Source organism: Lissotriton vulgaris, chromosome 4_1, assembly GCF_964263255.1.
Source record: "Lissotriton vulgaris chromosome 4_1, aLisVul1.2, whole genome shotgun sequence".
NCBI classification, from domain to species: domain Eukaryota; kingdom Metazoa; phylum Chordata; class Amphibia; order Caudata; family Salamandridae; genus Lissotriton; species Lissotriton vulgaris.
Genome location: NC_141691.1, coordinates 455,968,207 through 456,040,295, shown reverse-complemented (window position 1 = coordinate 456,040,295; position 72,089 = coordinate 455,968,207).

Here is a 72,089-nt window from a genome sequence, read left to right as displayed (position 1 = left end):
ATTAATGAAAATGAAGATTTGATGCTGTCCAGGAACATTATTAGTGTGTCTTGGATTGGCATGGCCCTCTATATTAGACAGACTCAAGGAGGTAGGTTTTAAACCACTTGCATGTCATTGTTCTTTATGATGTAATTGCATCCAGAAGGTAAACATGCTGGCCTCTCCCTTCTAAATTAAGCCCAGTGTCAAAAGCTAAAAGGGTACCTTTGTGTTTATTGGTATTCATGAGTGGAAATGTTTTCAAAATGTATGTACGATGGTGATCAATGTTGGTGATGGTATCGTAGACAGTGGTCCAAATCCTAGCCACCACAGGTCATTCCCATGCCAAATAAAGAAAGGGGGAGCTGTCTGTTCTCCTCTGCAACACTGCACATCTTCAGGGGGATGAGTGCGACACAGCTGTGTGGGAGTAACATATATCCGATGGCCTTGATCAGTTCAGATGATAGCGCTATTGGCCCTCCATGAGTGGGGCATAAGGGTCTCCTACGCAGCATTGGGTCTGCACAGAAGTAAAACGACGTGTAATCAATTTCGGAAGGAAGGTGGTGTCTAAAAGCTTGTCAAGCACATGAAGGGTTTGGGGGACTTTGGGGTGCATATCGCGTACGGCTCTAAAGGCTGCCTGGAATTTTTAGTATGTGAAAACGTCAAGCGGGTATGCTGCAGTCATGCAAGTATAAGTTGGAAAGACAAGAATTGCTCACCTGGAAAGATATCCCCCATGGTGAGGAGTTGCAGATGGTTACACTGACAGCATAATACAGTAGCCATAGCTACCAGTAGTAGGGGGTGCCCCTTTGAGGGCATATTGGACAGGTAGAGACAAGGCACACAAGCTTGAAGGCTCAGCCGGTCCCACTTCTAGATGGTAAATGGTGCAGTGTCAATTTCTGTCCTTGGCCAATGGACAGGAAGGTAAAGAGCAGTGAACAAGTGGCAGCATGACACACTGTTTGCTTCAATAGCGGAGTGTGGCTAGAACAAAGTAGGATGAATCTAGTAGTGTGAACAGTGTGCCTGGGTGCAATAGTAGTAGAGTTCTATTTCCGGGACACCAAGGCCATCCTGTTAGAAGGAAAGCGTTAACATGTTTAAATTCACCCTCAGTTGTTTGGTGGCCCAGGCCAGCGTCACAAGTTGAGTGGAAGAAGTGCAATAGAATGAGTATTGAGATATTGATGAACAGGTATGAGACATCAGGGAGTACAATCATGTTTACAAACGTATATCCACCTGTTACAGAGAGGGCAGACATGTCCATGTTGATATTTTCTCCTGGAGCCAAGTTGTCAACATTCCGTAGTTGGCTTTCACAATGTCAGAATTGTCTGTGCTGGCCCAAACTCTCGAGTTTTGACCTGGTCCCTCTGCCCAAGGTAGAGGGTATTTGGTGTCAAAGTAATCTGTCACTGAGGTGAAAGAAAGAAGTACGGACTTGGACCAGTTAATGTGGACAACAGAGTGTCCATCAAAAATTATACCATCACGTATTACAGGAGACAGATAAATCTGTGGATTGCGTACATAGAGAGTAATATCATCAGAACATAGGGAGCCTAGAATGCCATTAAATCCCGGAAGGCAAGACCCCTGTGACAGTGATATTATCACCGGTGGGCTACTAACAGTTCCATTACAATTGCAAATAGAATGGGAGACAAGGGGCATCCATGCTGAGTGCCCTGGTCATGGGGAAAGGGTTAGTCTCCTTGCAGGCTATGCGCAGTCTGGTGCATGTATAAATGTTCAAGCTGATGAACTAAGCCCAAATCGTCTCAGCAGCTGGAACAAATAGGGCCACTCGGGGAATCAAATGCCTTGATGACTTCAAGAAGGATCGCTCCCGCCTTCGATTTATGGTTAATGAAGTGTGTGAATGAAAACTCAGTACAAAGGTTCTGAATCTGTTATGCCTGGGGACAAAACCAGACAGCTTAGCCAGGACAGTATCTGGCAGCAATAGTAGCAATCTATTGGCTAGTGGCGTAGCCAGGATTTCGTTGTTGATATTTATCATAGATTGAGGGCAATAGGAATCTCAATGGTTAGGTGGCTTCTCTAGCTTCAAAATAGTTTCAATCACTGTCTCACATGATGTAAGATGAAGAACCCCCTTCTGGAGGGACTCCGTATAAACTGCCATGAGGTGAAGGGCTGGAATTGATCATCTTGTTCCTCACCAGAAGAACCCAGAGAGTCCGCCTCCCTCCGTTCAGATCCGAGGCCCCCGAAGTCATCTGCGGTGTACCACAAGGATCTTCTCTCAGCCCGACACTCTTCAACGTCAACATGAGCCCCCTCGCAGCCATCGCACGCCAACACAACCACAACATCATCTCCTACGCCGGCGACACCCAGCTGATCCTCTCCCTCACCAACGATCCCACCACCGCCAGAGCCAACCTACACGAAGGGATGAAAGACGTCGCTGACTGGATGAGGAACAGCCGCGTTAAACTGAACTCAGACAAGACAGAAGTCCTCATCCTGGGATCATCACCCTCCGCCTGGGACAACTCCTGGTGGCCCCCGGCCCTGGGCACCGCTCCCAAACCAACGGACCACGCACGCAACCTGGGCTTCATCCTGGACTCCTCCCTGTCAATGACCAGACAAGTCAACGCCGTTTCTTCCTCGTGCTTCAACACCCTGCGCATGCTCCGCAAGATCTTCAGATGGATCCCCACTGAAACCAGGAAGACCGTCACCCAGGCACTCGTCACCAGCCGACTGGACTACGGGAACGCCCTCTACGCCAGAACCACAGCCAAACTCCAGAGAAGACTCCAAAGCATCCAGAACGCCTCCGCACGACTCATCCTGGACATCCCCCGACACAGCCACATCACCGGACACCTGAGAGACCTGCACTGGCTCCCCGTCAGCAAGAGAATCATGTTCAGACTCCTCACCCACGCACACAAGGCTTTCCACGACCTGGGCCCCAAGTACCTCAACGACCGCATGACCTTCTACACGCCCACGCGCCAGCTACGATCAACCAGCCACGCACTCGCCACCGTACCACGCATCCGCAGAGCCACCGCCAGAGGAAGATCCTTCTCCTACTTGGCAGCCAAGACTTGGAACTCCCTCCCCATTCACCTTCGGCGAACCCAAGACCATCTCTCCTTCAGGAAGCAACTCAAGACCTGACTGTTCTAGCAGTAACATACCCCTCTCCCCCAGAGCCTTGAGACCCTCCCGGGTGAGTAGCACGCTATATAAATGCTGTGATTGATTGGCAAGAAGTGGTGCATAATATTTAGAGAAGGACTTAGTAAGGCACCTTATCCCCAGGCATGACTGCCTTTCTAGCACAATATCGTTGTGGTTAAGGGAACGTCTAGGAACTGCCTGAGTAATTTTTCAAGATAGAGAGACTGTAATGACAGCACTAAGTGGCCCAATCGGTAAGAGTCAGGAAGCAAGGTGGAGCTGCAGAGTGCTGCATAGAAATTCATCATGGTGTGTTAAATGCCTACAGAGTCTGAGTGTGGGGTCTGCTGGTCATCCATCGATTCCAGAAGAAAGCCGGCAAGTTTATATCAGGTCCAGTCACCCTTACCATAACGCCTAGCAGTCACTTTTCTACTTAGATGGGGTTTCTCCTGAAGGGCCTCGTCATCATAGTCACTAAGTTTTTTTCTGAAAGAGTCAGGAACTGAAGCATCACCGGAGGTATATTAGGGTAGTTTAACAGAGCGAATCTTGGTCTCGAGCCTGGCAAGCTGCGCACAAATTGCTTGCAGCACTCCCGTCTTTATGGCCTCCTTGAATGACTCCCAGAGAGTGGCAGCCAACGCTATACATCCAGCGTTGTGGTAGAAATACTGATAGTAATTCTAATCTCGGCTCAGAAAACAGGGTCCCGAAGGGTGCCTGTAGGGAGTTGCTAAGTGTGGCCTGGGATCGCAGACACATCGATTACAAAAATATCCCCATACAAAAATATCGACACATAAATATCAATTTAAAAAATATTGACATCCTGGGCCTTATTTATGAAGGCCTTGCGTCAGTTTAGCGCCACCGGTGCGTCACTTATTGTGACGCACCAACGGTGTAAAAAATGCGCCTCATTGTGCCATATTTAAAAAGTGACAAATCTAGGTAGATGCGTCACTTTTTAAACCCCTGCGCCGAATTATACCTGCGTCAGGTTTAATGTATGCAGAGGGGGCGTTACCCCGCAAAAAGCCTCGTAATAGTGACGCAGTGAAAACTATGAGATTTCACTGCGTCACTTTTAGGACGCTGTTGCATCAAAATCTTGCGCCTGCCTCACAGCAGGCGCAAGACTGATGCAAGCTCTTTCACATGGGGCTTTCCCCATCTGAAAAGACGCATTGCTAGAGTTGCGTCACTTTTGTGACACACTCCAGCAATGCGTCACTTTTGCGCTTACAGATAGAAATTAATATTAAGTTCCGTAGTTTTTAGAATGCCAAAAATAATTGGGAAAGAACTATCCTTTACGTTGAAATCTAGAGCTTTATCAACAATCTTACCGACTGCATGCCTGTAAAAGTCAAGCTGAGCGCATGTAAAAACATGCGTATATCGTTGGCCTTCATTTCTCCACATTTAGGACATTTTTTCGGCATCTGTGTGTTCATTGTGGATAAATTTTCGGGTGTCCAGTACGACCTGTGCAAAGTAAGAAGAGGGTTTCTCCTGAGAGGTGTAGAAACAATAATGTGCCATAAAACGGTGCAAGATACTTGCCAATAGTGTTACACATCTTTATCTGGAAAGATTTTCTTCCAAATGTCTTCCAGTGTATCAAAATCGGCCTTGTTTCCCTCGATCAAGTGCCAGTACCAAATTGAAACTTCCTTTTGAAATGGTCTTTTTTGTAGGGTCTCCTCTAGCATACTGCCCGAGTCCGGTATTAATGCTTGTCCTCTGGTCCAACAGGCAATTTGGTAATATTTAAATCTTGATAGTTCATTATTGGTTCTTTCCGCTAAGACGTCCCAGTGTTTAAGGATCCCGTTTTCCAGAAGATCCCCCCACCTCATTATTCCTGCTTTTTTCATAGGACATTCCAGGGCATCTTTCAGGCATTCTGGAGTACCCGGTGAGTTCCATATTGGGGCCAGAGGACTATAATACGAAACCTCCAGACTTTCCTTATCTCTGACCACATTTTATATGCTGATCTTAATACCCTTCAGTCTGATCTTTTTAAAATATTTGGGATGACTGAATTTATTAAGACATTGATCTTGTTCGGTTACTGCTTTCCAATAGGCAGAGCAGGACTCTCTGGCAAGAAGTAAAATCCTAATGTTTTTAAAATGAAAAGCTTTATAATACATGGCTAAATCTGGACTGGCAATTCCCCCCTACTTTTCTTTTGGCAGAGCTTTCTCTAGGCTATTCTTACCCCTTTAGATGCCCAAATAAAGGAGTTGATTTCACTCTGTGGGCCCGATGTAGGTGGCAAATACCGGTCGGAAACGGACGAATTCGGCCGTTTCCGACCGGTATTTGGCATCTTGAGATGTAGGGGTAAATTTACAAAATCTGTAAAATACTGAATCGGTATTTTTGCCGATTCGGTAATTCCCAGATATAGGTGGGACTCTTCTGAGTCCCAAAGGCCCTACAAATTCGGTATTTTACCACCCAATCCAATTGGGTGTTAAAATACCGAATTCAGGTGTGCATGCACATGTGTGCATGCACACCTAGCCATGTGACAGACAGACATGCCCTTAGGGCATGTCTGTGTGCCACATGGTGCACACGCCTATTTTTGGGGTGCCAGAGGGTGTCAAAGTGACAACCCCTGCACCCTTGCAAAATTCGGTATTTACCGATTCTGTAATTACAGAATCGGTATTGCCCATTGATTCCTAAGGCCCATAGGAATCAGTGGGCAATACCGATTCGGTATTTACAGATTCGGTAAATACCGAATCTTAACGATTCGGTATTTACAGAATCTGTAATACCTACATCTCCCCCCTTCATATTTACCGACTCTTAAATACTGAATCGGTAAAATTCGGTATTTAAGAGTTGGTAAATATGTATTACCTACATCTGGCCCTGTATCTTTTGTATTTGAAGGGGATGATGAGTGTGTTAGGCATTACATCGTAGTGTCCTTAGGCTCAATCCTGTATTGTTTACATGTAATCAAAGGAGTCCTTGTTTTGTAGAAAAGTTGCTTTATTAGTGTGGATAAAAGCGTGAACAGCCGACACGTGTTTCGCCCCTCGTTCGTGAAAGCGGTAGGAGAAACGGGAGATTCTCAGGAGCACGCCAGGGATTCAACCCTATTAACCTTGAAAAAGCCCTGGCGCAATTCGACACAGGGGCGAAACACGTGTCGGCTGTTCACGCTTTTGTCCACACTAATAAAGCAACTTTTCTACAAAACAAGGACTCCTTTGATTACATTTAAACAATACAGGATTGAGCCTAAGGACACTACGATGTAATGCCTAACACACTCATCATCCCCTTCAAATACCTTACTGTCCGAAAACTCAATAGGTCCAGAGCTTTCTTGAGTGTGTTATCACTTTCAAAATCCTGTAAAAACTGATGTGGACTTGGATTCCTTTGTGGACCACCTCTCTCTTGTAGAAAACCCTGTATCTTTTGTATCCGCACAGAATTAAACTCCAAAGGCATTGCATTGAATAGGAATGAGAACTTTGGTAGAATTGCCATTTTGATAATGTTTGATTTCCCCAAGAATGTGAGTTGTAAACAACTCCATGATTTTAGCAATTTCCTCATTTCTTTAGTTTTAAGATCAAGATTGACTTGTGCCACCTCATCAATACTTCTCGGAACCTCTTGGTGGTTAATTTGATAACCAGATAAACTCCTGAAATCGAATAATAAGCAATATATGCTTGCCAGCGAATCGTTCAAATTACTCGTATAGATCATTAAATCATCAGCATATAATGCCACTTTCAGATCCCAGACCTTAAAACTAAAAGCAACAATTTATTCAGTAGACCTTATCGTATTAGCTAAGGGTTCAATATAAAGATTAAACAGGTGTGGCGAGAGTGGGCAACCCTGCCTTGTACCTTTTCTGATCTGAAAGGCTTTTGAAACTCTTCCCTTTACAAGTATTTTCCCTATCGGTGCTGAATATATATTTGTAATAACCCTTGGAAAATTCCCCCCGAGATCAAAATGATGGATAACCTTCTGGAGATATGACCAATTAACACGGTCAACGGCTATTGCTGCGTCAAATGTAAAAACCGCAAGGGGGACTTTTTCCTGAACTGCAATATCTATGGCACAAATCAGTTGGTGAGTCAGATCACTTAGATATCTCCCCCTCATGAAACCCTTCTGGTCTTGATGGATTAAGTTATTGGAAATAGACCCCAGTCTTTGTGCCAGAAGTTGGGTGAATATTTTATACTTAATATTGAGGAGTGAGATGGGCATATATGACTCACATTTATAGGGGTATTTCCCAGGTTTTAATATCAAGCAAATAGTTGCTTCATTCCAAGTATTAGGGATCTGAGAACCATCAAGATACATTGAGTTAAAGAGGTCTACTAATTTTGGGGCCAACTGTTCTTTCAAAACTGAGTATATCTCAGGGGGAATTGCATCAGGTCCGGGCGCCTTCCCTCTTTTCGAGCTCTTAATTACTTGTAGGACTTCTTCAGCTCTAATAGCTGCATGCAAGTATTCTCAAGAATCAGCGTCCAGTTTCGAAAGTTTTGATTTCTTCAACTATGTATCAGTCATGGAGGGTGGAGGGGAGAGATCTTCTTCGTATAAAAGCTTACAAAAGTCAACAAAAGCCTCTTCTATATCCATCCTTTCTTCGACCTTTTGATTCCCATTGGGCTTATAAACTGTCAAGATCTTATTTCTGTTGGACTCAGTTTTTAACTTCCATGCTAACAGTTTTCTGCTATTTTCTCCAAATTCATAGTTTGATGGGGAACTAACCTGCTATCTCTTCCACACCCTGTCTTCCAGATATGAAGCTAATTCTTGTTTCTTTTTTGATATAACTTCTCTTATTTTGTTTTGCCCATCTTCTTCAAAAACTATTTCCAGTTTCTAACTGTGCTAGTTTTTGTTTTTTCTCTTTATTCTTAAACGCTGCAAGGCTAATTAAGGCTCTTCTAAGAACTGGATTAAATGACTCTCAGAGTAAGATCTTGGATGGTTCTCCCTCTCTGTTATCTAAAATGTAATTCAGCGTGGTGTTTTTTAGCTTATCTATTGTGTCTGGGTCCAATAAGAGGGTGCAATCTAAATTTCACCTTTTCTCACCCACTATCTCCTTAATAGATAATTTGAGATATACTTGTGAATGATCTGAGAGATGTGCTGGGATATGAGACACCTTTTTTAACATTAAAACTCAAAGTCTTATTGATTAGGAAAAAATTGATGCTCGATGTATGACCATATTTGAAATTCCTATATGTTATTTATCATGTCACCTTTGGCTCTTCAAATATCCACTAGTCCCAAATCATCTTTAAGTCTATTTAGGCATTCCCTCATATTCAGAGGATTTGTGGCCCTACCAGGTGGATGCCTTTCCTTTGCTGGGGTCTAATAGAATATTAAAATCCCCACCTAATATGATTAGAAGAGATAGCGTTATCAGTTTATCATAAAGAGATTGAAGGGGTGCTGGGTCATCTGTGTTGGGACCATAGTACCCAACAATCAATAGCGAGATATCTCCCAATCTTATAATGGCTATGGCCCCTCTACCCCACAGGTCTACACTCTCCCCTAGTAGTGTTATATTCGCTGATTTTTTTATAATGATGGCTACTCCTTTAGTATTACAGACTTGGTTTGTGCAGACACTCTCGCCAACCCATTTCTCTCTTTTTATAATTTCAGACCATTCTTCTTTAATAAGATGAGTTTCTTGAAGTATAATAATATCATAATTTTTTAACTTTAGGTATTCAACATGTTTTTGTCTGTGTACAGCGCTAATTGCCTTGACCCCGAATGTCATTTAATTTATTTGTCGGACTATTTTTTGTGTGTGTTTTTTTCCACGATGCTCCCCACCCAAAGACGTGTTTAATGTGCACAAAAATAAAATAAAAAGCCTGGATCCCCTCCCACGACCCCCAACCTCCCCCCCCCTTGAGAGCCCTCCCTAGCACCATTTGAGCAAAAATGATTGCCCCATTTGAGGTCCGCGATTGAGGATAATTTACTTAAACATTATCCCATGTGACTCAAGTCTCTAGAATTTTTATTTTTTACTACTTTTTATTATATGCACTCATTTGCACTAGAAGTGGCTCTACTTCTGCTGGCTCTCTGATATTGTATGTTTTGTTGTTCCACGTAATTCTTAGCAGGGCCGGGAATTTTAGTTGAACGGTGACACCCTCCATCCTTAGATCCTGCATGTACTTGCCCAGGGCCCTTTGCCTATCGGCTGTGACCTTAAAAATATCTGAACGGATCTTGTAAGTAAATCCATCTTTTGAGAGAGTGCCCAATTTTAAGGCCTTATTCAGGATATGTTCTTTTAAGATATAGGATTTGAAATTGACAAGGACTCTCCGTAGATTTTTCCTGTCCTTATTAAGTCTAAAGGGATCTCTATGTACCCAATGAATGTCATCGTCTAGTGCTTTCCCATCCATTTCGGGGGTAAACTCCTTTAATAGGGTAACTATGAATCCCCTTATATCTTGAACTTCCTTGCCTTCCTGGATATTCAACAGGTGCAAATTATTTCTTCGGGAGTTATTCTCTAAAGTATCAATTTTTTCCCTTAGTTCCCTTTCAGCTCGTGACAGGTTGTCCACCCCGATCTGACAGTGATTCACTTCCTCCCTAGTCTGCGCCAAGGTGGTCTCAACTGCCAAAACTCTAACAACTAAAGCGTTAACCTTCGTTTGATTCCAATGCTTCGCAAGTGGCCTGAATTTTCTCCTGATTCCTTTCTGATTTTGCAAAGCGAAGCTTCGTCTCCTTGAACAATGAGCCAACTAGGTTGCTAACCCCTGCCTCCGATGAGACCTCGGGAACAAGATCTTCTTGCACCTTATAGTTTGAACACTTTAACAGTAACTGAGTTCCAGGTCTTTCAGGCATATGTTTGACTTCAGTGATCCCAATGTAGTTTTCCTCATTAAGTCTTGCATCTAAACCTGTATCTAAACCAGCAAGAGCCTGGTATCTATTAGGTGATTCCATTATTCCCGGTATCGCTGGTAATGCGGATTTTGGAGAAATTTGAGAGGGCCCGCTTACTTGTAGGGTTCCTTCACTAGTATCTTCGTTCTCCATAGATCTTGGTGGATCTTTTTCAGGCGTGGGCGCCTAGTATCTTATATAATGTCTAGAGACTGAATTGTCCTGGACCTTAAAGAAGGAGCGTAGTGAAGGAGTAACTTTCAAATTTTGTCCTCACTTTAACTGCTCTTTTTTGGCCGTCTTAGCTGCTCTTGTTGATATTACCGCTGAAGATTTCCCTTTAGTTTTCTGGCCTCTTGCTTTCTTGTTTAGAAGTTTACCTCTGCCACCGGCTTCAACCTCATTCACTAAAAGCTCTCCTTTCAGAAGTGCTACCCCTTGATCCTGCTTTGATAGAATTTCTATTGGGAATTCAATGCTAAATAAAATACCTGATGGAACAGAACCTTTGTTAGCGTCCTTATTCGAGTTCTTGCTACTTAAATCGTGCAGTAATTCTTTAGATTCCTTAGATTCAATGGTGCTGGTCTCACATAACTTAACGCTAGGGTCAATGCAAGCGTAAGTTGGGACAGTTGGAGCTAACTCGACTTGTGAGGGCTCCCCCAATGTTGTGATTAAAGCAGGAGCATCCCTGCGCCTTCCCCTGTCCTCTTTCTGAGTGGAATTCATACAAATGGTACAGTTTTCCATTGCACCTGTGCTGTCTCTCCAAAGTTTCCAGACCTCCCTAATCTTACAAGGTTTAAAAGAGGTACTTCCTCCTCGCAACTTGGGGTTTCCCTTATTAACCCCATATTAACGCCCTTCTGAAAGTGAGCAGTGCTCTTATCTTCCTTGTATTTGTCTAGAATTACTGTGTGAGGGCAGGGGGGAAGTTAAAGAGACAATAGGCCACAGAGCGGTCCTCTAAAACAAGCCCTCTTGACAACTTGATGCTGCTTCTGAAATTCAGCGGCCGCCACTCCTTAGAAAGTTACTAATCATCCCACCATTTTCCTCCTTATTTTCTCTGGTCTCTGCACGACCCCTAGCTGCTCCCAGTTCAGGCAGTCCAGAGACCTCTCCTGCTTTGTATCGGACGCCACCTTTGTTTGTTTTCCTGCTTGTATTCTACAGCCTAAATACCTCTCACCTTGTCACCTGGCCTCCTTTCAGCCTTATCGCCGTCCTCTCGCTGTCTTCCGTCTTTCCGCCGACTTTCAAGCCGCCTCTCGTGAACTTCACTCTGGGGGGGACGCAATGGGGAAAAAAAAGGAAGCATTCACCTCCGTCAGCCTATGCCCCTGCTACTAGCACCAGCTCGCTGTGCGGGTTCCAAGCTCCAAGCTCCGCCCTCTGCCCTATCGAACTATATCAGGCCCTTCGGCCCCTCTCATCACTGGAGAGAAGCGCTGACGCCGAAACCAAAGTAATCAAGCTACCTTGGCCGCCACTAAGGTCCGTACGCTTCTCTGCCGAAGCCTTCAATTCTTGTGTTTTTACATTTCTTTTTTACGCTTTTGTATAAATATAATGCTTTCATGCTGCTTCAACGAAAAAAAAACTGCGCTTTCGCACAGGAGCCGAGAGTCACCTCACAACATGCACCTCAATCGCGGAGCTCATGACCTAGGCTTCAGCCGGCTGCCATGTTCTCCTCCTTTACCTTGGTCACATATTACATCATTCATGACATGGTCAGTGACATCACCGATGACATCACTGACGACATCTCAAATGACATCACTGATGACATCATCCAGTGAATGTGGTTTGGTTCGATATTTAAATATGTATTATATATATATAGCAATCTGCATTGAGGAATTATTGGAAGTATAAGTGTCTGGATGGAGGATTTACTAGCAGTGTGTACTAGCAGTGTGATTGATTCTTTTAGTGACTAATTTAAAGTGTCTCACTAAATATATGGGAAAGTTAATGTTAATGTTAATGTTAATGTTAACTACAGCTTATATAGCGCCAAATCACCTACTGGTCTCATGGCGCTTTTATTGACAGAAGGAAGCTAAGCCAACACAACAGAAGCATAAACACTGTACCCCTAGGTGGAGATTAAAGCTTCTCTGAACAGGAACGTTTTCAGGGATTTCCTGAACTGCAACAGGTTAGATTCTTTACGAAGAGATTCGGGAAGTTTGTTCCAAACCTGTGGGACAACCACCGAAAAAGATCTACCACCCTTTGTGGCTAGTTTGTAACAAGGGCAGGACAGTAGTTGGGTATTGAAGACCTTAATGATTGTGTCGGTTTATAGATTCCGAGGCGTTCTTTAATGTAAGCCGGAGCTTGACCATAAATTGCCTTATGGGCAATACACAGACTTTTAAACTCCACCCTTTGTTTTATGGGGAGCCAATGCAGCTTACACAGCAATGGTGATGCATGAGTGCGTCTAGGTAGCCGAAAGATCAATCTAGCTGCATCATTCAGGACCACCTGCAGTCTCTTTATCAGGGTTTGGGGAAGGCCCAAATACAGGACATTCCCATAGTCAAGTCTCGAAATGATTGTAGCCGAGACAATTGTCCGAAGTGAAGAGGGGGAAAGCAAAGGTACTAACTTGCGTAGCTGTCTAATTAAGTTAGTACAGGTCCCAACCACTGAGGAGATCTGGCTGACCATTGACAGCTCATGGTCAATCTTAATGCCAAGACTTTTAACATTGGCACAGGGTTTAGGGGTCGGGCCAAGATCTTGCGGCCAAAACAAATCACCCCATGGGGATACCTTTGATGAAACCACCAGGACCTCCGTTTTTTCGGGATTGATCTTCAACGAGTTTGCTGTCATCCAATTCACCGTATGACTAAGTATTCTTTGAGCATGGGTCTGCGCCGATGCAGTGTTATCGATACTGAATAACAACTGGGTATCATCCGCGTAATTATAGGTTTTGCAGCCCATCCGTACCAAAGAGTCAATTAGCAGCTGCAGGTAAAGATTAATAAGGAGTGGGGACAGGGCAGATCCCTGGGGGACCCCACATCTCAAAGTACCCAGGTTTGATGTACAATCCTCCAATTGAATCCTCTGAGATCTTTCAGAGAGGTAGGATTTGAGCCATTCGTAGGCTACATCTTGTATCCCAAACGCGGCCAATCTGTCCAAGAGCAGGGTATGGCTGACAGTGTCGAATGCCACTGACAGATCTAATAGTATCAGGGCACTCATTTTTTTACTGTCAGCCATACCTCTAAGCTCGTCAAGCACAGAAAGCATCACTAATTCAGTGCTGTGATGCGCACGGAAACCAGCTTGACGTTCATGGAGAAGATGGTGTGACTCCAGAAAAGATGACAAAGACAACAAAACATGTTGTTCCAAAATCTTGGACAAAAAAGGAAGTTGAGATATCGGCCTGTAATTCTTTAGATTAGCAGGGTCAGCTCCCAGCTTCTTTATTAGGGGCCTGACTCAAGCTTCTTTAAAGCTGGATGGAACCCGGCCGGAATCTAGTGAGTTGTTTAGTAAGGAAACAAAAGAATTTCCCAAAGCAGAAAGTGCCAACTGAAAGATACTGGGGGGACAAGGATCTGCAGGGGAGCCGGATTTTGTACAATTCATAAGCTGTCCCAAGACCTTAAGATCAATCAGGGGAAATTTAGAGATGGTATATATTGGAGGAGGGAGTGGGGGATGTGGAAGACAGGGGTACTTGCTCGAGGTATTCTGAACGTCAGTCAGGATAGTTTGTACTTTGTCAAGAAAGTAGTGTTGGAAAGTATTACAATCAATGGGAGATTCTGATCTTCTACTTTCTTACTCAACTCAGATAAGATTCTAAAAGTTTCCTTTTGAACATTGTCCGCATTCTTAATTCGAGTTTCATAGTACGCCGCTTTAGTTGATTGGATATAGTTCTTGTGCAATGTGAGAAACGATTTATAGTGGTCCTTATCAACGAGATTGTTTGATTTCCTCCAACGTCTCTCTAACAGGCGTAATTTGATTTTATGTTCCCTCACGGCGGAATTGAACCATGGGGCTCCCTTTACTGCTCTATTTATTTTTTGATTTCTTTCGGGTGCTATTTGATCAATAGCCTGACCAAGATTTTGCGTAAGATAGAACTTTTCCTGATCGAGATCCTCGTGTGCATTGTGAAACTGTACGTTTTTAAGAAGGGTATCCGACAGAGTATCTGAGTCAATTTTCTTCCATTGTCTCACTTTTTAAATTTAAGAAGTGAAGGTTGGGACAGAAGACCGTCCACTGGAATGTCACAGTTTATCATGTAGTGATCTGACCTTATCCAGGGTATAATGTCTGTCAATGCTACAGACGGGTCAGAAGTCCAGACAAGATCCAGCGTGTGACCTTTGATATGAGTGGGAGTCTCTACTAGTAGTTTAAATCCAAGTGAGGTCATAGTATTTTCCAACAGACGCGTTGCCCCATCTTTACATGAGTTGTACCAATGGACATTAAAATCTCCAGTTATAAGAACCCTTTGATAGCGTGTGCAAATGTCTGAAACAATTGGGGTCAATAATTCATTAAACAATGTAGTAGATTTTGGTGGGCGACAAACTGTAAGGATGACCAAACAGGTATTTTTCAATGAAATCTTGACACCGAGTATGTCCGCTAACTCTATTGTCTCAGCCAAAAGTTTAGTAATCTTCAAATGTTTTTTAAAAGAACAGCTACCCCACCCCCACGGGCATTGTCAGCACGATTATGCCAAATTGCGTTGTAATCAGAAGGGAGTGAGGCAATAATGTCCGGTAAAGAGTTATCTCCCAACCATGTTTTGATTAAACTGTGTGAGTATCTTATCACTCTGTCTCTTGTGTAAACTACTGCATAAGTTGGTTACTAGCTATGTGAAAGTCTATGGGGGTCATTACGATGTCGGGCGGATTGCCTCCGCCCGACATCCACACTAGTTTCCCCCCCGCCATATTAGTATGGCGGGGGGGACCTCGGCGGACGCAAGGCGACTGGGCGGAAAAGGAATAATATGGTGGCGGTGTCTATCAGACACCGCCAGCCATATTATGATGTTTGTATTTAGGTGCCTTTCCGCCGCAGCGATGCCACCATGGAAAGGCATACGGTCTTCAATCTGGGGGCCCCCTGCGGGCCCCCAGAGTGCGGTACCCCCCTTCGTTTGCATTTACAAAGCGGCAGGCACAGCGAGGTGCCTGCCACTTTGTAAATGCAAATGCTGAAATACATTTTTAGCATTGTGACAGGAGGTGCAGAGAGCACCGCCCGCCACAATGCTAAAAATACAGGATATGCCCGCCACTGTGGCGGGCACATCCTAATACCCCCCACGGGACCCTCGCCCTTATGGCGGGCGGTCCCTATTGCCACGAGGATGGCGGGCAGGCAAAGTCCGCCCGCCATCCTAATGACCCCCCAAGTGTGTTTGGTTGGATGGGAGGTGAGTGACTGTCCTAAGATGTGTAAATAGTTGATTTAGTAGGGACATGAGGTTAAGACTGCATGTGGAAACAGTTGTTTGTTTGAGTGAATGTCTTTATGCGTGTAGTAATGAGTAGATATATTTCTCAATGATAAATGTCCAACAAAGTAGAAATATGAAAGGCAGTGTATGTGACTGTTGTTGTATATAAATAAGTATACATTAGACTCAATGAATATTTGAGTGTCTGTATGGATAACTGTATACTTGTACTAGTGATTTTGCAACACACTAAGTATGAGTTTTTACCTAAAAGAATACATGAAGTGGTGTTTCTATAACTGTGTAGCTGAGTAAATGTGAGTATGATCAATTGTTTGTATAAGTGAGTAGGATGACTGCATACGTGAATAGGATGTATGCTGGTGTGTAATGTTGATGTAGGTGTATAAGTATATTTAATAGTTTTCTATTGATCTTTGTCAGCATGTATGAGTGAATATATAGTGTTTAGATGTGTTTGTAGATCTAGGATTCACTGAGTGGGTTTTTAGAAACTTGTATTGGTGTGTCACTGGTTTCAAATATGGTACTCCATATTTAATAATGAGTGTTGCAAGGTTATACTAGTGTATGATGAGGAGTATCAGATTGTTTTAGGAAAAAATATTGAAGTATAAAATATTGAATCATTAATATCGTTAGTAGATAATATCGATTTTTTAGTGTTGTAAAAAATATAAAAAAAATAGTAGAATGTGTAAAATATCATTTTTGTAAATATTGAAATAGTATTTATTGATTTTAATTTATTATTAGTTTAATTGTATTACTATTTGTTTGAAAATATAATAAAACTTTGATTTCAAGATATTTTTTAGGAGCATGTTATTAGGGGATAAGGTCGAGGAGTGTTTTAAAAATAATAGTACAAAATCACACATTAACTTAAAATGTAAAATATTTAAATTATTGTAAAATTAGAAATGTTATTTTAATCTCAAATTATATGTTTGTTTTAGGAGCAGGATTTGGGGTTATAAGGAGATAAGGGTGGGGAGTGTTCTAAAAATATTAGTATAAAATCGCACATTAAATAAACATTTTAAAATGTTAAATTATTTTAAAATTGTAAAATTTTAAATTATTTCAAAATTATATGTTTGTTTTAGGAGCGGGATGTTGAGTTATTAGGGGATAAGGGTGGGGAGTGTTTTAGAAATATTAGTATTAATTCAAACTTCAAAATTATATTTTAAGTTTAGAAGTGGGATGTTTGGTTTTTAGGGGATAAGGGTGGGGGTTATTTAAAATAATAGTTTACATTTATAATTTTAGATTCAAATTACAAAAATGTATAGAGCATTGGAATGATGTTTTATTTTTGAAAAAAAGTGAGGTACTTAAAATATTATATCACAAGTGATTATTGTCCAGCATTTTAACAGAATTAATGATTATTGGGGTTTGATTTATTTTTTATATACTTTTACTGACCAGTACTTTCCTAAAATTAATATTAAATTAAGTGGGAATAGTAAATTATATATGGTTAATGTCCAGCACCTTCCATGACTTGATTCTAACTGGAGTGGGAATAGTAAACTATATATCGTTAATGTACAGCACCTTCCCTAACCTAATACTAACTGGAGTGGGAATAGTAAATTATATATGGTTAATGTCCGGCAGCCGGCACCTTCCCTGACTTTATCCGAACTGGAGTGGGAATACTAAATTATATATTGTTAATGTAACGCACCTTCCCTGACTTTATACTAACTGGAGTTGGAATAGTAAATTATATATTAATTTATAATTATTATATATAGTTAATGTCCAGCACCTTCTCCATATAAATAATATATAGTTAATGTCCAGCACCTTCTCCAGACTGGAGTGGGAATAGTAAATTGTACATGTTTAGTGTCCAGCACCTTCCTTGACTTTAACCTAATTGGAGTGGGAATAGTAAATTAAAAATGTTTAATGCCCAGCACCTTTCCTGACTTTAACCCAACTGGAGTCGGAATAGTAAATTAAAAATGTTTAATGTCCAGCACCATCCCTGACTTGATTCTAACTGGAGTGAGAATAGTAAATTAAATATGAATAATGTCCAGCACCTTCCCTGACTTTATCCTAACTGGAGTGGGAATAGTAAATTGTATATGGTTAGTGTCCAGCACCTTCTCTGACTTTATACTAACCCGATTGGGAATAGTAAATGAAAACATTTTAGTGCCCAGCACCTTCCCTGACTTTAACGTAACTGGAGTGGGAATAGTAAATTAAAAATCCTTAATGTCCAGCACCTTCCCTGACTTTATCCAAACTGGAATGGGAATACTAAATTATATATTGTTAATGTCCATCACCTTACCTGACTTTAAACTAAGTAGAGTGGTAATAGTAAATTATATATGGGTAATGTCCAGCAGCTTCTCCAGACTGGAGTGGGAATAGTAAATTGTACATGTTTAGTGTCCAGCACCTTCCTTGACTTTAACCTAATTGGAGTGGGAATAGTAAATTAAAAATGTTTAATGCCCAGCACCTTTCCTGACTTTAACCCAACTGGAGTCGGAATAGTAAATTAAAAATGTTTAATGTCCAGCACCATCCCTGACTTGATTCTAACTGGAGTGAGAATAGTAAATTAAATATGAATAATGTCCAGCACCTTCCCTGACTTTATCCTAACTGGAGTGGGAATAGTAAATTGTATATGGTTAGTGTCCAGCACCTTCTCTGACTTTATACTAACCCGACTGGGAATAGTAAATGAAAACATTTTAGTGCCCAGCACCTTCCCTGACTTTAACATAACTGGAGTGGGATTAGTAAATTTAAAATCTTTAATGTCCAGCACCTTCCCTGACTTTATTCTATTTGGAGTGGTAATAGTAAATTATATATGGTTAATGTCTAGCACCTTCCCTGACTTTATACTAACTGGAGTGGGAATAGTAAATTAAAACTTTTTAGTGTCCAGCATCTTCCCTGACTTTATCCAAACTGGAGTGGGAATAGTAAATTATATATTGTTAGTGTCCATCACCTTCCCTGACTTCATAATAAGTGGAGTGGGAATAGTAAATTATATGTGGGTAATGTCCAGCAGCTTCCCTAACTTTATTGTAACTGGGGTGGTGATAGTAAATTATATATGGTTAATGTCCAGTACTTTCCCTGACTTTATCCAGACTGGAGTAGGAATAGTAAATTGCACATGTTTAGTGTCCAGCCCCTTCCCTGACTTTAACCTAACTGGAGTGGGAATAGTAAATTAAAAAGTTTAATGTCCAGCACCTTCTCTGACTTAATTCTAACTGGAGTGAGAATAGTGAATTATATATGGTTAATGTCCAGCACCTTCCCTGACTTTATTCTAACTGGAGTGGGAATTGTAAATTGTGTATGGTTATTGTCCAGCACCTTCTCTGACTTTATACTAACCAAGTGGGAATAGTAAATTAAAAATGTTTGGTGCCCAGCACCTTCCCTGACTTTAACGTAACTGGAGTGGGAATAGTAAATTAAAAATCCTTAATGTCCAGCACCTTCCCTGACTTTATCCAAACTGGAATGGGAATACTAAATTATATATTGTTAATGTCCATCACCTTACCTGACTTTAAACTAAGTAGAGTGGTAATAGTAAATTATATATGGGTAATGTCCAGCAGCTTCTCCAGACTGGAGTGGGAATAGTAAATTGTACATGTTTAGTGTCCAGCACCTTCCTTGACTTTAACCTAATTGGAGTGGGAATAGTAAATTAAAAATGTTTAATGCCCAGCACCTTTCCTGACTTTAACCCAACTGGAGTCGGAATAGTAAATTAAAAATGTTTAATGTCCAGCACCATCCCTGACTTGATTCTAACTGGAGTGAGAATAGTAAATTAAATATGAATAATGTCCAGCACATTCCCTGACTTTATCCTAACTGGAGTGGGAATAGTAAATTGTATATGGTTAGTGTCCAGCACCTTCTCTGACTTTATACTAACCCGACTGGGAATAGTAAATGAAAACATTTTAGTGCCCAGCACCTTCCCTGACTTTAACGTAACTGGAGTGGGATTAGTAAATTTAAAATCTTTAATGTCCAGCACCTTCCCTGACTTTATTCTATTTGGAGTGGTAATAGTAAATTATATATGGTTAATGTCTAGCACCTTCCCTGACTTTATACTAACTGGAGTGGGAATAGTAAATTAAAACTTTTTAGTGTCCAGCATCTTCCCTGACTTTATCCAAACTGGAGTGGGAATAGCAAATTATATATTGTTAGTGTCCATCACCTTCCCTGACTTCATACTAAGTGGAGTGGGAATAGTAAATTATATGTGGGTAATGTCCAGCAGCTTCCCTAACTTTATTGTAACTGGGGTGGTGATAGTAAATTATATATGGTTAATGTCCAGTACTTTCCCTGACTTTATCCAGACTGGAGTAGGAATAGTAAATTGCACATGTTTAGTGTCCAGCCCCTTCCCTGACTTTAACCTAACTGGAGTGGGAATAGTAAATTAAAAAGTTTAATGTCCAGCACCTTCTCTGACTTAATTCTAACTGGAGTGCGAATAGTGAATTATATATGGTTAATGTCCAGCACCTTCCCTGACTTTATTCTAACTGGAGTGGGAATTGTAAATTGTGTATGGTTATTGTCCAGAACCTTCTCTGACTTTATACTAACCAAGTGGGAATAGCAAATTAAAAATGTTTGGTGCCCAGCACCTTCCCTGACTTTAACGTAACTGGAGTGGGAATAGTAAATTAAAAATCCTTAATGTCCAGCACCTTCCCTGACTTTATCCAAACTGGAATGGGAATACTAAATTATATATTGTTAATGTCCATCACCTTACCTGACTTTAAACTAAGTAGAGTGGTAATAGTAAATTATATATGGGTAATGTCCAGCAGCTTCCCTGACTTTATTGTAACTGGGGTGGGGATAGTTTATTAGATATGGTTAATGTCCAGCACTTTCCCTGACTTTATCCGAACTGGAATGGGAACTTGGGTTGTCTTCTGTGCCCTGATCTGTGTAGTCTTCCCACCCAGGTGTCCTCAAAGTAGTCTAGGAGTGGGGTTAATTTGTCTACGTTCCTTTTGTAATAGGGGCTCTCTATTAGAATATTGTAGTGCTCTGCTACATCAGTCCCTGATACATATGCTAGTGCTATTATTTTTCTAACTTGGTAGATGAAAGTACTCTCTGTAGCATATGGTACACTTAGGGGCCGATTCCGATTCAGGAAAAAATGCCTTCCTAATGCTATTCTGAGGTTTACCAGACGACTGAATCGTATCCGGAGCTTTTTTCTCCTAACGTGCAAGTACGATGCAAATTCCAGTCAAACTCCGACAAATCGTCGGGTCCAATTTTTGCTCTATGTCAGTACCTAACAGGCTCAGGAAACACGGAGTATGTGTCGAACGGAGGCTCCAACCAACACATTTCCGGATACGCAAGTACGATGTGTGTGTTGAAAACGCGTCGTACAGGGCTCCGCTATCTGCTTCCCGCAGTCTCAGCATTCGAAGGAGGTGTATTGATGCTCTGAATTGCACCAGAACACAAAATATGGGCACTAGATGGTGCAGCGTACGTGTCTAATGTGCTGCTTTAAAACTGGACTAAGTGGCATCGTTCGCGGACTAATCTGTCGTGTCTGTTGCCTCAGGTTGTCACTTGGCTATCTCAATGCTTCCACGTATGAGTCTCACACGACAGGCTCCTTTCCTACGGAATCGCACGTAGAGGTTACTACCCAACCGAATCATTAGAAACTTCTACACTTTGCTTCGTACTTGTTCATTGGGAAGGAGTGTGTACGATTCGGCCGGAAAAAATGACGGGTCTGTGTCGGGTACAACGATTTCCTTTTCGAATCGATTTTTGCAGTTGTCTCCACAGACTCCGGTTAAAATGATAATAGAAACTCTGGATTGCTGTGTGTGGATACTTTTTTAGTATAGCATTTTGTTAGACCTGTCAGCCCTTTGGGTGGTCCCTCCTATTATTTATTTATTTTTGTCGCCTTTTTGCTCCTCAATCCTTTCACTTTTTATGTCCACTGGAATTTTTAGGCGTTGACCTGGGGGTTAGGTACTCCTTGACCCCATGGCTCCCCGTATGCCTAGAAATCCCTCCTTTTCTGAGGGAAAGCTTAGCTACCTAAAACGGTGAGCAGTAACTGCCATAACGGTTACTTCAGGAAAGGGACCCATAGGTTAACATTGGGAATCTAGAACCTTCTGGCCTGTTCTAGACACTTGAGGCTAGGAATATAAAAGGCCAATTGTAAAGCGGCCATTTTGTCATTCAGAGAGGGTCAGCTAGAGTGCAGGCTGTGGCGTTAGTTGGGGGTAGGACATTCAGAGGGTGGACTGCTTTTTAAGGGTTGCCCCCTCATGGTATAACCGCCTGCTCTCCCTGCAGACCTAACCTAGTTAGTTTGCGCTTCTGTTGATCCTGGACAGGAAGTCTACCCGGGTTAAAAAGGGTTGATCCCTAATCTGGGGTGAGTTGAGAGACTTATCAAAGAGTAGAGGGGCGTGGAAGTCGCCCCCCCACTCCTGTCCAGTAATAAAGACTAAATCGAACTTTAAAGAAACACTGGAAGGTTGGTGCTAGGACGGAGAGAACTAATTATTTCCTACCTCTCCTTGTGCTTCGTGTCAACCTGTCACCTGCGCTGGGCTAACCGAGTCCTCCCCTGCCTTCCTTCAGTGGCGCAACTGGAGGATTCATCCTCCGCTGTTGGTGGCCTTGGTAGGGCTCCTGAGGTGTGCTCCGCTCGTTAGCCAGACCACTCTAACTGAGTGGGTGAGGGATGCTGTGGTGGTGCGGCGCTGCGCCGGACCGGTGAGGAGATCGCTGTCTCCAAGTGGGGGCGGAGACTCAGGCAGGAAGAACCCGCGATCGCGCAGGCTCGAAGACGGACCACTGAGCACTCTGGGGGGAAGGAGGAGATCCCAAATAGCGACGCTACTCCCCTGCACCTGCTCAGAGCCGCCGTTCACGAGCGAGACAATGAGGAGGGCTAATCTGTGAGATCAGCGAAGAAGAGAGAATCGGAGCCCTAATCCAGCGTGTCCTCCCTTCAAGACCGGGTGGTTTGCCACGGTCTGGCTCGCGAGGGAGGCGCCACTTGAGGAAAGAGTCCGGTAGTGTGTCTGGAGCGATCCAAGTCCCGGACAGGTTCAAAAGAATAAGTAAGCGAGGGAGAGGGGCTTGGCTGGAGGGAGGAGGAGCGTGAGACTTGGTCTTCAGCGGGACACCAGATCTGACTGCCAAACCGAAATGATACTACAGGATATCCCCCAGGCGATGTACTGAGACACTTCCAAGTCCCCCTAGGTCCATCTCCTTTGGTGCAGTGTTCCCCTGACTTGATAAGGTTGAACTGCCAGGAGCAGTATCCCAGAGGCAAGACTGTGTAATAAAGTATGGGGAGGGAGCTGATTTGAAACAGGGTATTGTGGGCCCAGGAGGAGAGAGCGAGGGATCCCATGTGTCTTCTGAGAGACTAGAGCAAGCTGAGTAATTAAATTCAGTGGTATAAAATCTTGTCTGTCTCCATTTAGATCCCTAGCTGCGTGCACTGTGTCACAAGGGTCCGGTGACTGGAATTGTACTAAGAACCTGCACCAACTGAACTATACTGTTCTTGAGACCTTAAGGGGTAATGTACAACTGTGTCCATCTGTAGAGAGAGTTAACCAGATCTGAGACCTTTCCTGGGATTGTAAAATGTATGTAATGTTACCTAAATCTGTGGACTAAGTCAACCAGTCCCGTCATTTAAAAGTGAGAGAAGGGGAATTCTGTACCAGCAAATGCAATGTAATGTGAAGTTCTCTTTTTATTGATCAACCAGACTGATGGTGGAGTTTCTGATGTGAATAGTGTCTCAACTATCAGATGAAATAAGCGAGAGTATACAGAATACTTTTATAAAAGTGACCCGTATTTTTCTAAACTGGTGTAGTGTCCTTATTTTTGAGTGGAATGACGTTATGTTACTGAAGGGTGTGACGCAAACTTAACACATGTACCTTTGGGATGAGCCTTCCTTCCTTGTGCCAAGCTACCCTATGTACACTGGTAACCCCAGGTCCAACACATTTATCATGGCTAATTCTAAATCAATTACTTTTTTTGTGTGGAAAATAAGTATTGCTTTCTTGTTTTATTTTGGTTAGTATATCTATGTAGGTAGTTTGCTGTTTATTTTGTAATAGGGCATAGATGAATAGGATGTTTTAATGTTGGCACAATCCATGCACTGTGTACAGCTGGTAGAAAGGTTTTGGAAAGACTTTGAAAGTTCCATCCATCATCCAGGTGTGAAATTACTGTAATTTAACTAAATTGTTTGCAGTAGCAAACATAATTATTATTCCTTTATCAGGGCATTTGTATCATGAAAAATAAATGGTTCTTTAGTGTGAGTAATGCTTAATTCTGGGGGAATAATTACTGTTTCAATAATTTTAGGGGCAGATATAGTACTTGTAGTTGCTTTTGTCTGTCTGGCAATAGCTCTTTTTAAAGAATCTATTGGGGGTAATTGTCCTGATGCATGTTGAGGTACCTTTAATACTTGCTCTTTGAGTATTTTGTTGATGGGTTTATCAGTACAAGTACTTGCTTCTTTAATACTTTCTAGAGCATCTTTAACCTTCATCTCTGTTATATTGGCGGGGGTGTTTATGTTATTTTACAGAAAGAACAGTAGTTTCATGAGTAATAGCTCTACCATAGCATTTGTTAGAGTAGTATTTGCTACACTTCCAAAATACTTTGAGACTACTTTGCTTGTCCTGTGTATACACATATCACATATAACATAATAACATTTTATTTTTTTGTGACATTACAAATTCTGCACCTTCAGTCAAGTTGTTCTGTGTTATGCTAGGGGAAATTAAAAAAACACACAATTTTTAATATAAAAATGATACATATGTAATGAATACAGTTACATTTCACTGACTGCACTTGCAATATTTAGTTTGATGTGAACAAAAATGTCCAGGAGATGCTTTCAAGATTTTTTTCAATTATATTGATGTATTTTCAGTTGGTAAGAGAAAAAAATATTAATAATTTGATTACAATGTTTGTATCTGATAGGTATTTTAGGGGGAAAGGGATTTTTGGGTAGGTATTTAAGGGTGTTTAATCATTGAAAATGATATACTTACTATTCAGTTGGTCAGTTGGTGAGTGTTCAGAAAGTAATTTTGAATGCTTTTGCAGTTTTCTGTAGAGGAGAATGATAAGAAATAAAATATATATTAGTTTATTTTGTTTAAAAATTAGTTGTAGGTGGATAGGAAAAAATGTAATTATACTTACATTGAATATAATTTTACTGGTGAGGATGTAGAACATATTTAGCTGCCTTTAGAAAATATCTGTGGAGGAGATATAAATGCAAGAAAACAAAGATTAGTAAATTATGTGTTACAAATAATCTTGGTTGTAGGCTAGTAGTATTGTTATATTTTACTTAGCGCAGTTGTAAAGATTTCTTCAGTAATGGTAGTTTTATTTCAGGAAACAGTCGGGCAGAGATTAACCTTCTCCTTTATTTTATGTTAGAAGTGTAAAGGAGATGCAAACATTTCATGCTTTTATAGTGTTCATTTAATTAGTTGCTTTATGTCATTGGTGTATTTGAAAATGAGATCATTTGATTTGTTCAAATTAATTGTTTTATTGTTTTGGTTGTTTGTTTCCATATAAGGGAAACACTAAATAATAACTTGCTAGTAGAACGTGATGATTTTTTTGTTTTTCTGTTTAAAATGTATTAAAGATTGTTTTGAGTGTGACATAATGCAAGCATTATAATTTGCAAAGCTTTTATTTTATTATTATAATTGTTATTTTGCATAAAAGTTTAAGTTTTAAATGTAGATGTGTTTGAAAATAATTATTTTATGGTATTTAAGCGTTTTGTATTGTATTATAATGTAAACTTTTTATTTGGGGTTAAAGATATATTTAATTTACCTGTTTTTCAACAGTCGATATTGTATAAATAATGATAATATTGTTGTCTATATTTTGGTATTCGATATTTTTGTTATTTGGTATGTGTTTTTAAACTTAACAATAATTTATTCAACAATATTTATTCATTCCATATTGTGGTGTACATTATATTTTATAGACTATATTGTGTAGTCGATATTTTTGTATTTATTTAAATAAGTATTGTTGTATTGTTTTAGGATCCGAGTGAATTTTCCTGATACATGCCCTTATATAGGTACAATTCACACTGCCCTAATATAGGCATAGAAATCATTCCCTTATTTAGGCATAGCCCATGCAGACCAAACACAGGCATGGCTATTTCCACCCGTGTCAAATCGTCACAACGGTTTCTTGGAAAATCTGCTTAAGCAGTCAGGGACCTTCCCTTGCTTGAATATTGATTTGACCAAGAACTCATGTACTTTACAAAGAACTACGATTCCCTTGGGTTCTTTCCTGATGTTATTATGCCCGACTTTACGTCAAACTAGACCCCTTCAAGGTATAAATATGCCTTCACTTGTGACTATCTACTTGCCCGACGCAGCTGGCTACAGCAAATGACAAAGAAGTCGACCCTCCAGCTGATGCACTGATCGAGAGGCTGAATTTCTCTCAGCGAGAATTCAGCTCCAGTGTTTCCAAGCTCCCCTTGTGGGGTGTTGGGAAATCGAGTCCTGAGACTGAGATACCAGACCTCCTTCATTCTAAACTAAGGTATGGAGCTGATTAGAACATAGAGACACATTGGATAGATTCTTGGCAAAGAAAAAATAAACCTATGCTACACCACACTTACTTCTTCCTGTGTTCTAGACTTAGGTTAGGTGAATTGGGGTAGGCGTATTTTAGAAGCACCAGTTGAGAACTTTTAGCCATTGTTATTTATATATGTAATTATATATGGTTTATAAACCATACAATGCTCTTACAGTATTATTTTATTATATTGTTATCACTTGCGTATTATACTTTGCAGTCTGCATTACAATTGTAGCAGTTCACTTTACTTGCGTGAGAATGAAGACTGTTCAATAAAACCTTTTATTGACAATGCCTACCTCTCTATTTCTCTGCACCTCTGTAGAAACTAAGCATGCACGATTGAGTGAAATTCTTATCTATTGTTTCCACGACTCTAGAGATACATTTCTTGTTCTTGGGAAAAAAAGTTGTCATGTTTACGCAGTTGGCAGAAATGAATCCCTTCTTGTGAATTCGAGAACGTTTCTAGCGACCTCCGAGCTAGCTGGCATTCACCATTAAGATTAATATATTCGATAGAGACCTAGTTGACCTCAGTCCTACTTCTAATCTATAGGATATATTATTCCAATGCGCAGAGCCTATTGGGAATATAGGAACTACACTACAGTATTGGTAGTAGATATTATTGTAGTCGATATTTTGACGACCTTATTTTTTACATACAATATTTTGGTTGTCGATATTATGTCAGTGATCCCATTTGATTATGACCATGTCTGAACAGGGTGGCGGAGTGAGCTAAAGAATGATGATGGATTAGACCCAGATCAGTTGACTGGGGGTGAGTGTTTTCAATGTTCAACACTCCATCCATCATCCTTTTTAGGATCTTATGATGTAAACCAGTGCTTTTCTTTGGGAGAGTCAGCCTTGCTGCAGTAAAATAAAACACTTTGGAGATTATTCACTACCAGGACATGCAAAACTAAGAACACATGTTCAACTTGTCACATGCCATGCAAGCTGCCTCGTGGACACTTAGGTCCTATTTAGGGATGACTTACCAGTATTAAAAGGAAGTTATAGGCATGCAAAAAAACAGTTTGCCAGGTCTAGAATCATGTTTTCACTTAGGCACTGTAATGTAGGCAAAAGCAGTGCTGCAGTTCAATAGTGACATTCAATTTATAGGCCCTGGATACAGAGAGTACAATATACTAGAGACGAATAGATGAGCTAAGTATATCAATCAGGTACTGGCCAATTGCACATATACTTTAAGGGTCAGCAAACCAGCACACCATCAATCAAAAAGTGGGGCCACAAAAATGGGGTCATTCTTGCAAAAAGGGCCTTTCCTCATGGGATGGATGCAGAAAGCACACTTGAAACCAGAGAAACATTTAAATGAAAAAAGAGAATGAGTTACAGACCAGCCCATCCTAGCATCAGTCCGCACTCCCACCCCTAATTCCTTAATAGAGTCTCTGCTCCTCCTGAGGAGAGTGGGGCAAAAGAAAGCTCATAAAACACCAGTGATATTTTTTGCAAACAAAAAGAAAAAGATTTGTGAGTGGGCATTCCCTCCAGCCATCAGGTTGCAACTCCAGCCTGTAAAGCCTCCATAGTGTTTCTGACCCACTGAGACCTAGAGATTGAAAAGGGACCATATTCCCATGAAAAAAGGATCAAAATATTGATTCTGTTTGGCATATTGTTAGCATATGGGTTGTTAGAAAGGTGAGTTAATCCCCCATTCTGAGACATATGTATGACAGAAAGACTGTATGGTGTTCATGTTTGAGGTCCAGACATTTAGTGCTAGGATTAGAATGCCCTGCAGCCTATCCTGTGTGTAAATAGTTTAATTTCTCTTTATTTTTCCAACTTTGCATATATGCAGCATTATACAGTACTCATACAAAGTGGGAAAGGTAGTAAAGGATAGTTTATTTACTAGGAGGGTCCCCTTCCAGTACAAAACCTATGCTTTAGAGAAGGAACACACTCTTGAAATATGTTACAAAGGTGTGTACATTAGTGAATGGCAGCCAAAAGTGGGCCGGCACTTAGGGAGTACAAAAATACTCCATATCAGATTAGATATGGCACATGTGCTCTTCCTCCCTTTGTTGCAAGGCAGTGAAGCAACTTTGGTAACTGCACATACATAAAATATTAGAAAATTAGTGCCTACATCAGCATCGTGGAAAAGTATGTCTATATTGTCTACTTTATTAATGACAAATAACTTTGTGTATAAGCTGTGATGGGACCTAGAAAACAAGACCACACACTGACCCTTTTAATCTAGCCCATCAGGCAATGCTAGACAGCCAGATGGTGACAAATCCTGACCAACACAGGCACAATGGGGGAAACATGAAATATAAAAGCACAGCAGGCAGGGAAAGAACAGAAATGGTTAAAGTAAAGTAGGGAAAAATGGAAGAGGTGAGCAAGGAAAGGGTGAAACTGGGATGGAATGGACAAGGAAAATTTGGGAAACAATGGTGAACAGGAAGAATGCTAGACTTTAAACAAAATGGGAGCTCACAATCATTGTACATTGTGTGCCTTTGTGCTATTTATTAATGTGAAATGTGTTTTCACTTGATTTTTGTGAGTGAGGCTGTAAAACCACATTTTGTGTAATTATGAAATATTTTGTGTAATTTTTGAGAAATAGAAAACTATGTAAGATTTGCCAGACCCTCTTCTGACCTTTTTCTCCTGTAGGACTTTGAGCTCCAAAAACTAGACTAAGACTTATGGTGAAAACGTTGTTAGGTGAGATTTGCTTGGTGTATCGGACCGTTGCCCCTTTGTGGTCAGCCAAATTTCACATTTAGCCTCAGGTCAAGTGTTAACTGACACTTTTAGTTGGTGCTTTGTATTTTGTAGCCACTTTTTGCCTTAAATTGTAAAAAAAAAACATCTTGAGTTCCACTTGTCCATTATTACGTGTTTTGGTGTCTTTTTGCATATTAGATTTTCAAATGTTTGGTGGGAATTTTATTGTGTTGTTTTTTTTACTTTAAAACTGTTACTTCAAAAATATCTCCAGCACCACGTAACTGACATTAATTGCTTTGGTGTATTTTTGCTTACTAGATTCTCTGAATTTTATTGTGCATTTTTTTTAAATTTGAAACCGTTCGTAGTGCTTGAACTTAACATACGTTTAAAAGAGAAGTTAGCCGAAAAGCAGACCACACGTTCCACAGGGGAGCTGAAAGCTGCCTGAGCCACAATGACCAGAGGAGGAGTTGAGTTTCTCTTAAAAGTGAGTTAAGACCTTAACAGGTATGTACCTCCTTCCAAAATCAATAACCTGCTTTTAAAATACTTTTAAAAATGTATGATTTCATGGTCATATTCGATGTTCCTAACTGATTTAGGAAATACGAAAAATATGAAAATCTATCAAAATAAAGACATAGGCATATGCATAATAGATACACATTCTAAATCAGGTTGATCGCTTCTGATAAATAATTGAACTTCTCTTAAAAATGGGAAACATGATTATTTTAGTTCAACATATTAGCTGAAAGAATAACTAAATGATGTTGTGTTCTGCATGTCTGTGCTTCTTCAAGTCTCAATTTCCTTCTTAATTTTGTATTGAAATATTTTGTACATTAGTTGTCAATTTAGTTATTTCTCTATCGCTCTTTGTGTTACCTTCAATTGCTGAACAAAGGAGTCTTTCATTTCAACTGCATTGTTGTTTTTATTGTTTTTTAGTTTTGACAAATGTTTACTCAGTACATAGACATTTAGGCAACCTACAATTTTCACTGTAACTCTACAAACCAAATATTAGTATTGAAAAAATCAAAACCACATAAGAACAATGACTGTTAATCACATATCTAAACATTATCTCAAGAGCATTCACACACAATTAATAGAGAACATTTCTATAATGCATTTTCTTGCTCATCAAAAGATTATTAGGGTGTTTAAATGCGCTCTTTTTGAGACATTTAATCACGTCATGGTAGACTATATCCCATTCACGCATATATCTCTTTGTGTATACAATTCTAGACATACTCACATAGTTTATATAATGTTCTATTGATGAAACTTGCATAGCTATTAATGATGCATTTGAAAAGTCAATGAATTAAAGATATGCTGTCACTGCTACTTACCTGAAATGTGCTGTCACTGTGCAGTTCCTATAATATTCAGTTGTGAACACATGTGAAAGTGAAATGGGTGAAGACAGGACTTACTGTAATTTCTTTTAATAAACATACATATTTGCAAATGCCATTCTAACATTTCATTACACAATAATAGGAATGACAAACAATTTGGGCATGATTTACAAAGGTAAATTTAGTGAAAGTCTAACTTTATGAATTTCAATATTCACAAAGGGCATTAACTACTCAAATATGCCCCTTTTTGAATAGCGAAAGTCAAACGTCTTTCAGTATTCACAAAGGGCATTTATGAGTAGTAAATGCCCTTTGTGAATACTGAAAGTCATAATGTTTGTCTTTCGTCTAACTTTACCTTTGTTAATCGAGCCCTTTGTGTTTATTGTGTAAAATGTCATGAAAATATTCAAGAAAAATCTTTCTAAACCACTGGGTCTACTATTTGCATGATGTCTGTGTTGAATCCAACAGCCTTTATCTTCCCTGTGTCATTACGCTGGTAGGGAAAACATATGTGTGCCTTCAAAACCTGCACCAAAAAGAGCTTGTCTGGAACAAATTCCTACATCACACCTTTTTTGCACTATAAAACATGCATTCAGAAGTATGTCTGCCTCTTTGTGATGCACTCTAGTGTTTCAAGCAACCCTATGATGTGCACATGCATTGAAGAATCCCCTTCCACCAGGCTCTTCACTTTGTTGCATGTCAAGGTCTTTGTCTCGAGTTCGTACTGAATCAGCGAGTCTCGAGCTAATAAACTGCATGCTCTTGATGAAGCAGGGTTTTCGTGGTATGAAACCTGCTTTAATTGAACCCCCAGTAACACTTACTAATTGTGTGTTGTGAAAAACGTATGCGGAAAAAGGTCAAACATGAGGGGAAATACTACTGCGCAAGTACAAAACTAAAGCACTGAAGTAGGCCGCAAAGGCTTTTCTAGGCCACAAATGCTTTTGGCTAATAAAAGGACTAATGCTGCCTAATTGCACTTAGTAATGTATGCTAAAAAAATACCACTAACTGAGGTTGTGCATGGTTAGATGCAACACAGGGTGGGTGCGTAAAGTGGAAAACATTATAAGTGATTTATAATGTCTGTGTTTGTTTTCCGTAAAGGTATATGTAGCAGGAAACACTCCGGTTAATGAAAGAAATTAAGTTGTTTAATTCTGAGCGAGCAGGGGAATGTGGAAAACAAATGCTCTTCAGGTGTCCTATGTGCTCACCAAGATCCGCATGAAGAAACAGTTTTGTTTATCGAGAGAAGGAACACTTCCTTTGAGAAACGGCACAAATGGACAATGTGGCACAAAGTTTGTTGTATGATCGGGATGGAGGAAATGTGTACTATGACAGCGATTCAAAATTTTATTTCCTGGGGTGGAAGTTGATAAGATGAATAAATGAACAATAAGTCGATGAGCTAATGGACATAACGAGAGTGGTGTGAGAGTACACCTCCTTCCTTAACCAATCAAATGTGGAGAAATTGTCGGTTCTGACACAAGTGTGGGTTGGACTTTTGGGTTTTAGGGTATAATTGAGGTTTCTTGTGGGAGGGGTTAGAGAGGAGAGAGATTGCGGTTTCCTAGGTCTGTGTTGCTGCCTCCTATTCTTGAGCTGTCTGTTCCTGTCTGCTGATTCCTAACATAGTCTTTGCCACTTCAAATCCTCTTGAGGGGCCTTACTGCTCTTATGGCCAGAGAGTAGTGTTAATTTTTTCCACTGGGTTCGTATAGAACCTAATCCGAATTTGCATAATCAATTGCAAATGTATTCCATCTCTGAATCTTCTGTCACTTTGCCTTTCCACTCCTTTATGAACTGGCAAGGAGATATCATTTTTTTCATTTTCTCTAATATTGTTTCCTGCGATGGTCTATGATTCATACTTTATTTGGTATTGATGAGCATTTTCACATTATTGTAGATAAAGCATTATAAATATACAAATTAGTTTGTCTTTATTAGAGGTGTTTATTCTTGATTTATGAGTATATTTAGAATCAGGTATTAGTTTGCCAAAATCTGTCACTTTAAAAAGATTGCATCACCTCAAATTATATGCAAGATCAATGATACAAAATGGATAGTGATAAGTTTGGTATTACACTCTCCCAGCATGAAGGGTCTTGTTTGGTAATGAATTTGGGCATTGTCAATGAAAAATTATAAGTCCCTAATCGCTGGATCACTCTTCAACTTTCCAAACAACATCGTATTAGCAGGCATTTACTGCGACGTAACACTCTCCAAAGGTATGGATGTTAATGCATGAACATTCTACAACTCATCCATTATTATAGCATGGAAATTCTAAACCTTTAGGACTCTACACACAATCTAAATTCCAGTTGCTTACTTAACCACCCATAATTCATAGACTGGGAATTCCTCTACTACCATAAGCAGGACATAGGACTTCTGCTTAAGCTTTGCTGCTTAACTTGAGTTTCTGGTGAACGGAGACAATTTAGTCAGTTTCTGGCTTCCATGAAAGCATGTACAACATAAGAAACACAGGGGGTCTCCAGCTAACTATTAAAGCTACACTGTCAATACTGAGTCGACTAGATCACAGAGTGTATGCATCACAAAAACAGTGTGTTTGTGAAGAAGAAAATTAAGAGGAATGAACTCAACATACATAGAAGAGACCGATACATTACAGAGTATTCATGAATGGCTAACCAGTCCAAAACCAATGATGTAGGGTTTCCATCAAAAGAGACTTAATGATCAGTCATATCATCTGGTCAATCCCTCGGCATTCATCAGTGCCTCTGCTCTTATACTAGTTGCACTCTTAGTAGTGAGATAAAAGGATCACCACCTTCACCATAGAAAAATAAATATATATAACTGAAATGGAATGGTTAGATACGGTACAACCTGTAATAACCAGTTATATATATTTATTTTTCTATGGTGAAGGTGGTGATCTTTCAGCTTTAATAGTTAGCTGCAGACCCCCTGTGTTTCTTATGTTGTACATTGAGTTGGAGCTGGGGATAAAACCAGGTGTGGGTCTTTAAACTTCATATCCCTTGGACCCTTTCAAAACTTTTGTTGTATTTACCTTCCATGAAAGCATTACAGACAATGTTGGAGGGGAAGGAAGACAGATTTTTTTCTCTCAGGCCAAGTACATGGGCAGTTGATATGCCTAGAATTAGATCAATAGCTTCCCTCCTTTTTCAGGAAACTCCTTCCAGGGTTGCTCTGCTTGGCTTCATCTCCATGGAAGTGGGCAGGGCATTCCTTAAAAGGGGAGAGGATACATGCACACCCTCACTAGAACAATGAGTGAAACATTCTAGATTCTACCACCTTTTTGAGTCATTTGGCGATTAATCACTGAAGGGTAGAGAAGGGAAGAGGAGGGAGGAATCGGACAATATTATTCCTACCTCTTTATTAGGCCTAACCCAGACTAGATTGGAGGAAGAACCAGGGACCAGGACAGGTTTATGACAGCAATTATTCTCTTTCTTCAAGCAACAATATGGATACGAGCATCTTGTGGACAAAAAGCTTGTGGTGGGGAAGCAATAGTCATGGAGAAGGATGCTTTTGAGGCATGTAGCTTTTCTCTCCCTAGGAGTAACAGCAGAATCAGGATCCAGAGTTGAACCTTATCCTGCATAAAAACTGCATGGGTTGCTACTTGAGATAAAGGTTGGAAAAAAATATCTTGTATAAACTGTACAAGTATGTTGGAATATCCCTCATGAGAAGAAACTGAAAAGGAGATCTTGCTGTTTCCAAACAATCCACCTTCGTATATTCCACGGTTCAGTGCCTGGTATGACCTATTCACAAAATCTCTTGCATTTCCATTAGGGAGTATCCCCCAGGTTCACATGTATCTCTTCCATTACAAAAGTGGATCAAGCAAGTACAAATAAGGCCAATTCCATCTCAATCCGTGCAGTCCTGTCATAAATGAAAAAGAAAAAACTTCTTTCTTGCTACTCAGCTTTAGTCTAAGAGGCAAAGTAGGTAAAGGAGTATGCACCTCAAAATAAATTTTTCTAAAAATGACTCAATAAAGAGTACCAAATGTGCTGGAAAATAATGAGACAACACCTTTTAACCTTTCAGGGACATTAATCATGATCGCATCCAAATTGGGTATATAAGTCAGATGCTAATTGTGTTGCCCAGCATTACTATATCTAGATAAAAGATGGCGCACATTCCATAGACAGGGCAAAATCTGACCCTTGACCACAATCAAGAGGTTCAAGTTTATATTGTGCAACTGGAAATTGAAACAACACATAACATTGACATTTACTGGGTGCACAATCAAAGAAATATAGACCAAATTCCAAATATCTTTCACTGTTTTAGATAAACTAACTAATCACACCCCTTTCTCAAATTTTTGAAACCTGAACTTCTCTAGTTCTAGATTTGTAAAACAAAGATCTCATGGGATTCAACAGCAAACTTCAGTCTTAGCTTGGTAGTAGAGTACATTAGCGCCCATCAAATATGCTAAGTGGCAGAATGTCCAAAGTTCTAGCTAGAAAGATTATACATTTGAGTCTCACAAGAGACAATACCACAAGGGACTAATTATAACATACCCTGTCTATACTTATAAACTACCACGTGCCACAAGTGCTAGACTATCCACACATGATATAGTTAGTGATCAGCATGGAAATCTAAATTGCTGATGAGGACTCCTCCCAGTTCTCACTGAACAACAGTAGCAGACTTTAAGAGGGGCCAGTCTTGGTTATGACAAATTTTGAAAAGCAGCATGATATCAGGTTTCTTACTTCTTTGTTCAGGGTTTTAGTTATAATGGTTGAAAGGAATTGGAATGAGCTCTCATACAACTTAGAAAGCAGAGTAACTAATTAAATGGTATTGCATTGCTTCCCATTATGTGGGAACCACAGAAACTTTATTCGATGTTGAAACAGAAATTGAACCATGTTTTACAAAGATTCCAAGGTAGCATGACAAGCAGACATACACTGCTCAGTATTTTGTAGAGAGAAATTGTAAGGTGATTGTGAAGCCCCAAGAATCACAAAAGATTCCAAGCAAGGTTTCAAATATGCACAATGAGTATTATTTGGGCAATCACAAAGAAATTAACTGCAAAGAGTAGTGGGAAGATGGTTAAAAGTCACTGATATGAGCAAGTAAGTAAAGACAGATTAGCCACTCTCTTCTTTGGTATTCACAAATAACGAATGGTTGAAATATTATATGAAGTTGCAAGACGTGTAACAATAATAAACCCCTGCATAAAGGCTCCTACCACAGAATATTGGATCAGGCAGGTTATACAAATCCATATCTGAATGAAGTTTGCAATAAAGATAGTGGTCAAAAATACATTCAGCATGCACAACAGAGCGGTTTTAGTTTTCTAAGGGACCAAAAACAATTCAATGAGTTTTGTCTTATGGGAAAAAAAGGCATGCTTGGACTTGGACTTTATCCTCCTTTCATTTCTTTAGTAATGATACACCTTATTGACTCCCAGTATTCCTATTGATTTTTAAGAGTCTCTCCTTTCTCACCCATTGTCTTATTTGCCACCCCCTAGAAATAACAAGGTAAACAATTGCCCCTCTAACACTAGAAGCTAAAAGGCATACTTTTGAAAGGGTTCAAGGCATATTGTCATCTGAATGTATGTCACCCCATTTCTTCTTCTTTTAAAAAAGTGTTTTTTTATTCCACAGTCAGGACAAGTTAGCGACAAATACAAACACAAGAGATATCAACCGATAAAGAAAAAATCGTAGAAAATTCGTAGTAGCACATTTTATGAGAGTACCAAATTTATTATATCAAAATTCTAAATGTTCATTGATTACCCCCCAAATTAACCAACCAAGTCTCCATTTCTTTGCCCCCTTTAAAGCATAAAGACTCCAATCTAGTTAATACAGGTTATATAACTTGGCTCGCCAAAATTCAGAAGTTGGAGGTTCCTTTTGCAGCCATTCGGATGCTATACATAAGCGAGCAGCAGTCATAGCCACAAATAAGATATCTAAAATTATATTGAGCAGTACCCTTATCTACATTTTGTCCAACACCCAATAACATAAGTGCGGGGGAAATCTTCACAGTAGTGTGAGTAACGTGTGTAAGAAACTTTCCTATATTGCTCAAAAATAAACACAATCTATTACAACTGAAAAATATGTGGATTTTATCAGCAGTATCACTTCCACATTGGAAACATTTATCATCATATTGTGGGCCCCATTTCATCATCCGTTCTGGACTATAATACAGTCTAAATACCGTCTTAAAAAACTGAGCCTTTAAATTAGCGGACAAGAAAGCTTCTTTGGACACCAATATCACCTCCTCTAAAGACAACCCTGGTTCCCCAAATTGAGCCCTCCAATATTAATTGTGTTTTTGAAGATCATTTGGTCGATAGTCCATCTACAAATCATATAAAAATACAATTCTTTTACGAGATCGGATGGCTTCAACTATCGGAATAGGCATTGGTTGAATATGTTTCCTCACTATAAAATCCTGCATTTGAAGATATTTGAAAAAGGAAGCCCTAGTCAATCGATATTTTGTAGCTAGATCGTCAAAGTTTAACATAAATCAATTTGAATCAAACAAATACCCCATTAGGCTAACACCATGATGCGACCAATCACGAGTAACGAGGTCCCAGAACGCTGAAGGCAATATTTTGTCTGCATTGAATGATGTATAATAAGTCACCTTCTCTAATTGTATCATTCTAGATACCACCCTCCATACTCTGAAAGCTGCTTCTAAAAGTTTAAAACGTGTTCTCTTGTAATAATTGCCTTCAAATTCTTTAAATAACCTGCCTGTACCTTGTGTTCCTAACAACAAATAGAAAATAGACGGTGCTTCAGATGGATCCACTACCTCCTCCCCTGTTAATATTAGGATCAATCTTTGCAGAAAGCATACATAAAAATATAGCAGAAAATCAGGAATAGCCCGCCCGCCTCTTTCAACTGGGAGTGTCATAAACCTCATAGCCCGTCGAGATTTCCCAGGAGCCCAGAGAAACCTCGCACATACAGATTGTAGTTGTATATAATTTAAGGAATCTCCAACGGTATGGCTCTATACAAATATAGAAATTTAGATAGAATGCTCATTTTAATGATGTTCTCTCGTCCAATTATTGTTAGTTGTAACCGTCCCAATCTATCTAATGATTGTTTAACATACTTCAATGTAGAAGCCCAATTTACGTCCACAATATCTTTCATAGTTGTCTTTATTATAATACCTAAGTAGGATGCTTCCAAAACCACTCTAGGATCATTAATATCAATGTCACCTGTGCATAATATTTACGTTTTCGATGAGTTTAATTTGTATACTGATACAGAACAAAATTCCTGGGCTAGTTGCTCAATCTCCACTAGTGCCTCTATCGGATTTACCGTCACCACCGCAACATCATCCGCATAAGAAAATACTGTATGTGCGATATTTTGTACAATAAATGGTTTAATATGTGGGTTATTGTATAGCTTGTTTAAAAAAGGATTAATAAATAAGGCAAAGAGCAGCGGAGAACACGGGCATCCTTGTCTAGTTCCTCTTGTAATTTTAATCAAGGCTGATTTCCTACCCATGGCGGCTGCTATTCTTGCACTCAGAGCGGTATAAAGCACCTGAATTGCTGTTAAAAAATTCTTGCCAAAGCCTGCTCTCTCCATAATATCCCATAAATATTTCCATTCTACCTGATCAAATGCTTTCTATGTGTCTAGCAAGATGAGTGCTAATTCTCGCTTTTCCACTTGGACAATATCGAATAAAGTTATAACTTTATTTATATGCCTCTACCAAAGGTGTAATTACTTTAGAGATACGATTCGCGAGAATTTTTGAGTACACCTTACTATCACAATTTAGCAGGGAGATCGGACGGTATGAACGCGGTAACTCAAGGGGTTTCCACTTCTTGCTAAAGAAAACAATGGTGGCTTCGTCCCATGACTTTGGTGCTTTACCCCTTTGTGCTAATATAAAAGTGTCGAGCATAATATACTTTATTTGATCAAAGAAAAGTTTGTAGATTTCTCCCGGAATGTAATCTGGGCCTGCAGCCTTTCCATTTGCTAGGCTTTTAATAGCCTGCTCTAGTTCTTCCATAGTAATCGGACTATCCAGCCACTCCTTATCACTTTCAGTTAACTGTTCAAAATCCCCTAAATCTACTACTGGATCTGCCCCTACCAGTTTCTGCTGTGTATATAGTTCTTCATAAAAATTATGCAAAATATCCAAAATGTTATCTGGATTTTGATGCAGATTACCATGCTGATCCTTTAAATTAACAATTGACCTTGCTGCTTCCTTCTTCTTTAAACATAGGGCCGAAGATCGCTCAATTGCCTCTCCATATTCATGGGTATGTCGCTTGTATGTTATATATTTTTTTGCGTTCCCCTTATTCCATATCCCAGAAATCCTTGCTCGGGCGCGTGCTACTACATCCTCAGCTGCAGCTATATTCCCTTGATTAACACCTTTTTGAATCTCCTTTGTTAGATTCTCTTCTGCACCATTAAGTAGATTATAAAGATTAGCCTCTACCAAAGGTGTAATTACTTTAGAGATACGATTCGCGAGAATTTTTGAGTACACCTTACTATCACAATTCAGCAGGGAGATCGAACGGTATGAACCCGGTAACTCAAGGGGTTTCCCCTTCTTGCTAAAGAAAACAATGGTGGCTTCGTCCCATGACTTTGGTGCTTTACCCCTTTGTGCTAATATAAAAGTGTCGAGCATAATATACTTTATTTGATCAAAGAAAAGTTTGTAGATTTCTCTCGGAATGTAATCTGGGCCTGCAGCCTTCCCATTTGCTAGGCTTTTAATAGCCTGCTCTAGTTCTTCCATAGTAATCGGACTATCCCGCCACTCCTAATCACTTTCAGTTAACTGTGCAAAATCCCCTAAATCTACTACTGGATCTGCCCCTACCAGTTTCTGCTGTGTATATAGTTCTTCATAAAAATTATGCAAAATATCCAAAATGTTATCTGGATCTTGATGCAGATTACCATGCTGATCCTTTAAATTAACAATTGACCTTGCTGCTTCCTTCATCTTTAAACGTAGGGCCAAAGATCGCCCAACTGCCTCTCCATATTCATGGGTATGTCGCTTGTATGTTATATATTTTTTTGCGTTCTCCTTATTCCATATCCCAGAAATCCTTGATCGGTCGCGTGCTACTACATCCTCAGCTGCAGCTATATTCCCTTGATTAAAACCTTTTTGAATCTCCTTTGTTAGATTCTCTTCCGCACCATTAAGTAGATTATAAAGATTAGCTATTTCAGCCCTTAACTTTTTCTGGTTATAGTTTCCATAACTCATTACCTCTCCTCTGAAGCATGCTTTAAACGACTCCCATATTATGTCAATACTGGTTGAGTGCAGATTAAAATAAATAAATGCTGTTATCCAATTTGACATATGAATTCTAAATTGATCTTCTAAACAAGGTTTCCTATCAAAAGAAAATGTTCTACATGAACCCTGAATCTTTAAATCCAGTATTTCTCTCATAATAGGAGCGTGATCAGATGTTACTCTTGGAAATAATTGTATATTAGTACCAGTTAATAACGCAGAGGGGATACAAAAATAGTCTAATCGAACCATTTTTTTATGGGGGAATGAGTAGTAAGTATACCCAGGTAGAAAAGGATTAAGCTTGCTCCAAACATCGACTAAACCATGATCAGTTGTCAAATTACAAAGAGCTTTAAACTCCCGGGGTTTACGCCCTTTATATTTTACCGGATCTCCAGTTAGTTCCGTTGTATTCAAATTAATGTTCATGTCACCACAGAGTATCAATGGCGTACCCCTAGATGCTAGCTCAATATTCAGTTGCTCCATAACCTCTGGTTCATCCAGGTTTGATCCATACACTGAGCATAAAGTCAAATAAAAATTGTTTATCTTTAATTCCGCAATAACCCATCTCCCCCATTTATCCGTTAAATTCCGTACTGTTGTACATAATCATGGTTTCGATAGTATCATTACACCCCTAATCATACTAGTTTGTTGTGAGGAATATCCCAGATCTGCTACCAAAAACCTATTTTTCCAAGATAGATGAGTCTCCTGCAGACAAATAATATGTGGTTGTATATGCCGAATTTCTAATGCTAACCTTTTCCTTTTATTCAGATTATTGAGGCCCGACACATTCAAAGAACAAATTTTAATATTACGGGAAATTGTTACTTAACACAACTATTCGAACGAACAGTGTACCTCTGTCATTTCTCTCAGAATGTGACCAAATTGGAATTATGCTACTCCCCCTAACATTTTTGTGTTTCATCTTGCCCTGACCATGGCTTTTCCCCCCTTTATCCTCCAAACCTCGGCCCCCCACACCCCCCCCTCCTACCTATTTGGTCCTCCCCCCTACCCAGGCACCCCATCACCCCCCCTTACCGAGGCGTTGGGACTCATTGTCCTGTAGATGAAAAGCTGCCCCAGCCGTCTCCCACAGGAATACAAATCACAAATTAAGTCCAAAACTAAACAATGAAGAGAGAGAAGTCAAAACGTAGAAGCCACTTGCCCTAAATAAGCTATACAGCTTATCTAAGCTGTCTGACCTATGTACCCTGTAGATACTCTTTTGCTTTTGCGACATTAGTAAAGAATCGGATGCTCTCTTTAAATATAACCTTCAGTTTAGCAGGATTCATAATGTATGCTTCGGCACCCTTGCTCTGGAACTGGGCAGTTAACTGGCGCAATTGCCAGCGACTCTCCACTGTGTACTTGCAAAAATCAGGTGCCGCAAAAAATTCAAAATCTTCCCCCTTTCTCTTTCTATCTGATCGAGTGCTCATAAATACATCTTCCCTTGCAAGAAAGCTATTAAACGAGATAAGAAAGGACCTAGGTCTAGATTCTGTTGCCCCTGGTCGCATCCGAATATTAAACGGAAATCTGTGTGCCCGCTCAATTTCTCTCTCCTAGTCTCATTTTGTAAGCTCTGGAAATGCATATATGAACAGTTCTATAAAACATTTCTGTGGATCCTGTCCTTCTTTCCCTTCTGGGATCTGCAAAAGTCTCAGATTATTGCGGCGAGCCCGATTTTCATAATCTACCATTTTCCATTGTATGTCCTCTTTGTCAGCACTCACTATTTCAGTTGCAGCCTTTTGTTGAACAAGTTCATCCTCAATATTAGAAATCCTCGTCTCAACTTCAGTAAATCTATCCCCAAAGTCTGCCTGTGATTTTGCCAGACGGTGTATTGAAGTCTGTAGTTTGCGACAAGAGTTTTGTATTCTCTGACTCTCTCGCTCTGTCTTCTCCATATGAGATAGAATAGTTTGATAAATCGTGGTCAAGGTTATATCTTCCTCAGTGGATAATTTACCCCCACTCTGAGTAATATTTAGATGAATCATGCCACCTACAGCCCCTTCCTCCAAACTTGATTCTCTCCCTTCACATATTGTTTTTGGGCTGTCTTCCATAAAATTGCCAGACTCATCTTGATCAAGATCGCTTTCCTCAGCCAAACATATTTGCCTCGACTATTGCACCGTTAAATCGTCACACGAAGAGGCTGCTGAGACTGAGCCCTCAGAGAAGGAGTAGAAATCCGCTGATTCTCCATCGATTGACATCGGCTGCTTTAATTGTGGCAGTGGCGTTGGCTGTACCAGTGGCTGTATCTGTGAAAGCGGCTGCAATAAAGATTGTGGTTGCATATCTAACTGCATAACTGACTGTTGCTGCTGCTGCTGTAAGCCTAAATCATTTTGTAAATTATCATTCAACAAACTGTGTCTTCGCGCTGATACTGACACTGAAGTAAACATTGTTTCATTTTGGTGAGTTACTGCTACAATCCCATTTGCTATTTTTGCTGCAGACAATGTTGAAACGCTGTCCTGTAATAAATTGGTGTTTGTCTGCTTTTCAACCCTCTAATTCGAGACTTCAGTCAAGGAATCAGTCTCAAGTGCGCTCGCCGTGCTATCAGCAGAAATTTGAACATGCAGAGTTACATTATTTCCCTTCCGCTTTTCTTCAGCAGCCGCAAACATCGCTGTTATTCCTCTATGCTCGGTAGTGTTTTTACTGTTACCGGCTTCATTCAACTTCTTCTCCACACGCCAACAGTTTTTGCAACTTTGTCACCCGCCTCCTGCTCGCTTCCACCGCCAGCACCAGTCGTTTCTTGTACGTGCTGTTTTCCTCGGGTTCCCTTTGGAGGCATGTTTTATCCGTTGCTCTTTCTGTCCAGCCCACCACCAATAGTTTGAGTGGCCGTCCACCAAGCACGTCGGTACTTGAAAGAGCGAGCCACGAACGCCGAAACAATTCCCAGCATCGACAGGCAATTCACACTGTGTTCGCTGGAGCAAGCAAGTTGGCTTCCGAGGTCAAAAGATACAGGTGAGTAGCTTTCTCTTGATAACTTCCTTGCACGGCGGTAACGAAGTTGCTCACTGCCGGTAAATTCCACTCAGTTTTCAAAAGTTTGCAAACGTTACATAAAACGCCAATTTGACTTAAATTGGTCAGGTTTTTTTCATCCCGCTCTAACTGGCATCCGAAAAAATACAGTTTCTCTCTCGGTCTTCCTGCGGGACGGTTGGAAAGGCTGGAGAGGTTAGCTTACACGTCCGCTCGCGTGGACGCCATCTTGCCTCTGTCGCCCCATCCCATTTCTTCTTCAATGTATTCTCCTGTCCTTCACTTTGTGTGTGAATATATGTAGACTTGTCTCTCTTGGTTGATGGTAAATAGCTGTCTATTCATTTTCATGTAGTGCAACATTAAGGAGCTCAAAAAAACAAGGTAACAGGAGAATACACCCCATTTCTTCTTCAATGTATTCTCCTGTTACCTTGTATTTCCCAGCCTCCTGATTTATCTTCTGGCTTGGGTTAAAAGGGCATTGTAACTTGCTTGCTGTGGCCTGATCAAACACAAATCTGGCCCTTGTGCATGGCGCTCAACTCCTTCCATTTAGGAAAGCTGCAACAAGACAGTTCTCCATCCATGAAACAAGCTGGCACCATTTCTGAGTCATCCATCCTCTTGAACATCATAACTGTGAAGCTGCATTCAGAATCACACCACTGACTTATTAAAGCACACCTTTGACAGCCAATAATGACACGCTACATTTCCCATAAAGAATAACATCATCCATGCCTCACTCGATCCCGGTAACACACTGCACCATATAAACTGCCATTTTGCTTCGTTGAATATCAGTGTCAGGCATTTACCATGATTCTTGCAGTCACATGGACAACCAAGCCCCCTCAAATGTGAGAGTGCTGTTATTTCCCCTTTATCAGATCAATAAACACTCAGTTGTCATGTGAGTGTACAAATTCTTATGTGAAAATACTATCTTTAGAAAAAAGAAAAAAAAATTCTCATTTGCAGAAAACATTCCACAAATTCTCTTTTACGTTTCCCTAACATTTCACACACTCTCTGGACATGGTTTTAGATACAGACTATGGTCTCAAATGAATGAACACTTTTTCCAACTTTAATTTGAGTCATAGACAAAAGTCCAATTGCCACGAATCTTGGTAGTTTTATCTGAATGAGAATGCAGCTTATTCTCTCTCCTGAAGGTCCCCACCTTTCCAGCTACAGGAGATGTTCCTCCTCAGCCAGCCACCCCCCGAATACAATGGAAGTCAGAAAGAAGCCATTTGCTGAGGAGTCATCCTGTTCCACAAACGTTTTACTATACACATTTTAATTATCATATACAGAAGACATAGACAGAGAGCTGAACATCTTCTAACAGGGGTCTCAATTATGTAGTTGGCGAGGCACTGTAAAAATAAAAGTAAAGTTCTCAGGCTACAGGTGCCTGGATTTTACTAGCCTGTGACACATTTCCATGACTAGTTAGCCATTTAGTGGCAAAAGCTAACCTTGAGTTCGAAGTGCTAAAGAACAGAAAATGGTAGAAGTATACCTCATTGAGATTACCTTCCTTTTCTGTTTAGTATCCTCTCAAGACCAGTCTACCTTAGCTTGAAAAAATCAAAGATATGCCCCATCGTACATCTGCTTCCAACCCCTGTGTCAATTGCAGCTTGTTTGCATGTGTGATAGTCTTTCTTAGAAGAATGCATATGTTATGGCATTTGACTGTTGGACAGATGTGACAGGAATGACTCTGTTTAAGGAGTGCTTGGAAGAGTGGAAGTAGGTCTCTTCTTATTTTGTAGTGATATCCTGGAATAGTACATTTAATAAACTCAGGGAATGAACCGTCATTAACTTGGGAGTGTAAATAACATAGTTGAGATCTCGTACATCCATTAAAAGCATTGTCAGGGACTCTTCTGTCTTGCAAAACAAGCTCTGCAGAAGAACAAACAGTTCTGGGTCATACCGCAATATACTTTATACTGTGCATGAGGTCGTACAGATATCAACTGTTACATGCTTTTATAGCTAACAAGCTGTTAACCATTTTCATTAGTTTAGTGTGTAGTCTCCAAAATGCTAATTCTGGTCGACTGCAAATTCTTGTGATCGTGTTGAATGATAGTGTGAATCAGTTAGCATATATTAATTTAGGTCTAAACCACATCTAACTGGTTCTTACTTGTTAGACCTGTCAGTTTAGCCTTCGGGTGGTGTTTCCCCAAATCTGTTTTCAGCTTACCTCTTCTTTTTGCTGAATAGTTTAGTTGGTCTTATGACTCTGAGCACTTTACCACTGCTGACCAGTGCTAAAGGGCATGTGCTTTTCCCCGAAACAGGGTAACTTTGACATATTGGAATATTTAACTTACTTGCAAGTCCCTTGTAAAGTGGTATTATACAAGATTTCACACATTCGATGAGAGCTGTACAGAGCAACACTCATGCAATGAGTGGAATGTTTGGAGAAATTAAAACATTTCCCCAACGTTGCACGTGCTTCAAAGGGGCTATTTTTTATACAAAGCCTGGTTTGACTATTGGATTTGTGTCAAAAACGATGGGCACCTGCGCTTCAAGGTTAGTGACAGAAAATGATAGTGTCATACTGCTGCTTTTGCTGTGATAATCTGCAGCTGCCCACACCTGATTCCTCTCACACCCCGTACAATGTTTTGCGGCCAGCCAATTGCAACCACTGGCACACTGGCCTTCATAGCTACTGATGTCAAAGGGTCGGTGTGAACTACTCATCCATCAAAACCTACTCAAATATGCCACAGGTAGACCGACCTCACGGAGCAGAAATTGTGGAAAGAGAGGTTAGAAAAAAGTTATAATTATGCTTAGCTCCCAAATGACAAATTGAGAAAAACCTTCAATTGCTCTGCAGGTGTAAGCCAACATATGCGCACCCTTAGTCTTGAGCACTGTGCTGCACTCCATCATACCCATGATGTGAAGAAGAGAAAGAAGTGGCGGCACACAAATTCAGTGATGACCGAGCAATTTATGTTGAATACTGCTATCTATTAAGAAAATCAGAATAGCAAGCCACACACTCCTGCTGAAGGCGAATTTCGAAGCATTTTTTGAATGATGCAAAAGCCCCATATTTTAAGCTAATGAGATTAAGGTCTTTCAGAAATAATGGGTATTCCCCCTACATAAGCTTAGAAAGTGTGATCATGATTTGAAACGCTATTTCATTTCACACTAGATCCCCTTTCCACAACAAAGTTCCTGAAAGGTCCATTGCATAAAACATCTGGATTTTTATTGGACATGCACCCACACTTATGGGGTCAAAACTCTGAAAAGCTCCTCTAATGGGCAAAACTGTAATCACTTGACAATCCTCAACTCTTTAAAACTCGCTTGCTAGCTTAACCTCTTTTTTTCACGTTGTCATTTGCTTCAACTCCTTTCTGGATTGGCTGTTCTGGTTTCCCGGGCTTGCTGCCATATGTGGATTTATAAGTATAAAATAATTAATCAATAAATCGAAGGTTAGTCCTTTCAATAGTTTTGTGAACGTTTGCTACACTTCTCTTGCCTTCCCAGCCAGTTGATCCCCTGATTACAAATGGCGGGGATCACTGACAACATCCCCATGTAAATGTGCAGACTAAAGTTTGGTTGCCTTGAAGGTTGCAGATTACCTTTGGCTGCACTGTATACATGTGCACCTGCGTTCAGAGCAATTGATGCCAAGCACAACAATTATGTTCATTTACCACTTTTAACCTTCGTCTGTGTGCACCTTCTTTGAAATATAAAACGGTGAGGGACATATCATCAAGCCCCTTATCGCCGCGTCATCTGCACTTTTCTGGAGATAACGCAGCAATATTTGCATCGCCCTTTTATCAAGGTAACGTTAAGTCAATTAAAGTGGCTTAAAGCCTCGTTAATTAACTTACCGCTGCCTTGGTAATAGGGCCCCTTTCATGATAAACTCATCGTGAAAGGGGGCGTGCAGTGGGTGTTGCGGTGGGGGTTCCACCGCAACACCCACTCACTTCGACATTGCCACCTATTATCAAGAAAGGCGTTATTAGATGGCAGTGGCGAATTTAAGAACAGAAAAGACCTGTTCTTAAGGTGGCAAAACGAGGAGAAATGCTTCATTTCTCCTCGTTTTTGCTTTTTCCATGTGTGCTGCCTTGTGCAGCACACATGGAAAAAGCAAAATGCCAAGGTTTGTTTATGTACAGGAAGGTGTCCCTTCCTGTACATAAACAAAACTCTTTTTAAAAATGCCAATTTGTAACTTACATGTGTGCTGCATGAAGCAGCACACATGTAAGTTACACATTGGCATTGAAGCTTTGTTTATGTGCAGGAAGGAACACCTTCCTGTACATAAACAAACCTTCCCTGCCTGCACTGGCGTTAAGTTATAAAACTTATCGTCATCGCAGGGAGAAACGCTGGGCTGCACCATATCCTTGGTAATATGGTGCAGCTTAGCGTTTCCGAAGTGGCGAAGAGAGGCGTTAAACCAAGGCGGCTAACACCTCTCTTCGCCACTTTCTTGCTAATATGCCCCCTATTTCGTTATTTAACATAGAAGAAAAGGCATCCATGGTACATGGTGTAAAACAATCACAAAACAACGCCCAGGGAAAAAAGAATTTTTAACGATTTTCTTATTTCGAAACACCCTTCCTATCATCCTCATTTAAGTGTTGTACAGTTAAGAATTGTGTATTAGTTATATAACTCCCTACTATAGATATGAAGAGAGGTGTGGCTCACTGGTTAGAGGCGGCAGACCCGAGTGCAGAGAACGGCCCGGGACCGGGTTCGATTCCCGACGCGGCAGGGTCTTGGACCAGGATCAGCGGACTGATAATTCTCGCATCGGTGCCCACTCCGACCAGGGAGCACACTCGGCAACTCTGGGCATTAGCTTGCCTCATCTCTACAACGGCCCCCACAGACGCCAGGGATGCCTGGTTTCACCCTGGAGATACCCAAAAGGGACCATCTCACAGGGAAAACCAGGACGGGTTCCCCAGCAGTCTACAGCGCCGGGACACTCGGGTAGAGTAACTGTGCGCTATACAAGTATCCCACATTTACATTTACATGAAAAGGTAGTATTCTACTTCATGGAATCCATGAAATCTCTGACGGATGAGCTTAAAGCTCCAATAACTGTGCTGCGAGTGAAAAACAAAACACAATGAATATTGTCAGCTAGAAAGAACATTGTCTGTGTAGTAAACAATGCAGTGATGAATGGCCTTAGATGTGCTCAGTATTGCAGGATCTCAGGGATGTAGGATGATCTGAGCTGCTTTAGCAACAACGGTCATTTTACAATGCACACATTCATTTGCTACTATTAGTAGGTCTGTTTACATCGTTTTGCTCATACTCTGATCAGCATTTACTAACTAAACTTTAATATTGCATTTCACACAGGTATGCAGCTGATATTGCACACTACTTTTGCATAAACAGTGTCTTTTATCATAAATCTGTGGACCTGAATATAAATGCCCCTGTGTCGAATTCAATATTTATCACACCCAATAACATCCAGTTTTTTGGAAAATTCGGTGCAATAATTACACATATTTTGAGGATTGTACTGAAAATGAGGCAAAACACGGCTTTTTGTGTTTATCATACCTACATTTTTAGCACCCGATGTATACACCGGGGCCTCATTTATGAGGCCGTGCGTCACTTTTACGCCACCGGTGCGTCACTTTTTGTGACGCACCAGCAGCGTAAAAAATGTGCCTTGTTGCACCATATTTACAAAGTGACGCATCTAGGTAGATGGGTCACTTTGTAAACCCTTGCACCACATTATACCTGCGCCAGGTATAATGTATGCAAGGGGGGCGTTTTGACGCAAGAAAGGGTCATGGAAGTGACGCAGTGAAATCTATAAGATTTCACTGCGCCACTTCTAGGACACAAATCCATCAATTTCTTACCTGACCTGGTCAGAGTCGGTCGCTCCTCCTGCCCCATCGCTGCCGCTGCCTCCGCTACCTTTGATAAGTATTGCCCAGTATTGACCATCGTCCTCCTGTAATTATTGTGCCCGCATTATTGTGCCAGTCATTGTTTGAGCTGATATTAATTGTGCCTGCATTAGTAAATATTTTGTGCCTCATCGTCCTCCGTGCCCCTTGAGTGATTGTGTCTGTGCCCCTGTGATTATTGTGCCTCATCGTCATCTGTGCCCCTGTCAGCATTGTGCATACTTTTGTTTTGGACTCGTCCTCCTGCCCCACCCCCGCTCCCTCCAGCTTCACCGCTACCCGTCCCCACTCGCCACCCCACTCCTGCCTCCCAGCTGCTCCTCCCTCCCACTAGAACCAAAAGGAGAGATCCTAAAAGCGAGAAGCTGTGACACGACCTGACCTGGTCAGAGTCGGTCGCTCCTCCTGCCCCATCACTGCCGCTGCCTCCGCTACCTTTGATAAGTATTGCCCAGTATTGACCATCTTCCTCCTGTAATTATTGTGCCTGCATTATTGTGCCAGTCATTGTTTGAGCTGATATTAATTGTGCCTGCATTAGTAATTATTTTGTACCTCATCATCCTCCGTGCCCCTCGAGTGATTGTGCCTGTGCCCCTGTGATTATTGTGCCTCATCGTCCTCCGTGCCCCTATTAGCATTGTGCATACTTTTGTTTTGGACTCGTCCTCCTGCCCCACCCCCGCTCCCTCCAGCTTCACCGCTACCCGTCCCCACTCGCCACCCCGCTCCCGCCTCCCAGCTGCTCCTCCCTCCCACTAGAACCAAAAGGAGAGATCCTAGTAGCGAGGAGCTGTGACACGACCTGACCTGGTCAGAGTCGGTCGCTCCTCCTGCTCCATCGCTGCCGCTGCCTCCGCTACCTTTGATAAGTATTGCCCAGTATTGACCATCATCCTCCTGTAATTATTGTGCCCGCATTATTGTGCCAGTCATTGTTTGAGCTGATATTAATTGTGCCTGCATTAGTAATTATTTTGTGCCTCATCGTCCTCCGTGCCCCTCGAGTGATTGTGCCTGTGCCCCTGTGATTATTGTGCCTCATCGTCCTCCGTGCCCCCGTTAGCATTGTGCATACTTTTGTTTTGGACTCGTTCTCCTACCCCACCCCCGCTCCCTCCAGCTTCACCGCTACCCGTCCCCACTCGCCACCCCGCTCCCACCTCCCAGCTGCTCCTCCCTCGCTCCGCCCCCCCTCCACTCTCCATTTATGACAGATGCACTTGTGCGCAGCGTTCACGTGCAGCGGGCGTGCCCTATACGTGCCGAAGGCGCGCCAAAGGTAAGCCCGTCTACTCCCGTCCACGCCTGGACCGCTCCCAGCGCCATGCCCCCTGGCCCCCGCAAAAACCAACCCACCCGCCTATCATACGACGCCGCATCCCTCACTGCACTCAACACTGGCTGACTCCCCGACTGCTATCGAGCAGCCCCAGGACGCACCCATGGACCCTTCACCTGCCAATCCTGCAAGTTCTGCTGCATCAGGACCCACACTACAACCAATAACACCAAACTGAGCTCAAACAACAACCACCTGAAATGCATCCTGCTCAACACCCGCTCGATCCACAAACACGTCATTGAACTATGGAACCTACTCGACACCACAACTCCGGACGTCACCTTCCTCACGGAAACCTGGATGAACGCCTCATCAGCACCCGACGTCGCCATAGCCATCCCGGATGGATACAAAATCATTCGAAGAGACCGCACCAACAAAACAGGAGGAGGCATTGCCATCGTTCACAAGAACACCATTCGCATCACGACCAGCCCCGACGACACCCTCACAGCCGCCGAACACCTTCACTTCCAGATACATACCGATCCCAAGACCACACTCAGAGGCACCCTCATCTACAGACCCCCAGGACCCCGCGCACAATTCAGTGAAGACATCGCTGACTTCATCAGCCCACACGCCCTCCCCTCCGATGACTACATTCTCCTTGGGGACCTCAACTTCCACCTGGAGAATAACAACGACAACAACACCTCCACCCTGCTGGACAACTTCGCCAATCTCGGACTCAAACAACTAGTGAACACCCCCACCCACTATGCCGGACACACACTTGACCCAATCTTCTCCTCCAGCAAGCACATTTCCTTCAATCACACCACAGGTCTCCACTGGACAGACCACAGCTGCATCCACTTCAACTTCAGAAAGAACACGACCCACCACCACCCGAAACAAGTTCCTCGCAGAAGCTGGAACAAAATCACCACCGACCTGCTCACCACATCTCTGAACCAAAACTCTCCCGCCAGACCAACGGACCCAAATCAAGCAGCCATCAATCTTGCACAATGGATCACCCACTGCGCTGACGAACTAGCACCCTTGAAAAATCCTCCCAACAAGCCAGGAATCAAAAAAGCCTCTTGGTTCAACGACGACTTCAAGGACTATAAAAAGAACTGCCGCACCCTCGAGAAAGCCTGGAGAAGAAACGCCACGAAAGACAACATGACCGCCCTCAAGGATGCCACCCGCAAACACCACCAGCTGATCCACACCACCAAAAAATCAGCATTCAAGGATCGACTAGACAACAACGCCCACAACAGCAAGGAACTCTTCAGCATTGTCAAAGAGCTCACCAATCCCAACGCCGGCAACAACGACATCACTCCCTCGCAAGACCTCTGCGACCCTCTAGCCTCGATCTTCCACAGCAAGATCGCAGACATTCATAACAGCTTCGGCGACCAGTCCACGCCCCTCACCACTGAACCGAAGCCCCCCACCACCACCCTCCGTGCCTGGTCCCTGATCAGCACAAAAGACACCATCCGCTTGATGAACTCCATCCACTCCGGATCGCCAACCGACCCTAGCCCTAATCACATCTTCAACAAGGCCGATTCCATCATCGCCCCCCAACTACGGGACATCATCAATTGCTCCTGTAACACCGCTACTTTCCCGGAGAGCTGGAAACATGCCGAACTCAGCGCCCTGCTGAAAAAACCTACAGCAGACCCCACCGAGCTTAGGAACTACCGCCCCATCTCGCTCCTCCCATTCCCCACCAAAGTCATAGAAAAGAACGTCAACAGTCAGCTTGCCGCCTTCCTCGAGTCCAACAATTCCCTCGACCCCTCACAGTCCGGTTTCTGAGCCAATCACAGCACCGAGACCGCCCTCATCGCAGCCACAGACGACATCCGGGCACTGCTCGACAACGGGGTAACAGTAGCCCTCATCCTCCTGGACCTCTCCACAGCGTTCGATACGGTCTGCCACTGCACCCTAGTACAACGCCTCAGGAACGTCGGGATACAAGATAAGGCCTTGGATTAGATCATCTCGTTCCTCACCGGAAGAACCCACAGAGTCCGCCTCCCCCTTTCAGATCAGAGGCCACCGAAGTCATATGCGGCGTACCACAAGGATCATCGCTCAGCCCCACCCTATTCAACGTCTACATGAGTCCCCTCGCATCCATCACACGCCATCACAACCTCAACATCATCTCCTATGCAGACGACACCCAACTAATCCTCTCCCTCACCAAGGACCCAACCACCGCTACAACCAACCTTCACGAAGGGATGAAAGACGTAGCCGAGTGGATGAAGAACAGCCGTCTAAAACTGAACTCAGACAAGACGGAAGTCCTCATTCTAGGATCATCCCCCGCCACCTGGGATGACTCATAGTGGCCCCCGGCCCAGGGCAGCGCACCCAAATCAACGGACCATGCTCGCAACCTGGGATTCATCCTAGACTCCTCCCTCTCGATGAGCAGACAAGTCAACGCCGTCTCATCATCATGTTTTAACATCCTACGCATGCTCCGAAAGATCTTCCGATGGATCCCCACTGAAACAAGGAAGACGGTCACCCAAGCACTCGTCACCAGCCGACTGGACTACGGAAACACCCTCTACGCCAGAACCACATCCAAACTACAGAAAAGACTTCAACGTATTCAGAACGCCTCTGCTAGACTCATCCTAGACATTCCTCGCCACAACCACATATCCGGTCACCTGCGAGACCTACACTGGCTCCCCGTCAACAAGAGAATCACATTCCGTCTCCTCACCCACGCACACAAGGCCCTCCACGACCAAGGACCCAGATACCTCAACACTCGCCTATCCTTCTACACCCCCACTCGCCAACTACGATCGTCCAACCAAGCCCTCGCTGCGATTCCACGTATCCAAAAAGCCACCATGGGAGGAAGGTCCTTCTCCTACTTGGCGGCCAAGACCTGGAACTCCCTCCCCACCCACCTCCGTCTTACACAGAACCACCTCTCATTCAGAAAGCAACTCAAGACCTGGCTGTTCGATCAATAGCTAACCCCTCTCCCTCAAGCGCCTTGAGACCCTCTGGGTGAGTAGCGCGCTATATAAATGTTTGACTTGACTTGACTTGACCTGCCTCACAGCAGGCCTAAGACTGACGCAGGCCCCCATGTGAAAGGAGACATTGCTGGAGTTGCGTCACTTTTGTGACACACTCCAGCAATGCGTCACTTTTGCACCATACAGATTCGTCAGAAATACTGACGTATCTGTAACTCCTTGCGCCATGATGCGTCATACTGTAAATATGAGGCATCATTGGTGTCGCAAGTAGGGCGCAGTGAAAAGTGACGCATCGCTGTTTTCATGCAGTGATGCATCACTTTTCATAAATGAGGCCCCAGGTCTTTTTTTCACATGTTGTGCTCTTGCCGTATTGCCATACCCTAATGTAACAATTGACGCAGGCTTTATAGTAAGTGGTAGTTACAGAGTTTGATAAACATCATACCATCTCTAAATGTGATCAGGTCCGGCTTTAGCGGTGGTGGCGCCCTGAGTGACAGTCATTTTTGGTGCCCCTCCATTTCCTGACCTTTTCTTCAGATTCCCTCACTACCGCTGGGGCAAAGGATCCTCATATCTCCATATCACCTTTCTCACATTCATTTCTGTTATTTTAAAGCACTAGTAAAGGCGTGCTCTACTAATAAGAATGTATATCTACCAGAACAAACAATTTTAGCAACATTAAGAATAGTATTGAAAAACTGAGGACAAAAATACATACCTTCCTAACCTACTTAATACAGTTTGCAAGCAGCTTTTTGAAGTAACAGTCACTTTTCTATATTAGAGTTGTATCTTACGACTGCAGTAACAAAAGGATATCTGTGACAAAAGTAGTAACCCACTCAAGTATCCACATAAATTACAGATCTGTGATCTGCACAGTATGCGATCTTTCAGTAATTACCTGTTAGTAGTAGTAGTGTTCATTTACATGTGAAAGATAAAAAATTATGGTGAACAAACAGCGTGTCAAGCAAATACAGGTAGAACCTGACACATGGAAATAAATAAAATATCACTTTTTACTTGACTGGTAAGATATAAATGCTATATTCAAAGTTTTAGAAATTGATATGTGCCATGGTTTTCATTGATGTAAACTATACAAGTATTGGCAGATTGTAGTTGTGTCGGTGGGTGGTTGGGTGACTGGTAATTAATTAATGGTTTTTTTTTTGCTTGTTGCTGCCTCCTGCCTCCCGAGAAGCCGTTGTGCTTGGGTCCGAGTGTGCTGCCGGCGGCGTCTACCCGGTTTTGGTTGGTTGGTTGATTGCTTTATTTCGATATGCATATATCATAAAAGCGGTACAAAAATTTAAAACAGCATGTCGAAAAAAGTATGACTGTACATTAAGTAAGAAACAGTAAAACACATTAGTTCATCATAAATTAGTTAAAAAGAGATTAAATTGATATGGACAGTCTTCTAAGTCTAATCAACCAGGCCCATTTTAAAAACTTGGCAACAGCACAAACAATCGGAGGGGCTGTATTAGTTAAAAGAATCCGAAGGGCGACAGAGTGCTGGCGAGTACCCAGTTCTCTGCAGATAGGTCCAAGCCAACGTGATCTTGGTCGGCCATAATCTGGGCATTCGAAAAGAAAATGTGGCACAGTCTCTGGTTTGTCGGGACAGAGAGCACAGTATCGTGAAGAGGGCTGGGATTTATTCCACCTGGAACAGAGGTCAGCCAAGGGTAGCAACCCCAGACGAAATTTAATGTACAGGGACCGGTCCGTGGCAATTGTTATTAGGTCCATGTACGGCTCGTAGGCGACGACATCTTTTATCAGCAGAAAAGCTGCGGTGGTTTTGCAGTGCTGCTGATTACTGATGCGCTTCACACGGACCCACTCCCAAAAAAGTTTTTTTAGGGTCTCCTTCGGGGGAGCGGAGTGGCTATGCCAACAAGAGTTCAGGCCTAGGTCCCCTAGGAGGTGTTTGATGTTCTTCAGCCATTTGATACTGTGCCAGCCGTCGGAGTGCATCACCTCAGCAAGGCCGTCAGCGTAGGGTTTTAACTCCGGTACCCTCCACAGGCGGGCCCAGAGCAGGAGGGGTCGAAGGCGAGCCTGGTCCCCTATTGCCTTACAGCCAGCATCCATGAGCACTGGGATAGTCGGACTACTCGATGGTATGGCAAGGAGATCTTTAACGAATTTATTTTCGGCCTTGCACAGTAAGTCCACTTTACCCAGACCCCACAGTTCAGCTCCATATAGTGACGCAGGGACCGCACGAGCTTTATATATGTCAAATAGGGGGGCAACACAATGTTTTGTTGAGTTGTTAAACTCTTTGAGGAGGGCCCCCCCCACCCTTTTGTGGGTCAATGCCATTTTATTGATATGGGCGGTCCAACTCATCGCGTCATTGAGTCGAATTCCCAAATAATCAAATTCTGCCACTCTTTCTAGGGGTATAGAATTCAAAATTGGGGGGCGGCCAAGTTTGCGGGGTGGGTGCAAAACTAAGTACTTGGTCTTTTCCACATTGATGACAAGGCCCCTGGAGGTGCAAAAGTCCTGGAAGCGATTTAGTAATGTCTGGAGACCTTGGGGGGTTTTAGAGATGAGGAGGGTGTCATCGGCGAACAGCAAGGTTGGAATTTTTACGCCTCCCAGGGTGGGAGCGTCTGCTGGTTCGCCGAGTAGATGGTCTACCACCCCATTGATATAGAGGGAGAATAGGGTGGGGGCCAGAACACAGCCCTGCCTTACTCCCCTCTCGACCCTGATCTTATCGGTCTTTTCCCCGTTCAACCCCCATCTAACCTGGGCATAGGTGTTTTTGTGCAGTTTAATAAGGAGGTTTAGTAAATACGGGGGCATCCCTAAACCGTGTAGCACCCTCCAGAGTTCCTCCCTGGGAACCAGGTCAAAGGCAGTCTTTAGGTCAATAAAGGCCAGATAGAGACTGCCTTTGCCTAGCTCCACCACCTTCCAGTGTAGTAACAGGAGCCTAAAAACCTGTTCGATGGTTCCGGTGCCTGAACGGAACCCGGCTTGCATGTCAGACAGGATGTGGTTTTCATCCACCCATTGCGAGATCCTCCCCAAAATCGCTTTCCCCGCCAATTTCTGGGTCGAATCTATTAGGCTTATAGGCCTATAGTTCCCAGGTAGGTCCCTACTGCCCTTCTTGTATATGGGGACCACCTCGGCACCTCTCCAGGAATCTGGCACCGGGCCTCCCGCAACGATTGCGTTGAGGAGTGCAGAAATTATTACCCCCCACTCTTCCGGGTATGCTCGAAGAATATCGCCAGGGAGGCCATCCGGGCCAGCTGCTTTAAGTGGCACCAGGGTTTTGATCTGTTTTGTAACATCCAAAACAGAAAAGGATTCCAGGTCTTGGGCCAAGCTAGAGGGCGGGGGGTCAAAGGGGTCATTTAGTGAGCCTTCAATGGCAGAGTAGAGTTTTTGGAAGTGGGAGAACCAAGTTTGGGCGTTGATGGTACAGGTCCTCAAAGTATCGTCAGGACGGTTCCTGTTGCCCACCAGATCCCAAAAACGTTTTGCGTCTTTCCCTCGACTGGCGGTCAGAAGGTCCTGCCAGAAGTTATCCTCCCACTCCATCTTGGCACTTTTTTGGCAGAGTGCGTAGTGCCTCCTGGCCACCCTAGTCCTAGATGGTAATTTGGACTTAACTGCTTCAATGAGAAGTGACTTCGCCTCCCTACACTTCTGATTGAACCAGCCCAGTCTGCCTCGTGGGCTTGGTTTCCTTCTGTTCGTGTAAGCTGGCACTACGAAAAGATCGCTAATAGCCTGGGTTATAGTGCAGAACCTTGCGGCCACCTCCGACAACCCGTTCACCTGGTGGTCAAAATTGGTTAGGGCTGAAGCGAGAAGCTGCCTAATGACAGAGGTTTTCTCCTCTGAGAGTACTAGCTTTGCCCACTTTAGCCGCCGTCCACAGTTGGCGACTACTGACAGGTCCGGGGTGGGGTTACAAGGAGTTCTAGTCACAGGGCAGATTATCCACCTGTGAGACATGGTGAGAGAGAGAAGATGTGATCACTCTCGACAGTTGGTATAATCACCATGTCTCCACCATGCTCCACAGGTGTAAGTCGAGAAGGAAATAATCAATCCGTGACGTGTGCCCTGGCCTATTGTAAGTGTGGGCCCCAGCTTTATCGGACCTGGTCCTGCCATTGGCAGCCCTCAGGCCGAACTCCATGGCTATTGAATTGATCTGGAGGGCCACTTCTGTCCACTTTTTGATGGGATTCAGTTCAAGAGACGGGATCCCCCACCTAGCGTCGAGTTCCTCTTGATCAGATAAGATTTCAAGGTCCAGGGGCTCAAAGGTGCAGTTAAGATCACCCGCCACCAGGGTGCAGGACCTATGAGGTAATAGGCGGAGCTGGGCTTCTAAGCAAGATATTACTGGAGATTCTCTGCCCCCCTTTGTGCCTCGGGCATAAATATTAAAAATATTTAAAATAACTCGACCTTGGGAGTTTTTCAGCACTATGTTCAGGAGATCCGGGCATTCGGTGTCCCGCTCCACCACCCTGCAGTTGAGTTCTGTAGCCACCCAAATTAGGAGGCCGCCCGAAGGGCATCCCCTACCGGTTACACTAAGGGCTGCTGGCAGAAAGTAGGTGGAGTATCCTGCCTTGTGCAAGGGCACCCCGCTCCAGGTTTCCTGGAACAAGCATATGGAGTATTGCTCCACCAGCGAGTTCCAGTCTGGGAGCGCTAGCTTCCTCTCGAGGCCCGCCACATTCCAGCTGAAAACCCTAAGCGAGGGGTCCGTCACAGCCGCAATGCTACGGATCTCGACGGGGGGCAGCATCTCCACAGCCCCCACAACTGAGGGGCCAACCAGTATACCGGGAGGTTCCCTGGTTTTCCCTTGCTCTGCTAGATACTTACTCAGGGTGTACACCTTAGGGAATGGGGGACACCCAGTGTTGTGTTTAATACCCCTCACACACCAACAGGCTTGTGCTGGCACAAGCACACAACACACACCACACATAGTCAACCACTCTAGTGCTCCCGCGCAGCCGCTGGTCGTAGCACGCCGCATCCCTCTAGCGGGGTGCGAAGACCCCGATGATGAAGCATGACACCAAGGGGCCTGTTGGTGTGTGAGGGGTATTAAACACAACACTGGGTGTCCCCCATTCCCTAAGGTGTACACCCTGAGTAGGATTCTTCTTGTTTAAATATCAGTGCCCGTGGAGTGAGAATCCTATCTCCACACTCTACCTCCCTCTGTTGATACTTGTTCTGCTAGATACTTAGCAGTAACCTGGCTTTGTAGTGCAGTCGAGGGGCAACAGGTTTTAGGGGAGGGGATGGACTCAACAGCAGGACTTGAAACCGCAGGATCCTGCCCGGGGACGTCAAAGAGTCAGCAGCCCCAGAAGCCCCAGTTCTGCATCGCTGGCGCTGGGTAGAGCTGCTGAGCGAAGACTCCCGGGGAGGGGTGACCGTGGGCGATGTTTAGAGGAGGGGGCCCGACAGGGCATAGTGGAGTGGTCGGGATCGTTCTTGGATAAAAAAAAGATAGGTCGACAGCGTCGACCCCCGTTCCAACCGTACGGCCTTGGGAGCATATTGAGTGGGCAGCTCTTATATCTTGAAAATTGACCACCACGCAATCACCCTCAAAAAGTTTTTTCCCGTGGCCAATCCAACTCACCCTGCGCACCCCAAGGATCAGGCCGTCTACACCCACTGGAAGTGGTCTATTGGTTTTCATCCAGTGGATGACTTTGTTTTTCAGCGCCTGGTGTGTTTCCTGTTGTGATTCTTTTAGGAGGGGGACTTTAGTGAGGACAACAACATACGGGTGACGTTCTGGTGGGAGATTTACCGGAGGGCACTTGCGTGGCGGAATTTGCTCAGAGGCCGCTAGGGGAGGGTTATTTAGCAAGGAGGGGTTTTTAGACAGAGGCAAATTTTTGGGTGAAGAGGTTGGTTTAGTAGCCCTAGAGGTTGGTGCTGCTCCATTGGTTTTAACAGGCACAGCAATTGCCGAGTGGACGCTTGGGCCAGTCCCTTTCTTCTGTGGGATCTTTTGGGCAGGGTTCAGCACAAGTGCCGTCACTGCTGAGGGGGGAGTGCCGTGCACCTGAGCTACGTGAGTGAGTTCACTAGGCACCAGCCGCTTCGCACCGGCCAGTGTGCCTGGGGTAGGGGCTTTCCCTATGGCCGGTGTTTTAGCCGGCAGTGACGGCTGAACTCTATTTGGTTGGCCAACTGGGACCTCCTTAGCCACATTCCTATCTGGGATGAATTCAGTGGGCCTAGATTGCACTTTCAGCAGGGTTTTCAGGGAGAAAAAGTTGTCCCTAGTGGCCTGTTCAAAATTGTCGAGTCTAGCCCCCAGGTTCCTAACTTGCTCAAGTAACGGATTAAACAAAGATTTTACCAAATTCTCGAGAGACTCGAGAGATGTTACCTGGTTTGCTAGAGCCGGTGTGGCTGGGGGCAGGAGGGACGGTGTCAGGGGCTCGGCTGCATGCTGGGGGGGACCTGCAATCCTAAGAAGTTCCTGCTCTCCAGCGTCTTGGTGTGTAATGCCCCTATTCAGCTTTGTCCTAGGACGCTTGTGGAGCATGGAATAATTCCCCCTCCGAGTGTTGATTCCCCTTTTCCTTTTCCTATGGACCCGCGGAGATCTAGTCTGGGGAAGAGGTAATGTGTGAGGTGAAGTAACAACAGGATCCGAGAGAGACCTGTTGTCAGGAGGGCTGGCTGTGCGTGGGGATGGGCCAGAAGCAATTGCCTCGATACAGCGACTACCTGGGGAGGGAAGTGATATGAGGCTTTCTATCCTATCTAGTCCAGCTTCTAGCACTGCAATGTGTTGCTCATCAGGTTGAGGCAAGATGGCAGTGGGCATAGGCGGCGACAGAGCATGAGCCACAGTTCCCAAAGAGGAGCGCTTAGATGGAAGGAGGTCTAGTGAAAGGCGGCGTTCCGTCATTGCGATCTCCTTTTCAATGACGTTAGCCACCCGGGTGATGAATTTGTCCATTGTTCCAATCATCGTAGGGCCCCCTATAACACTTACTCCACCACCCCTCAAGGCTTTGCCAGATCTGGTGGACATGGTGGATCCGAAGCCTGCCGTTGGACTCAGGGGGATAAGAGTCGTAGAGGTCGAAGAAAGGGGGGTGGCCCAGCCCAGCCTCAGACAGCCCCTGACTGCCACAGACTGCCCGCCCTTTGCTCGGGCTTCGCTCGGCGTCCCGCTCGCGTCCCGCGGAGCGCTTGGCAGCGCGTTAATCAGAGAGCGTTGCAGGCGGGGGGCGTGGCTGGTGGTGGGCGCGTCCGCTCGCGCAGCTGTGAGAGCAGGGACTCCTGGATCTTCGAGTCCCTGCTACAGCGCCAACGCCGGTTTGGTGTTGCTCCCAGCGCCTTTAGAAGCCCAGCGCCTCCAAGTTGCTCAGACCCTCCTTGGTCCGCGAAGCGGCACCCGCGAAGCGGGTGCGGCAAGGGGCAGCGGCAGGCAGGCAGGAACGCAGAGGGCAGTCCCAGGGTCAGCAAGACGTGTGGATGGCTCCTCGACACAGCGTTTAGTCACTTTCAACTCCCAGGTAGGAACCCGGGAAGCACTGGAGACACGCGCCTTTTCAGGCTGGCCAGGCGGGGGGCGTGGCTGGTGGTGGGCGCGTCCGCTCGCGCAGCTGTGAGAGCAGGGACTCCTGGATCTTCGAGTCCCTGCTACAGCGCCAACGCCGGTTTGGTGTTGCTCCCAGCGCCTTTAGAAGCCCAGCGCCTCCAAGTTGCTCAGACCCTCCTTGGTCCGCGAAGCGGCACCCGCGAAGCGGGTGCGGCAAGGGGCAGCGGCAGGCAGGCAGGAACGCAGAGGGCAGTCCCAGGGTCAGCAAGACGTGTGGATGGCTCCTCGACACAGCGTTTAGTCACTTTCAACTCCCAGGTAGGAACCCGGTTTCTAGTCCCGGTTCCTAGTCTCCCTTGTGTCACCTGAACGGCACCGCAAGTTGGATCCGGTGCTTTTTTGATCCCCAGTACCAGCACCATCACTAGTGCCGGACTCATAGTGGTGTGCTCCGGTGACGAATTGGAGAAGTTCCGCATCGGACCGTCCACGCTGCAAATCCGGCGTTCGGCGTCCGGGCTCTGTGGGCTGCGGTTGCCACTGCATCCTGCGCTAGAGAGCAACTGTAAGCAGCGAAGCCGAAGCCGAAGCTGCAGGTGTGGACGAAGCTGTGAGGAGCCGTGTGGAGCCGGCAGAGCCCGAATCCAAGCTAGCCCAAGCAGGGGCGGAACAGCGGTAGCGGCCCCCTGGCACCCAGCACCCGGCATCTTGCATCCTGCATCTAGTGCGGCGGCGGTCACTAGCGGCGGAGGAGAGGAGAGGGGAGCAGAGGCAAGAGGTGAAGGCGGAGGCGGGCGGGCGGGAAGAGGAGAGAGGAGAGAGAGCGCAGCCCTGCCTCGCCTCGCCTTGCCGTGTATCGCCCAGCATTGCTCATACCGCAGCCAGAAGCGCACTACAGGATCCAGTGGGAGTGGGGAGAGCCTGTACCAGAGACCCAGAGGGAGCAAGTGTGACACTGCAGTGAGAGTCACAGCTGCTGCAGTGAGAGTCACAGCGGGAGCCACAATACCGGCCGGACAGTGACCAGCGACCAGTGGCTAGCGACTAGTGGCTAGAAGGCCGTCAAACTCCTGACTGGATTGCTCCTAATCCACCAGAGATCAGCAGTTGGAGGAGGAATCACGATACGAGCAGAGCAGAGGAGCAGAGTAATGGAGTAACGGTCGCGGGCGGCGTGGCGTGCAAGAAGCCCGCAAGAAGCCCGCAAGAAGTCCGTATCCCGTATTTCAGCTAAGCCAAACCTAAAGCCAAAGGCTTAAGCTGCAGCTCCAGCTGAAGCAGAAAAACCAAAAAACGAAAAGCCGGAAAGCTTGGTGGAACTGTGGCCACAGCTGCTTGCACCCCTGGAGCCACTCATCCGCTTGAGTGACGTTGACCAGTGGCCTGGGGTGGAGCCAGAGGAGGAGTGAGCCAGAGATCACACCGACCGTGATCGTGAGTAGGTGTGATTGCAGGGTGGGAGAGCTGACGTGGGTGTTAGCGCTGTACTGAGCTGTACTGAACTGGGGCAATAAACTAGCAAGGTCCCCACACTGTCGCTGACACACCAACGTGACGTGCTAACGTCGTACTGAGCCAGGATAAAAATCCAACACGGTCTCCTCCCTGTCGCTAATACACCACTGCGGCGTGCCCACCAGAGGTACCCGGACGGCGAGCGCCCGTAGTTCCTGTAGCCCACCCACACAGAAAGAGGGTGATCAAGTGAAAACAAAGTAGAAACAGTCTAAGTCCTCCAACCAGGGCACAATGAGGTCGGGGAGAACGCGACACCCGGTGGAAAATAAGAAGACCACGAAAAAGTTAAAGAAGTTAAACGTAGGGGATATACCTTCGGGGGCACAAGCCGACCAAAGGGAAAGGTTGGTCTCAGTACCCACCCCGGAAATAACGTCAAAAATCTCAAACAAGTCAGGGCTCTTAAAATTCTTCTACTTAAAGGACCCAATTGCAGCAATATACACGTCATCAGTTGAAGCAAGCAATTTACCAAATCCAATTTTGCCAATTAGTGCTCCACCTCCCCGGGATTCCAACAAGTCAAATATGAGCGACCCCTGTACATTATCCAAGAGCTTCTCTCCCAAGGGAAGCAAACTGACAATTGCCGCACAAGTACACCATTCAAATGTCCACGCAGGGGAGAGTGATCCCTCAGAAACTCATAAGCACACCATGGGGGTAGACACCACAAAGGTCCATAGAAGGATTTCAACTGACATTATAATCCCAAAAGAGGGGGTGGAAGTAAAAAACCCTAAAGGTCCAAAAAGACCCCAGGACAGCCCAACATCACCCGACGTGGTGGAAGTAAAAGATCCTAATAGTTCGAAGAGTTTTAAAGAGGGCCCAAAAGGCCAGGTAAATTTACACGCAGAATCCATGTTTGAAACTGATCCATGGCAAAAACCATTGTTTTTATCAAATGACACAGAACTGGAAGAACTAACGGAAAGGATCTCAATGTACCTAGAAACACAAGGCAAAGCATTACAATCTGAGCCAAGTCCCAAAAAAATTTTTACATCCGAGTCGAGGTCCGGCGATGTCTACCCCTCGAGGGCCAGTAGAAAAAAGAAACTTCCAAGACTGCACTATAAACAACAGTACCGACAAGACAATAAATGATCCGTACATAAATCCTTCTGCTCCAATCACCATCTTGTCAGGCAGTCTGATGGACACTGATTCGAAAGCGACAATTGCGTCTCAAGAAGATCAATCGCTCATTTGGACTCAGTCACTACTAAATTCTCTAGATCAAGCTATAAAAGCTTTGAACTTTCAATCAAATAAAATGGAGGTGCAGATAGACCTTATCACTTTAGTGGCAGGCCACATTGCGGGCTTAAACTCAAAAATGGATGCACTTTCCTCCCTATTAAGAAGTCAATGGAAACTAGTAGCTCAACCAGAGTTCAATAAAAAACATCCTTGCTGCGGTTGTGGTTTAATAATTGAAAAACTAACAAGTTTGCCAGTAATTCTGACGGATATTCTGCGGGAAGTAAGGCATCAGCACATTACAGCTGGAAAGATTACAAAATTCTCCCCAGAAAAACTACATCTTAGCAGCAGGTCAATTTCAAAGGAGCATTTAACAAGCAATCATCTGAAGGTCTCAGACCACATCTCACGAGAAGCGGGGATAGAAAGTTCAGCACAAGAACAGGAACCAATATCGTCTTCCCAAAATATAAGTGAAGAGGAAAAAATTGCCGTCATAGAGGACAAAATAGTCACAAAGAAACAAAAGAAAAAAGCCAGGAAAGCTAGACTAAAGTATAAACAGCAACAATCCTTAGACCCAGGGAAGCTGTTTTCAATTTTCAACGTAAACTCTGCCCAGGTCTTAAATTTCGATTGTCCCGCCACGCCTCAAGACGGCAAGACAGGCTCAACCCAGATGTCAGTGAATCAAGAGTCCCAACTTCCACCGAGGGTGGATAACCCCAGGCAGAGCTCACCCACAACATCTGTTAACCATCACAGCATAACAAATTTGGTTTTAGCCAAACCTCCTAGTGGCCCAACGGAAAATCCGTCATTACCGAAAAACATCTGGACTCACACGGAAGGAATCGCCGAAAATGGAAACCCTGAGCAAACAAGGCCCAGAAATAATACAGGCAATCATACAGGGGGACCTGGTCAGTCTAACCCGGCCAACAATAAGAGTCCGCAGCCCACTGGAAAACAGCCCAGTTGTCAGAAACCTGGACCCATTTTAAAAAATAACTCAGGAGAATTAAATGGATCAGAGCCAAAAACTGTACCTACCCGCATGTGTGTTACCATTACGGAAAAACACCGCACCTGTGCCCTAACTCAAACTCGGCATAATTTTCCTTCAAAGGTTTGTCAAACCCCAGGTACAAATCCAAGCATAACCAACCTGATGTCGTCAGCAATTACGGACCAGGGGCAAGAGTCCACTGCATTATCTCCAAAATCCAACGGATTTATAAAGCCCCAACAGTCTAAAGTCGATAAAAAAATTCTTGTTCATTCTGAAACAACATCTCACAAAATAATATTTATTCCGGAATACTCATCAAAGGGGCTTCAGGATTTCCTAAACCGGGGCAATCTGCTAAGACTATTCCAGGAAATAGAGGAGTTAAAAGAGATAACTTCTCAGGACCTCCTGTCCGTTGAATTCAAAAGAATTCCCCAGCACATAGAATCAGAAGTCACCGTCACAACGTGGGCTTCAAAAGCCATTGCTGATAAAATACTCTCCACAAGAGATCACTTTGAATCTTGGGGAATCTCGCTTTTAAGAAACAAAATCCCAAAATATCCTTTTCCGTTACAAAAAATCACCAATAAAGATACAAAGGATATCGGGGACAAACGCCTTCCGTTTTCCTGCCTATTAGGAGCCCGTGCTACCTCTCCAGCCGACGCAAGCGTAGCTGAAGAGGTAAATCTGACAGACCACCAACACCCAAATAGGGAGCCCGGTTGGGACACAACAGATTGGTCCTGGGTCCCAAGGTTCCTGTGTAAAAAGAGTTCCTAACACGGAGAAAAATTCTTCCCGGTTTCCACGTAGGAGGGTGGGAGCGCAGAGTGCCAAAACCACTTCAACAAAAGTCTCGGTTTGCACATGGAACGTACATGGTTTCCACGAAATGGAGCTGGACCATGACACCCAAATCTTTTTTTCCAACCAAGACATAATCCTGATTCAGGAGACATGGAAACTAGCTCCAAGCGTAATACCAGGTTTTAAGACCCACTACATCCCTGCAGAAAGACACTCAAAGTTTGGACACCCACGGGGTGGTTTATCAACTTACATCACTCAAAAATTTGATTGGTCTTCAGAAGCACTGGATGTAGGCCTAAACTGGGTACAAGTGATCAGAATCACGGAATCTACGTCAACCGGGCACAAAAAATGGCAAATTATAATCTTTAATGTTTATATCCATCCTGACCGTAAGCTACAACAAGGTAAACAAATGTGTCTGACGGCGCTGATTAAAACGATGCAAAAAACCTATAAAGGATGTCCTCTATTAATCTCAGGGGACTTTAACTGTGATCTCAATGGAAAACTGAGGGCAAAAGAAGTCAAGCGACCGCCCAAAGGAGTCATTGGGTTAGCCTTTGACCCAAAAGCGCTGGGTCTGACAGTACTGAACGGCAACATGACGGGGCACAGGCCGGCCGGAGTCACGTTCCTGAGTGGTAGGGTCCACTCAATAATAGACTATACAATAGTAAGTGACGAATTAATCCCTGTCATCGAGACCTTCAAAATCGTCCAACGATCAGAAAGCGACCATTTCCCCCAAATAACCTCTTTAAACACTGCGCCAAACTTGGCACCGAAATTAGCAAGTTTGCTTCACCAAGCCACTAAATTCAACTTAAAGAAACTAAAATGGAGAGGAGAAATGTTGGAAAGAATTCATTGTGCCGCAATGGCTCGAAAATCCGAGTTAGGGATGCAAAAAAAGGAGGACCTTGTAAAAAATTGGGAGCTACTGGTCCTGGACCTTCTTCACAAATTTCCCGCAACTTCAGGTGTACGGAGTAATTCCGCCGCTAAAAAGGAGCCCTGGTTTACCAACGAACTGAGAACAAAGAAAAGGAGGGTAGCAAATGTTGTCCGTCACCTCGTGCAGAATAAAAAGCTGGGGTTACCATCAAACAAAGGGGTTCTGACAGAAGCCAGAAGTTCCTACAGGAAGGCTCTATACATTGCAAAATCTGCCCATAAGGAGAAGTTATGGAATAGACTGTTAACTGCCGGAAAACATCCCAACAGTTGTGAATTTTGGGGCATCATCAATGACCTAAATAAAGGGCAAAAACTCTCTCAAGAAGCGGGAGTAGGAGCCGACACCTGGTCTCAACACGTGCAATCTCTTTACTGCACAAGAACAGTTGGTCTTCTAAATAATACGCAGGTAACAAAAGTTGCAGAGAATGGCCAATTGGAAATCTTCAGCTCAGGCACGGAAGGACCGGTGATAAAGGATTGCGCGAAAGAGGAACTGACAGTCCCAGAATTGACAACTAGAGTGGAACTGAGTAAAATTATTACTAGGCTAAAGGTTGAAGGAGCACCAGGTCCGAATGGGCTGCCCAATGCCATTTTTAAACATGATCCGGAATTTTGGGCAGAGATGCTGACACCATTGTTTAACCAAATCTATCGTGACACACAGGCACCTGCATCATGGAAGGGGAACGTGATTCACCCAATCTTTAAACAAGGCGACCATGGTAATCCAACAAATTACCGACTAATATCATTGATAGATGTGGAAGCCAAGCTCTATGCCTCTTGCATCCTCCTCAAACTGCAAGATTGGATAGAAGAATCTCAGAGAATCCCCTGGTTCCAGACGGGATTTAGGAGGGACATGTGGACAATCACCAACTTAACTTGCCTGTTAGTTTTAATGGACAGAATAGCAGTAAAGGGCGCACGATTATACGCCTGTTTCGTCGACATCAAATCTGCATTCGACAGAGTAAATCGAGAGCGCCTATGGGAAAAATTGCAGCTTTGGGGGTTGCCTTTAAAATTAATACAGGCAATAAAAGCTTTGCACGAAGATACATGGGCAAAGGTTAAACTGGGAGATGGAGCGTATACAACGAGGAATATACCAACATTCCAGGGCCTTAAACAAGGTTGTGTTCTAGCGCCCACCCTTTTTAATCTATTCCTTTCTGATCTTGCAACAGTGATGGACACAGATGAGGTGCATCCACCCTCTTTGGCAAACCGGCGAATTCCCTGTCTGCATAATGCAGACGACATTGTCCTGCTGAGCAAAACCCCAGTGGGTCTCCAAAGAGCTTTAAACATCTTAGCAGAGTACCTAAGACAAGAAGGATTGGACTTAAACAAAGAAAAAACAAAAGTATTACGTTTAGTGGACCAAAAAAAACTTAGTTACACATGGTCATTTAACGGGACAAAGGTGAACGAACATGGCTCGTATAAATACCTTGGAGTAATAATATCCCAGGGAGCAAAACTAACAGAGCACAAAACCGCAATTCGAGCAAAAGCACAAAAACTAATCTTTGCTTACCGACTGCTAAAAGTAAAAATGAATTGCCCAAATTACAGTCACCTCCTGAAGGTTATGTCAGCGCAAATATTACCATCACTATCTTACGGTCTCGACACCTGGTGTGGCAAGGAAGCAGACCTGCTAAACGAGCTCCAAACAAAAATTTACAAAGCAGTTTTTAACCTCCCCAACAGTGATTCAGCACCGCAAGTAAGGCTGGAATTCGGTCTGCAAAACCAGAGATATAGGAGCATGAGCGGCTTCATAAAACTGTGTCACAAATTAAGATCTGCAGATCCGGATTCGATGGATTGGTTAAACTGGGAAGCTATAAAAAATCAAGGAGCAACTGGAACCCCTTGTCCTTGGGGAAAATATCTGAAAACCTGCGTGAAAGAGCTGGGGCTGGAAGGAATTTGGGAATCTGTGACGGACAAAGCAACAATAAGTAGACTAGCCAATAAGGCAGCAAGGTCGAAATCTTTTCAAGAGGACAACGCATTACTGCTCAAGCGGCGACATGGTTGGACCATAATTAACTCCTTCAAAGCCGGACGACCGCTTGCATATTTAACCTCTCATTTTAATGTGCACATAAAAAGAGCCTTTACGGCCTACAGGATGGGTATACACATTTCAAAAGACTTAGCACCTTCTTGGAAAGGGAAACACCAGACTGAGAGCTGTAGACTTTGTGGCTATAAAACGGAAACATTAGTCCATTTTTTGTGCGTTTGCCCGGCCCTCCTGGTACAACGTCGAAGATTATTGAAACAGATCTGTAACGAGTTAAAAATTCGTACCTGTAGGCAAGCTGTAACTTGCTGGCTAGGAGGGAGTTCAATTATTTTAGCATGCCGGGGAACAAAATTCCTGGCAGAAGTGAATAAATGCTTGAGTTTCATGGAACAAGGACATGATGATATAAGCGGTGTAATAACTCTATCCTGATCCCTAAGACCGGTAATCCCTGCACTAACATGAACCGAACATTTCGACCTCTTAATGCCGGTGGGAGTTTACCCGAGGAAGCTTGTTTTAAAATTGTGTTATATCATTTAACAACTGAAGAGTTCAATCTTCTTTTTAGTAGTAATTGCTTCCTTTTTATTATAATATTGACTTGTGGAAATTGTAATGATTTTAATTAATTATGCAATAAACATTCTGATTCTGATTCTGATTCTGAATTAATGGTAGTATTTATAAATGTGTGCATGGATAGTGGCTGGGTGGATAAGTAAGTAAATCTGCATGGCTATCAATGGGTGAGCATATGAATGGACAAATGCATGAATGCATCCAAAAATGTTTCAATAAGTAAATGTAATGATGAATGGCTAGGTGAGTAAGAGAGTGGATGAATGAATGAATAAGTGCATGGGAGGATTAAGACAGGGTTGACACATTTTAGAGGCCCGAGACTACTGTATTATTAACTTTATAAAAATTGCAAGAATTACCAACATTATGCCAATACAAACATTTCATCATGGGCACACTGTATCATGCTAGGAGGCATAATTTTCACTGTTACCACCATAGTAGGAGGTGAATATACCCCTAGAGTGCACACTGCTCCGCGGAAGAGACCGAGTTAAAAGGGGCCAAGAAAAAATACAAGACAAAACTCCTCAGAGAAGGAGCGTGAGGAGAATACTTATTTCTCCAAGGCGATGGTTGAAGTGTGATATTTCCAGCGCTCGTGCACTGGAAGAACACTACAGCACGAGAGGGTATCTAAACAACTAGAGCGCTGGTGAGCATTAGGTGACAGGCTCCATCTTAGGTCTGAGTCAAAGCCTATGGATGTGAGTTCCAGCACCAGTCTCCGCAAAAGTAATCCAGAATGGGAGCACTGCTGTAGCCAACGAGGATATAAAGCAAACCTAGCGTCTTCTTATTAGGTGAGAGCTTCTGGACATAAGCAATTGTGTTCCTGTTATGTTATGTTATGTTAAAAGCATTTGTACAGCGCACGGACACCAATCGGTTTCATGGCGCTAGAGACGAAATGGGTGATGATGGACATGTGATTACTAGTAGGCTTGCCGGAACAGATAGGTTTTGAGAAGTGTCCTGAAGGAGACGTAACTGGGGCAAAGTCTAAGTTCGCTCGGGAGTGAATTCAATAACCTGTGGGCCAGGAAAGAGAAACTAAGGCCACCATGTTTTTTCTGCTTATATGAAGAAATGACAAGCAGATTATGGTGGAAGGAACGAAGGACCCGAGAGGGGACATACAATGGATTCTGGAGGCAATGAAGGCAGGGCCCTGATCTGAGAGAGCCTTGAAAATTGTACACCCCAGTTTAAAGATGCAGCGTTTGGCCACCGGGAGCCAGTGAAGGTTCCTCAAAAGAGGGGAGATATGTTGATATTTAGGCTGGTGGAAAACAAGCCTAGCGGCTTGATTTTGCACCAGCTGCAGACGATGGAGCTGGTAAGCAGAAATTCCAACATGAAGAGCGTTGGCGTAATCAATACGAGAGGTGATTAAGGCCATGATGACAAGAATAAGAGCCTCCGTGGTCAGAAACCTACAGATTTTGCGAATTCTGCGAAGGTGAAAAAAGCAGGAAGAAGTAACAGCATTAATCAGTGGTTTCATAGAAAGATCTTAGCAAATGATACCGCCAAGACTCTTAACCGAGTCCGCAGGGTGGGGGGGAGGACCCAAAGGGGAAGGTCAAAAGCTAGCATTCCAAGTGTTAGCATGTCCTCCAGTAAGAACAATCTCCATCTTATCGGGGTTGAGTTTCAACTGGCTATGATACATCCAGTCGCTAATGAACAGCATGGTGGATTGAAAATTAGTGCGGGACGCTGAGGTGGAATCAAGTTTGAAGACCAGCTGTAGGTCGTCCGAGTAGTTAAAAACGGAGACCGGACTATTAGAGAGGGAGGTTATCAAGGGGTGCATTTAGAGATTGAACAAGAGGGGTGATAAAGCAGAGCCCTGAGGGACTCTGCAGTTCAGATTGGAGTGGGATGCCACAAAGGAGGAAAGGTGAACTGCCTGGGAACGCTGATGCAGGAAAGATCTGATCCACTTCAGCGCCAGACCATGGACGCCAGCATTATTGACACGGTCAATCAGGAGTTCATGATCAACCGTGTCAAAGGCCGCTGATAAATCCAGTAACACCAGAGCCTGGAAGATGTTGTTATCAGCGCCCTTCCTGAGCTCGTCCATCACTGCCACAATGACAGCCTCGGTGGAATGGGCTGGCCTAAAGCCCGCCTGCTGAGGGTCAAGGAACTGAGAGTTTTCAATAAATAAGCTTAAGTAATGAGTGACATGGGCCTCCAGAATCTTACCGAGATACAGGAGTAATGAGATAGGACGGAAGTTACTTAGAATTAAAGGGTCGTCATTGTTTTTTTTTAAAATAGGGACCACTACCGCACATTTGAGCGAGTCTGGAACTATGCCAGTTGCTAAGGAGTTGTTAAGCAGGGTAAGCGGAGGGTCCGGACAAGCAAGAAAAGCCTCCTTAAGAATCTGAGGAGGACAGCTGAAAGTTTTGATTTGACAAACATTTAATAATATATATATATATTTTTTAGTCCTCGTTCTGCAATAGTATGTGGGAGGAGTTGTCGGGTACCCGTCTCTGTAACCTCTGGACCTTCACTGCCCCTTAAAATGGTCCTGTGCGGGGGAGTTTCCCTATGACAGTTGTTTCAGTTTAGGGTCCCCTTTTTTCCATTACCATATTCAATAATTCTGTTTGTTTGTTAGGGGAGCTAGCCTTCCTGGCCACTCAACAGGTATTTACCCATTTTATTATTGACAACGCATAAAATTGGACTTTTTGTAATTTGAAGTTGAGCGATAATTAGGTATTAGTTCGGTGGTGGTCTTCCCATATTTTCCAAAAGTTGTATTTTTTGCTAAGCCTCCCTTTCCTATCAAGTTTATTCATTCTGAGGATCGAATTCAGCCATTCCCCATGGGTAGGTGGTGTCGGACCCACCCATTTTATACATATTTCCCTCCTTGCCAGTAGAATCAATACAAACAGCAAATTCTCCTGTTTTTTGGTTAGTTTACCCATATCATTTGAACTATCAACCCCAAAG